The sequence below is a fragment of the Melitaea cinxia genome, chromosome 9 (genome assembly GCF_905220565.1).
Source record: "Melitaea cinxia chromosome 9, ilMelCinx1.1, whole genome shotgun sequence".
Lineage (NCBI taxonomy): Eukaryota > Metazoa > Arthropoda > Insecta > Lepidoptera > Nymphalidae > Melitaea > Melitaea cinxia.
Genome location: NC_059402.1, coordinates 15,631,099 through 15,703,187, shown reverse-complemented (window position 1 = coordinate 15,703,187; position 72,089 = coordinate 15,631,099). Strand labels below are relative to the sequence as shown.

Below are 72,089 nucleotides of genomic sequence, written 5' to 3'. Positions count from 1 at the left end.
ATATACAAAATTGAATTCGTTTTTTCGGGATTTATACCATGTACCTTTTTATCTTTGAGGCTCCGATATTTCGGCGCAGTTGCATGCGCCATGGTCACGGAAGAACTGTTCTTGAACTGCCTCAAAGATAAAAAGGTACATGGTATAAATCCCGAAAAAACGAATTCAAATAATGTTAAGAACCATGGAAATTTAAAACAATATACAAAATTGAGTCTGTTAATATCTCTTTTTTTCGGTCAGTCTCATCTTACGTTATCTTAGAAAATATATTAACAGAATTTTAGTCGCACGTTTTACAGTGAATAAGTTGACGTGCTTAGCACAAAATATTGTATGCCTGTTATTTCACATACGTCTTTCAAATGTAGTATCAAGTGTTACCAACTGAAGCTGTTCTTAAGTTAAAACAATTTTAATGCACCTGGCAACACTTCAAGCTGTTACATATATATAAATATACAACATTAATTCAATATATTACGATTATATAGAATAAACTTTAATTGCGAAATTATTTACAATATTTAACAAATTTGTTTAAATTGACAATATTTCATCAAGACAATACATATAGTACAGATATTTTAATTCTAAATAATTTCGAACAACAATTTACAAATAGATATTTTGTTCTACTAATTTATACAATAATTCAATTCGACAATTTCTTACTAAAGTCAAATTATATAAATTAAATCCTTTGAAATTATTACAAGACATTGATTTGGTGTATGTCAAAATACATTAATTTTAACTGAGCTCAAGTATTTACCCGTTCATTAGCAGGACATCGTTCCACTTGGCAATGTTTTAGGCTAATATCCTATACGAGATTGAAAATTATTCTGAAAACTCTCCGAGATTGCCAGTGATGAATAACTATTCTATTAATAGTATAACTACTATAGAAATAAATAGTTAAATCATCTATAGAGTTATGGAGTACATTTTATTTTTAGCTTTGAATCTTCCAACCGTTCTTTACTTATCTTTGATTATAGCTGATTCGTGTATTTACAGTTGGTGTTTTGAATTCTAAGGTTGTGTTCAATTACGGAATTATGTTATTAGTAGCCATTCTTAATCTATGCGACAAATGACTCAGGCAGCTCTGGCAAACGTAAGAAACCTAATAGGCACCTCACTAAAGCTGCCTGCCAATTCTATTCTTACAAACTTATCGTCAATCTTATTCAAAATACGACTTTATTGCATAGTCTCATAGGTTAATTTTATTTGTATTTGAATATTGACAAAAGTCATTCAAATGTAAATTCTATGATTAATTTTTTGGAGATCAATTTTGAATAAACTTAGGAACGTTATTTTCGAAGGCGGTATTAACAAACTTCACTTTTTAACTTCTTTGTCTATTTAAATCTAGTATCAATTGTTGTAATTCTAGAATATTCTATTTTTTTTCATTGCTTCTATTTAATAACTCTTTTTTAAATCATAGACATTTTACATAACAATCTTTCTTTACTATCTTTAAACTTTTTTTAGACCTGAGAAACACTTTTTTTAGCATAACTGTAAAAGGTGTGACCTAATAAATACAAAGCAAATAGCCATTATAAGGTATCTAAAATCTATGCTATTAGGCTATAATTCAACAATTGTGTAATAATTTTTATCAACAAAATTTAATATTAACAAAAAGGATTCTGTGATTGACCGAAATTTGGAAAAAAATTAACTAAGAAAAGTGTATTCACCCGGTATTACAAATCTAAAAAAATTGAAGACGAAAAACTCTGAAACAATTATATTATATTATATTTTTATTCCTTCTAAATTAATAAAAGAAAAAACCATCAAATCAATCATCGCCAGTAAAATATATTAAATTCAAATGCCTAACATATCAAGTAACCTAAAATATTTCCTATAGTTGTCTCGAGACGTGACTTCGAGGCAGATAGAGATATTTTCGTTTGGTTATATTAAGGTCAGCGCAAATACACAGGTGACTTCCACATTTAGGTATAAATAGAAACATTGAGATGGACATGTCCAGCTGGAGCTTGTCCAGAAGCCTAGGAGTCATTCATGGGCTGCGTCTGATGCAAACATGACGATGTACTTTAATTATGCATCAAGGCACGTATGGTAAATTTCTATACGTATGGCAACGAAAATTCTGAATAATTATTAGTGTATAGTAGAATATAGTGCATAGTCTTAGTGTGCCCTTTGCTAGTGGATTTCTATTGTTTACGAATACTGAGTTTTTCTATTATTAAAAAATTATAAATTTTGCACAAAAAGTCGTAAACACTGTATGTTACAAGATGGGCGAGGTAGCTGAAAATATAAATTCGAATTATTAAGCTTGTTATTTTGCTCGACTCTTATATGCATTCTATAATTGTTGTTGTGAAATGCCAAGAAAGTGTTTTTAATGAAACAGTATAAATTAAAGAATTTATATCAATATTTTGTAAGGTATTGAAGAGAGAAAAACAAAAACAACGAGAACGTACTAGAAATATATCTTAAACCTGAAGATGTAATATAAACTAGATTAAAAATATAAGGATTCCAAGTTTACTAATCCGTACGGAAGATATCATTGGACGAACAGACATGACCTCGTTTCCACTAAACGTAAAGAAAGAAGACACAGTGATCTAAAAATGTGCGTATCCAAGAGTCATTTTAGTTTGTCAACGTAGTATTTTCGCTTTAGCTTAATTTGGATTTAGCTGGATCAGCTCCAGGTCTGAATCACTTATCATTCACCGTAGGTCGGTGTAAGCGAGGCGTGGCAACTACGTGTCAATTAGTAGATCTTAGATTCAAATATTTCATTTCTATGCTAGTTTAACGGCAGTTGTGAAACATTAAATACATACATTGCGATGTCTAGTCAGATATTTGTACGAATATTTCTTCTGGTCTGTGACCGACGTATCGGGAGATACGTAAAGCCGTTGGTCACTGTTGTTATCATAGACACACGACAGTGGAAGGATTTACTAATGGTAAGGAAATTGTACGCTACCCTATAGCCGATAAAGTCCAACCCTTCTCCAAAATGGAGAAGAGGACCTTTCGCAACAGTGGGACATTACTAGACTGATTCAGTTCAATTTAACACGTAATATTTAGGATATGCAAACACGATTGTAGCACAATACATATAAGAGTCAAAGAAGAAGAAGAAGAAGAAGAAATATACTTTATTGTGCATATTACAAGCTAACATAACATATATCTTTAAAAATAAAATTTGCAAAACAATATTATGCACAATGGCGGTCTTATCGCTAGGTAAGTGATTTCTTCCAGACAACCTTGGGGTAGAGGAGATTTTAAAATAAAAAGAGTAGGGTTATCAAAAGGCAAAACAGAAAATTAAAAAACAAAGTAGATCCTACAAAGAGTGTGTTCAAAGCATATCCCAACATATTATTGCGTTAATAATACAATTATGCTAGAAATGTATCCAATAAATTGTTGTTGAACCTCCATTAATTTTACCACTAGTGTTATCCTGTTTTTTTTTAAACTTACTTTGTGTAAAATTTTGAAACAAAAAACACATTGTCCATTTTATAAATTGTCTAGTCACACTAAAGTATAATAAAATGTACGTAAATAGGTGATTTGGGAACAGTTGGAAATGTCCCCTTGTGGTTCTTTCATCGAAAGCTTAGAACTCAGAGGAACATTTTTAATTTCATTTAGTTTTAATCCATGTACCAATCTACTTCAGTTTTAATAAAGAAAGTATTCCTAGTTGCCACCTTGATCGTAATTGAAAAATTCAACAAGTGCTCATTTTATCAAAACAAATTATAACACAAGGCCAGACTAAAAAGTAGATAAGTAGGTACCTACTAAAATATGAATAGTACTAGAATTCATATGTTACTAATTTCGTGATATCAATTGAGAATGCAGCTCGATTGAAATACCTTAATCCCAATTCACTATTCGAGGTAACGTCAAGGTCACGGATCGAAGCGAATTCCGAATTCTTGGCGTTCGATGTACCGAACGATACTATTTGAGTACTGGATTTTATTGACCATTTTGTATTTTTAATCATCCATTAATTACTGAACAAATAAAGTTATTTTACGAGTCGAAACTATTTCGTCTGTTGTTTTTCTGTTCTTTTACACTGTTATTTACAAGATACGTCGAAGATACAAAACAATCGACATAGCTCAACGGATCGCAAAGCTAAGTGACAATGGGCGGGGCACATAGTTCGAACAATTGACGGGATCCCAAGGTGTTAGAATGACGACCTCGTACCTGTAAGTGCCCCACTAGGTGGGCAGATGACATCAAACGGATCACTGGTAGACGCAGGATGCAAGCGGTGCTAAATCGCGAAAGTTGGAAGACATTGCAAGATACCATATCCAACAGTACGTCCACCGTATAGATTGAAAATGATGATGGGTGCTATTTTCATAATTTAAATGTGTATATCTAAATCCTAACCATTTTAATTATTACAATAAAAGAAAGAAGGACAAATCAAAATGGAATAAAAAAAGAACTCTTTCCCAACCTTAGGATAGATTACATACAAGTTATGTATTAAAATAATAATTTATTTGATTGAATGATTTCATTACGAATGACGAAAGAAATATGCTATAGACGTTCTAAAAGTATTCAACAGTTTAGATAATGAACAAAATATACTCCATCAAAATGTATGTAAAATACTATTAATTTTATATATTGAATAGAAAATGGACATAGACATAAATGACTATATTGTTTTCAATAACTAAGATTCCATGCTATTTGTTATTTTGACAGTCGTTTGTAAGAGATTATAAATGATAAGAACGCCTTTTGCACTCTTTTAAGATAAAATATTGTTAATTTAATAAACGTAATTTTATTAAATATATGTAGTATGGCATTGAATAAATAAATAAATTAATTAATAAATTGCGATGTAGTGACATCTATCGCAAGATATACGATATAAGAACTAACGTATCCTACATATTGATATCAAAGTTATCCAAAAATTTAAAATATACACAAGAACCCGCCAACAATCGTCGGGGCGGCAGCCCGCCAGACTCAACAACCGCCTGGTTGGAAGATCCTCCCTTTTCAATGGTGGATGAGGGACTTTACACCCTGTCCCTCGCTACCTCAGCGATAAACAAAGAATCGATATTTTTGAAATTTATTATTAAAAATCAGTACGTCTTTTTATCAATCATAGTGTTTGAAAAATATTTTCATCGTTATAATATTTTAAGCGTTATAAATTCTCGAGTGCCACATGACCTTCAACAGATGCTGTAGAATGGTCTAAGCAGATGTTTAAAATCACTTTTAAGATTAATAAATATATTATTGATAGATAAATACGGTATATTATTATAAATAAACTGTTTGCGTAGAACTTTAAGCTTAATCAAAAGTTTTTAAAATAATATTTGATTAAAGACATTTGCAAGTTTGATTATTTTAAATTTTGTTAGACGCCCTAATTTTGATTAATTAAAAAAAATAGTAATAAATTGCTCGATTATCATTCTTTTTTACAACATATGCATTTATTCTGACGAAGACAAACATAATATATATTGTTTCACAAGTTATTCGTAGGTATAACTGTCTGATTTTGCAACGAGCAAATAAAATCCATTCATAACTCTCAACCAAATCGTTTTAAAAGAATCTTAGTAATACATTAGAACGACATTTGAGTACCTTCAAAATCACAATTTTTAGGGTTCCGTACCCAAAGGGTATAAAAGGGACCCTATTACTAAGACTTCGCTGTCTGTCCGTCCGTCCGTCAGTCGGTTTGTCTGTCACCAGGCTGTATCTCAAGAACCAAGATAGCTAGATAGTTAAAATTTTCACAAATTATGTAATTCTGTTGCCGCTATAATAACAAATACTAAAAAAAAAAAAAATATTTAGGGGGGCTCCCATATAACAAACGCTATTTTTTTGCCCTTTTTTTGCTCGATATCAATAATAGCAACAGATAGGCACTTGAAATATTCACAAAATACTCATTTGTATTTTTACTTTAATAATAAATAATTAAATTACAATAAAATAAATATTTAAGGGGGGCTCCCATACAAACAACGCCATTTTCTGCTTACCAGGACAAGAGCAACTAAACAAAGGTTACAAATCTGAAATCTTGTGTACCTACTGTTGTTTACCTAGTCAATGTGACGGAACCCTTCGTGCGCGAGTCCGACTCGTACTTGACCGGTTTTTTTTATTGTTTTGTTTGCCGTTAAATATTATTAATTTAGCCTACTCAGAAAGTTGAATATTTGCGTAAATGAAGGCTAATGTGAATGAATAATAAGACTAAATTTAAATAACATGTTTATAACTCGCAGTAGTGATTCATGAAAACGAAAACATGTTTTGTTGCTCTTAATACAGGGATATGTGACTACGTAGGCCCTTTCGCTATTTTTAGAAGGGCTATGTCTGATATTTCGTAATACCGTACGTAAAATGTGGGATAAATTTGTTTATTTGTGCCTTGGAGGAGCTATGATTGAACGATACTAACATTTGAAAACTTTGAAGAAAATATATATTTTTAAATTTCGTTTAGTTTGTGATGTTTTGGTGCAGTGACTATGCTTTGTGATAGAAGGTTGCCGATTTGATTTCCGCCCCAATCCAAAATGTATCTTTATATGCATATTCATTGAAAACACATTGTAGCTATATTCATCAGCTGTTGCCTATAACACAGACATTAAGTTGTTTTTCTTAAGATTAGACGACCGTGTGTATTTATTCGTTCATATAAAACTTTGACTTATGTATTTTACTGATTCCTTTACCATTTTAACTATCAATTCAAATCGTTGATTATTCCTGTATCGAGGAATGTTCGAGGTTATAAAATTTTGTATATTATTTTTAAAATAATCCAATTACCTATTTAAAGTTTATTGAATCGTAAACATATCTAAATATTTGTAAAATTTTTAGGTAGGTAGGTATTAGCCGCAATTGCATAGACGCGGAATTTTTGTCTAGATTAATAACTACATTAAGATATATTAGTATATCAGAATAATAATAAAACAGCAAATATTAAGACAATAATTATTAGATGTCCGTCTGATTTTGTGTAGCTTTGTGTATTTCTGGGGACACACTAAAAATTACAAAAACACCGCTTGAAAACAGTATTATTTAGCTGTGTGTTATCTTCTATAAGGTCGAAGTACTACCCCAGTTGAGCTGCTACAGATTTTGAGCAGGAAATTTTCTGCTGTACCCTATTTCAGTTAAAAAATCTTATTGACAAGGGGTTGGGCGTATTGAACAGACATGGAAATAAATTTATAAACAAACTGTTTTGTTTTTGTTTGACTAAATCAAATTAAGTATATTTTATTGTAAAACTAGCTGTAACCGCGACTTCGTCCGCGTGGAATTTAACAAAAAAGTATTTATTCAGTTTGCATAGTTATAAAATAAATAAATTTCAAAAATAAAAGCAGCCTAAGTTACTCCTTATTATATCAGTTATCTGCTAGGGAAAGTCCCGTCAAAGTCGGCCCAGCCGTTTCAGAGATTAGCCGGATCAAACATCAACAGTTATTTTGATATATATACCGTGTATACACCCATATGCATTTAGTAATAAGCGGTTGTTTTAATATTACAAACAGACACTTCAATTTTATTTATAGATTAAAAACATAAAGAAAATCTACACCAAATCAAAAGTAGAAAAAAAGCGATCCCCTTTATATAATCTTTGGGCAAAGCAAAGACATCAAAAAAATAATGGAAAAGAATACAGTAGGTGTAATGTGCGTATTTACAATAACAATTTTGATAGATTTATTGTCAACTAGCTGCTGCCCGCGACGTCGTTTGCGTGAACGCTATACAGCACCAAAAATACCTACGATAATACCTTTTAAAATAACATTAATTTACCCGTTTCTTCTTTACATTTTATATTTACAGAAAAATCTCATAGATGGCGCTGCTTTAAAATTGTCTCGTCTACTTATGTATATTCATTTAATTATGTTTATCGGCTTAGTTACTTATATTGCGTGATTTTTATAGTGTGAAGCTAGCTTATATAGCATGGTTATTAACATAATAACAACAACATTCAAATATATGTGTCGTTAGATTACACGTTGTTACAGAATGCGTTGAGGAAATAAAGCTTCACTGCTCGTTCCCGGTAGGTGATAGCATGATAATATGTAGCCTATATGTTGACCCGACTTCTTAATAATATTCGTGCCAAATTTGAAGTAAATCCATGCGGTACTTTTTGAGTTTATCCCGGACATACATACAGACAAACAGACAAAAATTCTAAAAACTATATTTTTGGCTTCGGTATCGATTGTAGATCACACCCCAAGTATTCTTTTTAAAAAATATTCAATGTACAGTTTTGACTTTCCTACCATTTTATTATATGTATAGATTCCATCTTATCCAGCTAATTTTACAGCGATATTTACCAGCTCATAGTAAAACATAAAAAATCAAAACTAATACATAGTTTTCAGACAAGGGGAAGTAATTGTCTACGGAGCAGCTGATTTCATGAATACATCAGCTGCATTGGTAGACACTAATTTGGGTTATCGACACGGCTTGCAGGTGACTAATATTTTGAAGAGGTTTGTGTGCCTGAATAAGCGATTATTTATATTAGACGTTAATTAGAAATGTCTGTATTTGTTAGTAGGTGTAAATATTTATAAATTTCTAACAGGAATACTAACTATCGGATATAAACTTCTAAGAATATATTTAAGAGCATCCGCAATGTAACAGATAGTGTTAATGTTGTTTTGATTTTTACTCGCGACGCCAAGCCGTCCATAATTTTTGTACATTTTTTTTATATTTTTAACCGACTTCAATTAAGGAGCATTATCAACTAAATATAAACTTACGATTCCTGCGAATAACCCGCTCCGCTTAATGATATAGACTAACATTTCATTCCCAATCCGACCAACGTAATCGTTCGACATCTGCCAAGAGGTGCAATTTAGCGCAGCATACCAAGAAGTATGCGAATTGATTTAGAAGGCTCCTATCAAATCTGATCGAATGTACCTTACGAGTATTTAAATATTAGGTATATATATAATAATTTTCAGTACTAATTTATATTACCGAGCATTTCTATTTGCAATAAAGTATCACAACTAAACAGCCTTTTACACTAATTAAAGGCTGACTTGAACTAAATCAACCTACAATATCCCACTTATTTTAGAATATGTAAATATATTTTATCTGTGTTCAGCTTATGGATTATACAAATTGTAACATAAACAACTGAATGATTGATTTTATAACGCTGTATTACAAACATACTTTTAAAATTATAAGTATGTGTAATAACAGTCTACGATCTAATATGAAACCTATAATTCTTAATGCAAGTCTATGAGTAACGATATAATAATATAATAAGCTAATAAGTAAATAAATAAATAAATAATTTTAATTTAGCCAAACACTATACGAATTTCTTCAGCATACAAATATCAAAAACACGTGCCTTACAGCTAACATATATTTATATATATAATCGTTTACAAATCAATATCCTTCTTGAAATTTTGCTGTTTATCATTTGCTACCACGTTTAATTCAGTCTGACTAGAATCAATGTTTTAGTTGCTAGGATGACGTCAAACACAATTTTGGTCTCATTACGATATTACCGGTTGGGTTATGTGTGTCTTCCCAAGGGAGTTGCTGGATCTTCTACTGGCGCGTTCCCAGGTGGCGGATAGGGGGACGCCACTCGTTTTCGAGCCAAGTTTTCGTGCGGGCCAAACCCAGCAAAAAGGGACGGGGCGGCTGGGTTTTCTAGCCCGCCCTGTAGCACTGGGAGCTTTGCTCGGATGCGCGGTGCAATCCGGCAGACCTGTAGGTTCAGTAGAGGTCGACACGGAGTTGCAGAGGGGTGTGTGGTATCAGGAGGGAGGTTTTGTCAGAGTGGACCCGTGATCACACTAGAGGGATGGGGCGGGTGGCTTCGCTTGCGAGGTGGTGAATGCTAGAGCGACCCCATGTCGCCCCACCCAGGTGAAGTCCTGCCCACATGTGGTGGTTTTCAGCCAGTCGGAGTCTGGCATAACCGCCTCGGTACCCCCACGCTGGAGCGGTATAAATGATGGATTTTCCTCACGTAGTGTGCGCAGTCTTGTCGAGTAAGAATGCGCATACGCGCGAGTAACGATACTCGAGTAACGTCACATAGTTTATCAAAATTTTAACACCTCATTACTGGAATACATTGCTGACGTAACAATGATCGTTTCATCCGGTGTCACCCCTCATATATTCTACACCTTCTGACAAGTAACATTGTCGACCATTCAACCATTTCCCAAGGCTACGTTGCACAACAGACGATAAGAAATCTATTATTGCTACTGAACGACCTTAAAAAAAACACAATTTACTAGTTTAACTATAGGTAATTCACATCCTCAATATGAAGATGAAATCAAAATCAAAATCAAAAATAGCTTTATTTAAATAGGCTCCAAGAGCACTTTCGAATAGTCATTTTACAAATTAAAACTTTAAAAATAAATTATTATTTTTGTAGAAGTGAAGCTACCACCGATTCGGAATTTGCAATGTTCGGATGCGTACAATTACCCTCAAATTGGGGTAAGTGAACTTTACTCAAAACACTATTATAATAACAGCTTGTTCAAGCTACGCTACCTTAAATAACATAGAGCCCTTGTGTAAATTTGTAATCATCATCATCATCATCATCATTACAGCCTATTACAGTCCACTGCTGGACTAGGCCTCCACAAGTTCGTGCCAAAAAATGGCATAAACTCATGTGTTTTGCCCATAGTCACTACGCTGGCCAGGCGGGTTGGTGACCGCAGGGCTGGCTTTGTCGCACCGAAGACGCTGCTGCCCGTTATCGGCCTGTGTAGTTCAAAGCCAGCAGTTGGATGGTTATCCCGCTATCGGTCGGCTTTTTAAGTTCCAATGTGAAACTGTGTTATCCCTTAGTCACCTCTTACGACACCCACGGGCAGAGAGGGGGTGGCTATATTCTTTACTACCGTAGCCACACAGCAATATGTGTATATTTAATTATAGTTCTTTGACCTGAACTGACCCTTGCCACGATAGCAGTAGGCTATATAGTTTTATGGCAAATGGTTTATAAACTATATGCAGCCGTCCGTACAAGCCATATTACAAATATGTCAATAAATAAGCAAACTATTAATTAACGAAAAAAAAAACCGATGTCCCCTTTTTAGCCAAAAAAGATGGTAATGGTAGTTATAACTTATATTCTTAGGAATGTGTGGATAAAAACAAATCAGCCCTCACATAATAATAAATCTCCAATTATTAACGTACCAAGTTTCACAGTATGTTAATGCCTTCTACCCATAAAGTGAAAACTAACTATTTATAAATAAATAATCATTTACAAACCGACCGATGGTGGGATAACCATCCAACTGCTGGCTTTGAAATAGACAGGCTGAAGACGGGCAGCAGCGTCTTCGGTGCGACAAAGCCAGCCCTGCGGTCACCAACCCGCCTGCCCAGCGTGGTGACTATGGGCAACACACATGAGTTCACGCCATTTTTGGCGCGAACTTGTCGAGGCCAATGTGCAGCAGTGGACTGCAATAAGCTAAAATGATGAATCATTCACAATATGTTCAATATAAGAGTGTGTAGGAAGATGTATTCAGGTAGGAGTCATTTAATTCTAATGATACAAAAATATCATTCCACTAAGCGACGTTTGAACTTTATGCGTAGAAAGCGACAGTTTATCTCAGTATTCTTTTAGTGAAAAACTTACTAATCTCCACGTCTTTTGCAATCAATTTAGTATTATAATTGGAGTACTTTATTGTTTTTACTCGAATAAATCACAGATCGATTCCTACTAAAAGTGACATTTATTATCGTGTTAAGAATTTAACTACAATGAAATTTAATAGCAAACTAAAAAAATTAATGTTAAAAATAATGATACAGCTAAAATCACAAATAAATGTAACGCAATAATAAGGAGTATTGACGCAAAATCATAAATCTATTAACGAGCTGCCGCAAACGCTAGCACTGATCTAGCAAAGCAAATAATCTGAGTGAGATGCGTCAGCTAAATAACTGTGAGCACAAATAGCCACTATTAGACCAAACACAGGTTGCTGATAAATTCATCTTTCACATAACTTACTGATAGGAATAAGCAAAAACAAAATGCCCTAGTGAAGTTTTTCTACACAACTAATAATTTATTAATATATAATTTATTAACTAAATTATATATTCTAAAATTCATTTATTCATTAATTCTCTCTTCCCGTAGGTGTCGTATGAGGCGACTAAGGGATAACACAGTTCCACTACCACCTTGGAACTTATAAAGCCGACCGATGGCGAGATAACCATCCAACTGTTGGCTTTGAAATACACAGGCCGAAGACGGGCAGCAGCGTCTTCGGTGCGACAAAGCCAGTACTGCGGTCACGAACCCGCGCCCAGCGTGGTGGCTATGGGCAAAACACATGAGTTCACGCCATTTTTGGTACGAACTTATGGAGGCCTTTGTCCAGCAGTAGACTGTGATAGGCTGAAATGATGATGATGATGATGATGATTTAAAAAAGTTGCTATAAGTACAATAATCATACGATTTAGCCTGTAACATCCCACTGCTAGGCGTAGCCTCTTTTTTTCATGTAGGAGAAGAATTGGAGCTTAATCCGCTACTCTGCTCCATTGCGAGTTTGTGGATATATTCTCTACTATGAGTAAAGATCGATATTAGCCATTTATGATAACCACCGGGACCGATAGCATAATGTGCTCTCCGAGGCACGGTGGGGGACAAGAACAGACATCCTTAAAAATATTCATCCCGAGCGAAAATCTAACCCGCAAACCGTTGGTGTTTTAGGATACCACTCTTACCACTACAACAGAGCAGTGGTAAACCAAGCCAAGCCAATAACCAAGCAAATAAAAATTTTAAATACAAAAAAAACTTCAGTCAAAATGCTCATAATATAATTATAAATTTAAAATCAAATTTGTACATGATATATTCGGTTCAATTTGTATTTTGTTCATTGCTGGCCCTTGCTATTTTGTGATCGTTGCTATATCATTCTCGAAAGTTGGTATAGTTTTCTTTTTCTCCTTCTTCCTTTTAGCGAGCCACGGACGTATCAGGTACATCCAGATCTTACTGATAATGTCAATTAGCTTGATAACTGACAGACCCAACAGGAAACCCTGAAACAAATTTTTACGAGAGTATAATTTTATTTTTCTAGTCGAAGGCATATACAACTCTATGAGAGATATTGTCTTAATTTATTAAAGTTTCTTAATATCTCTTAAAAGTTATCAATATCGGTTATCACAGGTATTTTTTTCAGAGTTTCAAATATTTAAATGTAAAAAAAGTTATTAAATAAAATAAATTACACAACATCAGATTGATTTGAATTATTTTCATAATTTACTTGTATACTTTTTTTAAATATTATTTTACGGTGATTTTGAGTGATTATATATTGGAAATAAATAAATAAATAAAAAACTATTACTACCACTAATTAAAAGAAGTACATTTTTTGCACTGAACTACCATAAGGGCATCCAAAAAACTTGGTTTTTTTTTTATGTCACTAGGTCGGCAAACAAGCGTACGGCTCACCTGATGGTAAGCGATTACCGTAGCGTATAGACGCCTGCAACACCAGAAGCATCGCAAGTGCGTTGCCGACCCAATCCCCAATCCCCCCAGGAGCTCTGGTCACCTTACTCACCAACAGGAACACAATACTGCTTGAAAACAGTATTATTTAGCTGTGATCTTCTGTAATATATCTGTATCTTATGTGTTGGTAAGACTAGAGTAGAGATGGCCCGAAACGGGCATGCAAAAAGTTCAATTTCTTGATACAACTGATATTCGATTTTACTACGGATTACAATTATGGTTTTATTTGGAAGCAAGGGAAATTTCAATACTTCGATTCTTGGAAATATTGCTAGTGTTTGGGTCTTCAAAGTTTTGAAGTCTCTTAGTGATACCCCACACATTGATGTCGTAAATGTTTTGGAAATTTTTGTATTTATATATCTTGAAACCATAAATCATCATGTATTTACGATTCACAAAACACAATCATATCATCATTCACAGAACCCCAATATTTTTGCCAAAGCCCATCTTACTTATGTTAACAAGAATCCTGGAAGCCCTCATCTCATCTCGTCTAGAAAAAAATTATCTCTACCCTTTAAGACTCAAGATTCAAAGGCACAACTTTTCGGGAGTACTTAATTTTTATTTTGTCATTTGAAAATGACCTGGTACAAAACTATATATATGTAGCTGATAACTGTATATAAGCTTGGAACAAATTTTCAAAAACCTCATTCTCAGCATAGACTAATGGAACACCGTAATTTATAGACGAATATCGTATGAGTCACTTGAAAAACAACCTGTTCGCTTCCATGCCCAAAGTCTAACAAATATTGGCTGACCGCCAGAATATTTGAGCTATTGGTACGCCGTATCACAGTCAGATACCTGTAAAATTCAATATAGGACAATCTAGAAAAGTGTGCATTTCTACATATGTCTACGCCAAGTCGTAATCAAACCTACGAATACGATAATGCAACTGGCATTATTTCAAAGAAAATATAAAAAATCAAATCCGGGCTTACTGCAATCATTACTGGAAAAAAATTTTTAGGTTTCTAGATTGAAAACAAAAACATCCTAAGAATAACTAAATGTACGAAAAATATTATGCTCACCAATATTTTAATGCATCAGTCTAAAGCATAATTTTTCTTATAGAAATAGAATTATTTTCCCGCGAGAAAATTGTTGATCAAAGTATGGTTCAGTACATCAGATTCAATGACTTGGCTAATATATTCTTTGGATCAAATGCAATTACCCTTTGGATCTATTTGTAAAATTCTTTATATTCTATTAAGTTTTTAATTCGTTATATATTGGCTTCCACATAACTATTTACTAGGTGTCACGGTTTTTATGATTCGTTTTATTTTATTTTATTGGAAGCTAAAACTTAGCGAGTGGATCTATTTTAATTGGACCGACATCTATAACTACTTTTTAACCGGCTTCTATATATATATTTTATGTATGTTCGGGGATAACTTCGTCGGTTATGAACCGATTTTGATAATTCTTTTTTTTTTTTGGTTGGAAAGGAAATAATCTCAAATGTGGTCATACATGGTTTAACCCTTTAACGGTCACCTTGACTTTTTTTTTAATATGCAATTTATTTTAAGTAATATATATTTTTTGGCCCGAATTAAAAAACACTGTCAAAGTAAAATAAATCTAGACTGCATATTTTTCGAGAAAATCCAAAAAAACAAGTGGCCAGTAGACTGGCCACTGACCGATCTGCACCACTCACTATCACGGCAAGTTCACTGGCCAGTAAACTGGACATGCACAAAAAAAGTACATTTAGAAGGAAATAGAATAAAAAAACAATACGTAGCCATCAGCCTTATATTTCAGGACATGAATAATCACATTTCCATAGTTTGAACTATGTTACGATAAAGTTTTCTTCTAAAAATAATCACATTTTAACAAAAAGTTCTTTTAAAAATATTCATCGTTTTAACTTTAGATACATATTATAAACGAAAAATTCTTCTTAAATTTAATAATTTTTTAAATCCTATAATTATAAAATCTTAATCGGTTTGTAAAATTGTCAAATACTCATTATGTTACCTTTAGGAATTACAAAGCAAAATTTCTTCTTTCAAAAATATAAAACTAACAGAAAATTCTTCCTCTTAAATTTAATAAACTTTTTAATCCTATTTTTATAAAATCTTAATCAGTCATTAAAAAAATCTACAAATATTCATTGTTTTAGCTTTAGAAATAACAAAACAAAAACTCTTCTAAAAATATAACCTTGCAAAAAATTAGATTTTCTTTTTCATTCCTGAATTATGAAATGGTACAAAGCATTCTACACATAAGGCGACATTGCACTTAACACATTCATAGGTACTTCTCTTTGGCTTAGAAGCAGTACTGCAATATCTGCATCGTCTTAAATTTTTCTTGGTTGACTTTATTGGCCTGTGGTCATTCTCATCATCGTCATTTTGAATAGGTACAGAGGGTTTTTCATCTCCAATAAGTTCATCAGCTAATTTGCTCCTGAATATCAAATGAGTCATGGGTTTTGTACCCCCAGGGTAAGCCTTCGTCCAGGTATCCTTGTAAACAATGTAGGAGTTGACAATCGCAGATTCAATTAAATAAAACCAAATTTTCATCCACCAACGTCGTGATTTCCACGATATATTATAGGATGCCATGTGTTGATCAAATTTATCAACCCCTCCCATGTATTTATTATAATCGATAATAGGACAAGGACAGGCGACTTGTTCCTTATTACCCTGACTATTAGTACGGCGCACATATCCTTTTTTGCTTGGGTTATGCATATTTGAAGCAACACAAACTGCTTTTTTCCCTCGGTCTCTCCATTTACTAACAGAAATGTTGGATTTCGTCATTGCGCAAGCACTATCACCCAAAGCCATGGTCCGGTCAAGGGGAAGTTTATTAGACGGGAAGAATTTTCTTGTAGGCATAATAGTACCAACAGCGAAATTTTTTTTTCGCAACAGCTTGACTAATAAAGGCAGAGAAGTAAAAAATCTATCAAAAAATATGCAATAACCCAGATGCTCAAACATTCCAGCTAATTTCATAACAACTGTTTCGCCCAGACTCATTTCCCTCTCAACTTGTAACTTTCCTTCGTAAACATCAAAGTTAATCATGTAACCCGTTACAGCGCAGCATATTACCCACACTTTGAAGCCACGCTTTATTGGCTTCAGTGGCATATATTGTTTTAATGTTGATCTACCTTTGAATGCTATCATACTTTCGTCTATTGAGAGTTGCTGATGCGGACTAAAAACAGAAGAAAAAATCTGTGAAAAATGGGTGAGCAGAGGTCTTATTTTGAATAGGCGATCGTAACCTGCGTTGCCCCTGGGGATCATTTTTTCATTATCGTTCACATGCAAAAATCTCATTATTTTTAAAAATCGGCGCATGCTCATGACACTGCTAATTCTTGGCACATGAAAATTTGTATCTTGCGACCAATAAAGCCTTAGGGAGGGTAAACTGTGGAACCCCATAATTATCAAAATCCCTATGAACTTCTTCAGCTCCTCTTCCGTTAGGTTCAGAGTCTGATGGCACTGTGTGGCATATCTGTTACTTTCAGTAATCATGAGATTGAAAAAAAAAGGTGTCAAGAAAAGGGTAAGTATTTGTAGTGGTGACTGTAAATTGACTTCTGTATTTATTCCAACATAATTTTTGAAAGTACTATTTTTGAAAATAGGTGGCTCACGAAAATGTTTATTGCTCCACTTATTTAGATCATCGTTTACCTCAATAGTACTTGGGGCTACTTGAGGATGGGGTGGTAGGGGCGAAGACGGGGGTGGGGGCGACGGCGACGGAGGTGGTGGCGGTGACGACGGGGGTGGTGGCGGCGGCAACGGGGGTGATAGTGGCGACTGCGGCAGCGACGATGAGGATGTTAAATTTAGTGAAGGTGATGATGTAGAGGGAGGAGGTTCTGACAAACGTGATGGTCCTGGCAGTTGGTCTCGGTTTCTCCTACGGGTACTACAGCTACTGGCATTATTGGTGATGATACTGTCGTTGAAACAGTCTTCACCATCAGAATCACCACCAACGTCAGAATGGACGGCCTGGTCATCTGTGATGCCCATAAAATCATTCCACTGGTCTTCATCAAGTGCTTCCAACTCCGAGTAAGTGTAGCTTTTTCTAAAGCAAAGAAAATTTCGTTTGTTAATATAAAATTAAAAGATTTTTATTAACGTTTCAACACTGGCACGAAAATGCACGAAAAAAGTACTAAAACTGGCGGGATTTTGGGTTATAACTACCGAACCAGAATGGTTGTGATTAATCTATTAATTAATATAAAAAAAAGCTTATTATTATATTGCAAATAATATTATTTCAAGTGATCACACCAAAACAAAAACTTTATGCAGTAGTTCAAAGTTACATATGTAATTTTTAGGTTATGTTTTTCTCAAAGACCGACTGGCATTCAATCGTTCATAAATCACATTTTTATTATAAAACTATATCATTATTGGGAATAACATTAAAGCTTAAACTATAATCAATAAGTTTTACTCACCTGTTAAAGCCAGACATATTTATTTTCACTTTAGCACATCAAAAAACATCCTGCACTCGCGCGGTGACAGTAAAAACTACGCTGCGGGCGCACAGTGGTCAGTATACTGGCCACCGTGAAAAATGGCGCGAAATTTCTTGAGCGCGCAACTAAAACGAACGCTGGCTAGCTTACAGGCCAGCGTGCTTCAACACAAGTCGGAAAAGTGCATAAGGTTGAACTTCGGAACAAAACTGTATTTAATTTCGACCTTAACGTAACAGTCCAGTTTACTGGCCACTTTGTATGAGCCGTCCTATAAGGGGATAAGGAAACCAGGATCTGATAATGGGATCCCAGACAAATCGAGGGAAACCATCAAAAATCGTAGTGACGACTAGTGCGTTTGTTAATTTTTTTCGTCTACTTACGTTGTATTACTTGTCGATGTAATTGAAGTCGCTTTTTATTCGTTTGCGAACAAACACAATTATTATTGACTACCGACCTTGTGTTACTTGTTGATGTGATTTGAAGTCAGTTTTTTCATTTGCAATTATTGAAGGCATACGACTGTAATACTCGCTTTGACGTTTTAGATTTTTCGTGGCTCGTAAATACGTTACTGTGAGTTTCAATACGTCATTCAGTGTTATTGTTTCACAATTCATATGACTACATACACACAGAATTCCATTGTTGTTTTACTGTGATAGCTTACGTAAATGATCGTTCACAATTTGAAATGTAAAATGAATAATGTGACCACTGCGTGAAAAATTGAACTGTTAAAAAGATTTAAACATCAACATCATCATTATTTCAGCCTATCACAGTCCACTGCTGGTTACAGGGCTCCACAAGTTCGTGCCAAAAATGGCGTAAAATTATGTGTTTTGCCCATAGTCACCACGCTGGGCGCGGATTGATGACCGCAGGGCTGGCTTTGTCGTATTGAAGAGGCGGCTGCTCGTCTTCGGCCTGTGCATTTCAAAGCCAGCAGTTGGATGGTTATCTCGCCATCGGTCGGCTTTGTAAGTTCCAAGGTGCTAGTGAAACTGTGTTATCCCTTAGTCGCCTCTTACGACACTAACGGGAAGCGAGGGGGTGGCTATATTCTTTACTGCCGTAGCTACACAGCATATACTTCTTATTTCTTATTAAAATAACCGATCTAAATAACCTAAACTAAATATATATAATAAAATAACCTAAACCGACTAAAATTGATTCAATTAAAGACATTTTTAATCTGAGTTTCATCTATATAGCATGTTTTATGTACGTAATCATTAGTAAAAGCAGATGTTACTTATTTTAGTATCTCTTTAATAAAAATGTTTTAGCATTTCGGATGCATTTATTTGCGAATAAATCCAACAGTAGCAGCTTTAAGTAAACTATCGCATTCATACACGCTGACGTGGTGTTTTATCTTCGTAGGTGGACCATTACATAAATCTGTTATTCCTTTCCTTTAACCTAATTCTTCTAAATTTAACAATTTTATTGACTAACAATTGCATTGTTTTCATTGAAGTGTCGTCATTAATTTTTATTACCTAAAATTGGCTTAAAAAGACTGAATTTTCATGCCGATGTTTTAAGCGTATTATTTAGGATAGTTCTACTTTTTAACCGACTTCAAAAAAAGGAATAGAATACTCAATTCGACCGTATATATATATTTTTTAATGTATGTTCGGGGGTAACTTCGTCGTTTATGAACTGATTTTGATAATTCTTTTTTTGTTGGAAAGGAGATATCCCTGGTGTGGTACCATGATAAGGAAACCAGGATCTGATGATGGGATCCCAGAGAAATCGAGGGAAACCCTAGAAAATTCGCATAACTTTTTACTAGGTGTATCGATTTTGATGATTTTTTAAGTTAATCAAAAGCTGATGTTTATCATGTGGCCACATTTAAATTTCATCGAGATCTGATTACAACTTTTGGAGTAATCTTTGATAATGCGTATTTACTTGACTATTTTTTCGTCTGCCTACGTTGTATTACTTGTCGATATAATTGAAGTCGGTTTTTTTTCGTTTGCCTGCAAACACAATATTATACTAGAAAAGTTTTAGTCTTAAGGTCTTTTACTTTTCGAAAATTATTACTATCTTGTAATAATTTAATACTATCACTAATATTTTGAAAGCGGTTGGCTAAATCTCGTATAATTGATGATTTACTTACAACACTTCCTCCAAGGTCCGCTACAAATGCGTTCCAATCGTAATTGAACCGCTCCTCATAGACTGACACCATCATATTGTTGAACCTCATATAGATCTGAGGAAAAATTGTTGTATAAAACTTAATTTGTTGTCTTTTAATTATATATTATTTAATTGTTTGAAATTTTTGAAAATGGAACAAAAATTTTCCTATTCGTATTTGTTTATTATATGATTGAAATTTTTGAAATTGGAATGAAATTTTCCTATTCGTATTTGTTTATTATATGATTGAAATTTTTGAAATTGGAATGAAATTTACCTATTCGTATTTGTTTATTTAATATTAATTTTACTATTGCTTGAATTGTTTGTGTGTAATTTATCGATTATTTCTTACTAATTCATTTATGAATTGTTTACTATTGGAAACTATTGGGTTATGTATCAGCTGTATAGGTTATTTCATTTATGGTATTATTGCACTGATTGTTACCTAAATAATAAAAAATAGAAAATTTATAAATGAAAGAAAGAAAGAAAGAAAAATGTAAAAGATAAATATATTTTAAACTTTGGGACAATTAAGTAAGTTTCTCGTGTATATTTCAATTTTTTTCCATTCATAGCTACCCTTTATTGTCTAAAGTCCTTTTATTGCCTGGACCAAAAATTTTTGTTCTAACACCATGTAGATATAGCGAACATGTATATATTCTCCTGCTGCCTGCTAAATGCCTATTAAATATAGAATAGAAAATATGTTGTTACATACGTGTGTTTGTAATTGAGCAGCTTCAGAATTATCAGAAAAATTGTCTTGAGAGTCCCATATGTAGTACATCTGTCTGTCGTTCACATAAGCGTCGTAGAGATACGCACGGCAGAAACGAAGACATGATTGGCAATTGTGGTTAGTGTAGGCTCTGAAAGCAATCGGTGTTGATAACAATCAAGAGACAGGCTGTTGCTTAAAATTCCAGAATCGAAAATAGCTCTTGAAGTTGTAATTTGTTAAGTTAAGGATTTTTTTTTTTTTTTAATTTTAAATAGTTAAACGACATTTCAATAAATGATAATTACAATTTTACGTTTGAATTTCGAAATTCGAAAACGAAAAAATTTAACCAAAAAACGTAACGTTACATAAGTATGAATAGTTTTGATTCTACGAGAACAACATATCGGCAATTTTAATTATTTCAATTACGGTAAGCACACTAGAATATAAAAATGTTCACCGACCAAAAAAGCCTAAAATTTAGGTCAATATTAAAGTTAAAATAAAATCAACCAACGATATTTAGTAATTTTCGAATATTTTAATGAAAACTTTAATTGCATAAAATATAACAGTTTTAATATGAATTAGTTTATTATATTGTATATTCATGTTATAGCTTTACTCGTTAGCTCGATAGCAACGAGTATAAGCTTTGAACACATATTTCGCTTCATATATTTTGAGTTTTTGTACAATATCCTTAAACTGTAATTATTTTAAAACAAATTATGGCACTAATATTTTTGAAGTGAAACTTATTAGGCGCATGAGGGTAAAATTTTTACGAATGAAACGGCAACTTCTTTGTCGATGGCGCTGAAACGTAAATCTAAATCTTTAGAATTGTATAAATATAAATGAGTTTTTTTTTTAAATATTACTAGGTCAGCAAACAAGCGTACGGCTCACCTGATGGTAAGAGAACACCAGAAGCATCGCAAGCGCGTTGCCGACCCAATCCCCAATCCCCCCAGGAGCTCTGCTCACCTTACTCACCAACAGGAACACAACACTGCTTGAAAACAGTATAATATACTGTGATCTTCTGTAAGGTCGAGGTACTACCCCAGTCGGGCTGCTCCAGATTTCCATCCATGAGCAGGAAATTTCCTGCTGTGCCCTACCTCAGTTTAAAAATTAGTTTGGCAAAGAAGTTTCACTTCTGACATGTGTACTTTGTACGCACGCACTTTTTTAATGAAATAGCATCAACAGCCTTACGTCATATAGGTCGAAATGAGCCTCCTCATGTCGTTATAATTGTTACAGAACGGTTTGTCGCTGCTCATCCACGGTCCCGAGCAGCCAACTTCCTCAGACACTATGTCAGACACGTATTGTGTCGTACACTGAAAGTTATTTATTTCATTATTTATTGCACATTTAGAATGATATTAAAGACACTAACAATATTTTAATTTTAAAAGCAGAAAGACGCGCGACGGTCTTATCATTTTTGTAACATGACATATCTGTAAGGTCGAGGTACTACCCCAGTCGGGCTGCTCTATATTTTGAGCAGGAACTTTTCTGTTGTGCTAGGGCTGACATAGATCTCAGTATCATAGCTAAATAATTTTAAATATAACTAGGTCGGCAAACAAGCGTACGGCTCACCTGATGCGATTACAGTAGCTTATTGATGCCTGCAACACCAGAAGCATTGCAAACGCGTTGCCGACCTCACCCCCAATTCCTCCCAAGAGCTCTGGTCACCTTACTCACCACAGGAACATAACACTGATTGAAAACAGTATTATTTAGCTGTAATCTTCTGTAAAGTCGAGGTACTAACCCAGTCGAGCTGCTCAATATTCTGAGCAGGAAATTTCCTGCTGTGCCCTACCCCATTTAAATGGGTTAAATCAAATGAAAATTTTGATTTTTATTTAAGCAGGCTTTAACAGTGCATACATTAGAATCGCCTTAATACATGTATAATGATAATCTAAATCTTGTACTAATTTCAAATGTAGATTCTACTAACTGAAACTGGTAAAAAAGAAAAAACATTTATTGGATCACACACAAGAGACAACAACAAATAATTGAAATCAACGATAGAAAGTAAAATATACTCTTACAATTTTCCACTATCGTGTGCCAAAGGAATGCGCCAAATTGGTTCGGTTCGGCGTAACACACAACACTTAGTATTTTAAAAATTGTTAATGGTATACTCGTTACGCTTCAGCCTGTAATATCCCACTACTGGGCATAGGCCTCTTTCCCTATGTAGGAGAAGGATCAGAGCTTAATCCACCACGCTGCTCCAATACAGGTTGGCGGATATATTCCCTACTATGAGTAACGATTGCTAACAGTTGTACGTGATAACAACCGGGACCGACGGCTTAACGTGCTCTCCGAGGCATGGTGGGGAGACCCATAAGGACTGCACGAACACCCAGACCACGGCAAACACCTGTATGGCCAAAATCATTGTTTGTCATGCGCGGGGATCGAACCCGCAACCGCCAGCGCACAGGTACAATCCATGGCTGTGACAATGGTATACTCGTATTAGCATATAATCGACTAGAACTACTTACTGCATTGGCACTGTAATTCTGTTCATTAGAGCAAGGGTTGTCACCCTCATTGATCATGACGTACTCATCCACCTTCAGCTTGACGTTCACGGTCTCTCCCGTATTCACGTACAGGTAATCCACTAGACCACCGTTAAGCACTTCTACTTCTAGAGTAAAAAAGCATTGTGTAACCAACAATCATACAAAGAAATTCGCAAATTTCAGTAATAAATTTATACTTTTTCATCAAAAGATTTTTTACATACTGTAACATTTCTTTATTTAAAGTAAACTTGAATATGGAACAATGTTTTCAAAGGTTTTATATTTCAATCAACGAACCTGTGTATGGTTCTCGAATATAATGTATGTGCACGTGGTATCCTGGAGGTAGGACGCTGATCGGGTCAACCAGGTCGGCAGCGTAATGATGCAAAGTTATGGAATACCCGCTGTCTGGTGTTGTTCTGGCTATCGAGTTTAGAATCTTTGGTGACATGGTGTAGCAACGACCCATAACGAAACCCATCACTGGAGTCACTATGACACCTAAAAAATACATGAGTTTATCTTAAAACAATGTCAACATTTGATAATTCGATGCGTTTGTTTGTCGATATATTATACACATCCGTGGCTATGGCACCAAGGAATATAGCCACCCCCTCTCTTCCCGTGAGTGTCGTGAGAGGCGACTAAGGAATAACAAGGTTCCATTACCACCTTGGAACTTAAGAAGCCTACCGATGGCGGGATAACCATCTAACCGCTGGCTTTGAAACACACGGGCCGAAAACGGGCAGCGGCGTCTTAGGTGCGACAAAGCCAGCCCTGCGGTCACCAACCCACCTGCCCAGCGTGGTGACTATGGGCAACACACATGAGCTCACGCATTTTTTGCGCGAACTTGTGGAGGCCTATGTCTAGCAGTGAACTGCAATAGGCTGGAATGATAATGATGATGATGAATGATATCCGACCACCGTTTGGAGCAGACACTTATGTTTATTCTAATATTTGTTTCTGATGTGGTTGTATTTCCATGTTGATCTCCCCATCGTGCCTCGCAGAACACGTGAAGCTGTAGCTACAGCTGTGCCGGATGTGATAATAGACCGATGGCTGTCGTTGCTCACGATAGGAAGCAGGAGTGGACTAAGCTCCAAACCTTCGGGTGTATTCAGAAAGAAGAGCACTTTGCCCGGCAGTGAGATACGAAAATAAAATAAGCTTCGATCCTCATCCTATATTTGAGAAGAGGTTTTTACGTATCATTGAAATATTTACAAACTCCTTAAGCCTTACTTTGCAAAATTAAGTATAATTTAACAGGCTGATGTTAATCTCTACATATATACCTACCAGAGCTAGCCACAACTTAACTCAACAAACGACGAGTTTACATTATACGTACGATAAAACTTACATACTATTTTCTACTTCTTAATAAACCAGTAAAACTAGAATACCTAAATCCTTATAAAACGGTAATTCATGTCTCTACCATGATGCGACCTATTCCAATTTTTCTTTACTCTAAATACTAAATCTCTTACTGGTTTATTAATATTACTAAATGTAGTTAATAGACGACTTACTGGATCTCTGTGTGTCCAAGCCGTATTGCACAAAAAAATCCTCAGCATCATAGGTGATCTCCTCCCATAGCTCATCGAGAGGAATTCTAGAAAAGTTGAAGTTTCTCCAAGTGGAAGTGTACCGTGGATGGCCGTAGAGTCCATACTTCTTTAATATGCATACAAATAATAACAATAGTTTTAATAAAATAAAATAGTAAAGAGTTAAGATTTTATATTTCTACGTGATATTTGTTTTGACATCCCTAAAGAAAGACATTTTAAAGAACTTGATTCTACATAAATTATACACATAGAAGAGTAGATACTACATATATATATAACTATACATAAATGTAATTACATATAGGTAATGTTTAATTTTTCACTCAAGATCAATCACAAAATAAGAAGTAACAGCAAATGCTACGAACATTTTTTTTTATACATCTAGGTCGGCGAACAAGCATACAGCTCACCTGATAGTAAGCGTTTGCCGTAGTCCATAGACGCCGACAACACTACAAGCATCACAAGCGCGTTTCCAACCCTACCCCCAATCGCTCACCTACACCCAGGAGCACTAGTCACCTTACTCACCACAGGAACACAACAATGCTTGAAAGCAATATCATTTAGCTGTGATATTCTATAAGGTCGAGGTACTTCCCTAGTCACGTTCATGCCATTTTTAGGCGCGAACTTGTGGAGGCCTATGTCCAGCAGTGGACTGCGATAGGCTGAAGTGATGATGATGATGACTTCCCTAGTCAGACTGCTCCAGATTTTGTGCAGGATATTTCCTGCTGTACCCTACGTCAGTTAAACACATTGGCAACAAATTGAGCAGTTTATAGCACCTCTGCTCCGTACAAGTTTAGTTTAATGGCACGTCAAACTGGAATGATATGTAGACGAATTATTGCCTATACAAAGTGTGACTGATGCTGACAATATTTATTGGCAAATGTGACAACGGGATCATGACTGAAATATACTATCATCCTAATAGACCATTAGATAAAACATGGCGTTCTAAATCAATCACAACATAGAATTAAATAAAAACAAGCATTTTTATAAAAATAACCAAATTATAATTTTTAAGTTTAATTTTGATATAGTAAGTTATGTTATACATATACGTTATTTGATAAGAAATACATAAAAATTAAGTACAGTTTATGTCCTTTAACAAAACAATCTAATGTAAAAATAATTCACAAAAAAGTTTGGATATTCTAGAATAAATCGTTTTGATAAAGTAACGATAATAATAAATTAAATTGCATACCCACATATGTATATAATAAATTTTTCAAATTGTATTGTATGCTATTATCATATATTTCCAAAATAGAAGTAACCTTAAATACTCCTTATCACATGAGCTATCTGCCAGTAAAAGCCCCGTCAAAATCGGTCCAGCCGTTTCAAAGATTAGCCGGAACAAACAGACAGACAGACAAAGATTGTAAAAAATGTTATTTAAGTATATGTACCGTGTATATCCATATGCATTTAATAAAAAGCGGTTATTTTAATTACAAACAGATACTACAATTTTATTTATTTGTATAGATTAAAAAGTTAGAAGTTTTAGGGAAATTTTATTACACCAAATTATAACCACAATAATTCACTGCATTTACACTACTCACAAGGTGAAGAACATATAGTTAGTTATTAGTTATTAGTTATGCTAATTATAATGAAATAAATGAAGTCATATCTGGTATTGATTGGTGTCATTTGCTTAGTAACGGTGATATCTCTGATGCTGTTAATTTATTTTATGATACTATTAACTACATAATTTCGCAATATGTTCCAATAAAACCTTTAAAAGGCGATAAAAGGTATCCTTTTTGGTATATTAATGGTCTAATAAAAATAATATGTGATAAGTTGTCACGTTGTCATAGGCGATGGAAAATCTATGGTCGAGTATCTGACTACAACATGTTCAGCTATCTAAGAAACCGTCAAAACAAGTCTAAATTGAGTATTATGATAAATATATATATCAATCAGAATTAAAAATTATTAGGAATAGTAAAATTTTTTGGGCTTTCATTAGGTCCAAAAGAGCTTCAGTAAATATACCTAAAGATGTTTTTTTCAAGAATGAGTGCAGCTCCGATGCAAGCAAAATATGTCAATTTTTTAACGAACACTTTAAATCTGTCTATTCAGCGCTACCTAACATTGCTAGTTCTTATGGGTCCCAAGGTAATGTGTCTTCCAAAAGTAATTTGTCGTTAGGACGTATTGAGCTTACCGTTAATATTGTTATGAAATATCTCAGGCAGTTTAATGTTGATAAGAGTTCAGGACCGGATGGCTTGCCACCTATTTTTTGCAATTGTGCCACAAATCTTTGGCTTATCCGCTACTGCTTTTGTTTTCTATATCTTTACGATCGGATATCATGCCTGATATTTGGAAACGTTCTTACGTTGTTCCTGTGTACAAGTCTGGTGATAGGCATAATGTTGAAAATTACAGACCGATTTCAAAATTGTCTACTGTTGTTAAATTGTTTGAGAAAATTGTGTATGACAATATTTATCCGAGTTTTAGGCCTTTCTTAATGAGTCAGCAGCATGGGTTTGTGGACGGGAGATCAACGGAGAGTAATTTGTGTGAGTTTATCCTTCGCGTTTCTATTGCCATGGATCAGGGTTACCAGGTGGATGTCGTGTATACCGATTATTCTAAGGCATTTGATAAGATACCACATGCAATATTGATAAATAAACTAGAAAGAGTCGGTAAACATGGCGATCTACTTCGATGGCTTTCTTCCTACCTATATAACCGTAGCCAAGCAGTGACAGTGAAAGGGCATGTTTCCTCTTTTGTGCTCGTTTTTTCTGGTGTACCGCAGGGCTCGCACCTTGGTCCTCTACTTTTCAATATTTTTATAAATGATATACATAAATTTTTCGAGAATTCAGTAAACTTTTTTTTAAATTATTTATGTAATTTTACACTTAATAGTTTGAATTATTATTATTATTATTTTGTTTGATTTATTTTATTTTATTGTATTTGTTATTTTCTAAAATACTAAATTTCCGAAATACTTTTATGTACTTAATTAAAAAACAATCAACAATAATAAAAATAAAATCAAGAACTAGAAAATATATATATATATATATATTCAACGTTTTTTTTTTTCAAATTGTGTTGCCTCTATACTATACGAAGGAATTTCGTTCCTACCTAGGGTCCCATGACACCACATAATTTAAATTATATATAAAAATATATAATAACTAGCGACCTACCCTAGCTTCGCACGGTTGCAAAAACTATCATTTTTGAATACATATTTTTGAAAAAGACATAAATCATAATTCAATTTAAATCTGCTTCAAAAAAACCCGCCGTCATATATGCAAAATCAGCGCTTCGTGCGCGTCGACGACGGGCCTTTTATGAAACTTCTGCCTATAATCGCATAACAAAATGACAGTAAGACATTATATAATCCTACAATTTTGATTTCCTATGTTTGACACAAACGAAATTATCAGAGTGCCGGCCTTATGACGTCACTATGCCTATCCAGTAACTGATTTGTTTGATAGGTATCAGTTGGTTGCTGTACGTGTATTTGTATGCCTGCATTATTAGTATAAATGCACTTTAAGTGTCCAATAATTTAGTTGTCTGTTCTTGAAATTATCTAAAAGCCTCTACTCCCAACAAAATTGAAATAAATTAGGAAAAAATTGCGAGAAAGTAAGTGCAGTGGGGCTGTTCATTTTTTTTTAACTGCCTACCCTGTTTAAAAACTTTACGCACGCCACTGGATTCGATATAGTAAAATGAAGTTTGCCAGATCATCTAGTAATTGAACATATAATTAATGGTGTAAATATAAGTCTTACTTCCAACTTATCTTGCTTGTACGGCGGCTCCCTGCAGAAGGTGACGCTCGGGTAAGTTATAGTTTTATTGAAATCGAAGTGCGTATACGTCGTTATTGGACGATTCTTCAGCTTCAGAATACCTACTGTAATCTATAAAAATATTATTTTTAATTTGAAAATATAGCTAATATATGTTTTAATATATAATACATCTCATTGACCTTAGTCCGTCTATTGCAGACGATTTAGACAGTGTCAGACAGACACTGTGTCGCCTAGGTCGCTCTTCAGGAAAACGCAGAGTTTCCTAAGCTCTGCGCCACCCTCTCGACCTCACTGGCTAGGCCCACAGGAACGACGAGTGGATACGTGTGGAGCCAGTTGGGCTGCAGGAGTCTTTCGCATTTTAGACCTATGCCACGAATACTTCATGGAGACCCCATTCCGGGTTTCAAATGAAGTTTTCCTTCTCCAGGACCCTGATGATTTTGGGCCAGGTTTATCCTTCGGTCGTCTTTTACGACCCCCACAGAAAGAAAGGGGGTCGTACTATTCTACTCGACCAACACCACACGGCATATATAATACATACCGATTGACAATTTCAAGAATAGCACTCATTGGTAAATTTAATATTTAAATACTACTTGACATTCTCATTTTCTAATTCATTTAAATGGCGAAAAGGCAGACGCGAGGTGATACTCGTAGGTCACCCAATTTGATTCATCGTCGTCTCCGTAGTGCAATTGTATCTAGCACCAGAGAAGCTTCTAACAGTTTGGTGGTAAAAATTTCCAAGAAGAAGAAGTTGCTTGTTTTTTAAATCAAGCTTCAAATCCTAAAAATTTCTATTTTATAAAAATTTCAAGCTACTGATTAAAGTTACGCCGCGTTGGCGCAGCGGTTACAGCCATGGATTGTACCTTTTGCGCTGGCGGTTGCGGGTTCGATCCCCGCACATGACAAACATTTGTATTGGCCATACAGGTGTTTGCCGTGGTCTGGGTGTTTGTGCAGTCCTTGTGGGTCTCCCCACCGTGCCTCGGAGAGCACGTTAAGCCGTCGGTCCCGGTTGTTGTCATGTACACCTGATAGCGATCGTTACTCGTAGTAGGGAATATATCCGCCAACCCGCATTGGAGCAGCGTGGTGGATTAAGCTCTGATCCTTCTCCTACAAGGGGAAAGAGGCCTATGCCCAGTAGTGGGATATTACAGGCTGAAGCGATTAAAGTTACAAAGACTTTATCAGTGAAACATGCAGATTTATAACCTTGAAGATTCTATGTTACCCATATTTATCTTCAAACCCACCTGTTGCACAACGACAGCGACACAGATCAACGTGACAATTGTCTTGAACGAATTCAAACCCTTGAAGCAGTTCATGCATTTCTCTTTCAAATTCACCGGTTTTTCAGCCTTAAATTTAAAAATATATTATATTATCAAAAATTGGTACAAAAACAAGTAATAACGCTGTAGAATCACATTAAAATTTAACCATGTTTTAAGCGTGTAGGACAAAATATTATTAAAATAATCCTAATAATCCCCAAAGCAATAGTTTCTATGTATAAGCTGTTTAACACATACTTAATGTTTTAAATACTATTCCCCGAAAATTCACTCAGTAGGTATGTGATGCATTTGTTAGAAAAGATAACATCATACCTCTTCTTCAATTTTAGCAGTCATGTTTCTTATAAATTCTACGTTCAAACGGCTTCCAACATAACGGAGACAAAACTCACTCTGTACTGAACTAAAGTTGAAAAAATAATAAAAACCTAATTTTTCCCTATCAATATTTATGGTGTAGATATTTTTCACAACACATTTACAGTTGTTGTAGATAAAATTACAATTAAGGATTATTTATTACACCACAAATGTTGATTGAGGGGACCGTAAATAAATGTTGTCAAGATGTAATAAATATAGGGATATAATAATAATAATAAGATAAATTACATTAAAAAACCTTAAGTATATATATACATAATATAATAACTAAAAAATATTATTAAAAGGAGTCCCTTTAGGCAAGGTTCCGAAGATACTGACAGCGTTCCCCCTTTGAATAGCTAGACTAATTCTTTGTCCGAAGTAGCTATAACCTTTTTGCTATTTCCTTAAAAACTCTTATAGCGCTAGGACCCCACGGACCAAGGGTCTCGACACCGAATGGAAAATAATAAATATTCTACTATATTGTGATGAAATCAAACATAATAATATAAGTCTTGGTCCTCGCATTTTTACTAAAGGTATACAGAGGTTATGTAGTACATAGAGGTTAGGGTCAGCAACGTGCTTCATATGCTCCTCGTGTTGTAGACGTCCACGTAAACTACGGTATACGCTTACCACCAAGCGGCCTTTACGCGCGTTTTCCACCTTTCTAGTACCCTCTTTCTGGGGGGAATTGGGGATAGGATCGGCAACGCGTTTGCGAAGCTTCTGGTGTTGCAGACGTCTATAGGCTACGGTAATCGCTTGCCATCGTATGCTTGTTTGCCGACCTAGTTATTTTTAAAAAACCTTTCTAGTATAAATAACAAAACAAAAGTACGAAGAGCAAGCAAGTCATATAATGATTAGATAAATAAAATGTAAAAATAAATAAAATTATTTAAAAAAAAACTACTATCCTACAGATACGTTATTTATCATAATTCCAAAGTCGAGAATACCCAAAAGTAGGAATATCCATCACCTCGTGAAATCCCTACACCCTTTCATCTTCATCATCCAATTCACGAATTTAACAGAATTGCTAATGTTTTTTTCTTGTACGTATAGTGATTATTTATTATAAAAGTCACAATGAGACTGGCGTGCCTGTGTACAAAGCCCGTAAATTTAATAAAAGAATTAAAAAATAAAATAATATTAAGCGTTTTTAAACCCATTACTAAGATCATTATCGTATCATTCATTATTATATATTATACTTAAATAATAAGCAGCATTTATTCATTATTATATATATATTTATTTCATTTATTAAAATCATTATAGCGTGATGAAACACTTTCTACTACAAATAGAAAAGAGAGAAACTACTCGCACGCTTAAACTTTTACGTACTGCTGCCAAAGGTTGTGACTAGTAGTCACAACCTTCTTCCTAAGACAAAAGTTCTGACTAGAAAATAGCTCTGCATAAGGTTCTAAAGTAATAAAATTGTCAAAGAAAGTTTGCTCCCAGTATATAAGTGTATAATCTATGGTTTGCTCGATACCCAATGTTCACGGAAGCTCGATCAGTTTAAACCGAAATTATTAGCAAATGTCCACGACTGTTATCATGTATAAATCCGAAATTCTGTCACCCTGTTCACGTGAAGTCACAGATCTACTGATCGATAACACCTGATTTGCATTGTTATTGATGATCATTTGTAAGATTCAATTAATAAATAATCTACACAATACACACATGGTCGTCTGTCCCTAAACAACTTAATACTTGTGTCATAGGTACTAGCCGACTGCTATAACTACATATTTTTTCGATAAACATACTTATAAATAAATTTATATATATATATATATATATATATATATATATATATATATACATCCTGCTAATAATTAGGCGTCCCACATGGGCCGAAATGCATATAAACTGGCGTCCACCTCCTTTAGACGTCCGCATATCGGACGCCACTTTTTTAATCGATGTCCCATTAGTCCTTTTGGCTCTAGCTACCTGTACAACAAAAATCGCCGGAAGCCAAAAAATCGTTGAGACATTTGCATTTGTATAACTAAAACTTCCGCGAAATTCCGCACCAACGGTGCAGCGCTAGTCTAGCGCGTATATCGACAGAGCGTATACTCTGCTAAAACTCTTCCGATACAACCGATTATTTGACGTCCTATTGCGACGTTGCCAAACTGACTGTATTTGAAGGTTTTGAAATATTCAATTAAGTCAAAACAAATCATTTAAAAACAGTTGCTACGCACGTGTCGCTGCTTATTTGACGCTCGGTTGCAAAATACTGCTTAAGTAGTTTACGAATTTACGAATTGAATTTACATATTAAACGGAAAAGTGACACTATTTTGTCATAAAAATAAAAATATTTCTATAAGTTGACTAGCTGACCCGGCAAACGTTGCCTTACCGCTAAACGCTATTTTAAAATAGGGGTTGGTGGTAGAAGGGTGAAAACATAGGGTTGTATGTATTTTTCAACGCCAAATCATAATAAAATAAAAAATAAAATAATTTATCTAAAAATTAAAAATTAAATTTAGGGGTGGACTACCCTTAACATTTAGGGGGATGAAAAATAGATGTTGTTCGATTCTCATACCTACCCAATATGCACAAAAAATTTCATGAGAATCGGTCAAGCCGTTTCGGAGGAGTTTAACTACAAACACCGCGACACGAGAATTTTATATATTAGATATACATTATCTATACTTTTTTGCATGAATATGGAAACCAGGCTGGGTAGCAGTCTTTGAATCTGAAAAAACAAAGGTTCTGTTACATTTAATACATTTTTGCAATGATTTTTTATTTGGTTACTGAGCGCCCCTACTGAAAATTTGTGTTTTTTGACGGTTTGGTCATGGACGTCGAATATGTAGTGGTTCGAATAGTAGGTATACAGATTTACGACGTCCGTATATAAGGTAAGGGCTACGCAATACGTAACACATATACGGACGTTAGTTTGACGCATACTGTTATTAAGGATACGAAGTTTTTTTGCAGCTGTTCTGGCTTTTGACCCAATCCAGGCTACAAGCAATGCCGTCAAAAAACTTTGGGACACTTTTAGACAATGAAAGTTTTAGAATTGCTCTCGGTCTCCGGTTGGGAGCTCCACTGTGCTTTGAACACAGATTTCCGTGCGGAAAAGAGGTCGATTCTTTCGGACTACACGGCCTTTCCTGTAACAAGAGTTCAGGTAGGTTTTCCCACCACGGTTCCCTAAACGATACCATAAAAAAGCTCTTGCCACCATCGACGTTCCTGCTCTTATCGAGCCTACTGGAATTAGTCGCAATGATGGCAAGAGACCTGATGGATTGACGTTGGTTCCCTGGGAAAGGGGACGGGCGCTTTTGTGGGACGCAACCTGCGTTGACACACTTGCTCCTTCTCGTGTCAGGGAAACAGCCTTAAAAGCGGGAGCCACAGCGGAAAAAGCTGAAACGACTAAACGGCACAAGTATTCGTCATTAATTTCAAATTACATCTTTGTGCCATTTGCAGTCGAAACACTTGGACCTTGGAGTAGCAGTGCTAATTTTTTTTTAAATGAGATAACTCTTCGCCTTATTGCCTAACTGGTGACAAGAGGGCTGGTGCATTTTTTTGCCCAGAGAATCGGCATAGCGATTCAACGAGAAAATGCTGTCAGCATTCTTGACACGATTCCACGCGGACATGATTTATACCAAAACTATCTGTAAATATTTAGTTCTTAAGTTCTGAATTGTAAATATGTATAATGTTTAATAAACTATTGTTATCCACTTAAAAAAAATTAGAAACCTACTTAAAAGATATACTTTATATTTTATAAGTAAATATTGTTTGACGACGTTTAAATTTGCCAGACGACGACTTAGGTAAATCATTCTAGTGAAATAGAGTTAAGTAGTTAGACTATTTAGTCTGTATAAAAATATTTTAGCCGTGAGACATTTTTATATTGAAAATGATAATAATATGTTGTTTGTAAAAGCAGGCAGCACAACTATTTGTGGCTATAAAACTTAATTAACCTATAAGATTCGTCAGCGAAGAAGAAAAAATAATATCCTCGTATTCTTGGATGCCCAGTTACCCATGTTCTAAAATTACTTGAAATCCGTTTAGCTGTTTTGGCGTGATGAAGACACAACGACACATACAAACATATAAAAAAAATGTTCGATTCAGTAACCTGTATTCATAGACCGTATCACTTTTTTTAAATATCTTCAATGTACAGAAAGTATCCGTGGCAGGATAAGGGAACATTATTTATTATTATTCTTTGACGGTTCGCAGGAAAGTGGACATAACCTGCGAACCGGCAAAGAATACTTATAACAAATGGACACAACGATAAATAATTATTTATTATATTATTATTCTGATGATGTGCTACGTCGTCAATAATTAAAATGTTAAAAGCCTAAATATAATATATGTTGCAACTCATTAAGAGAGCTATTATAAGATGAAAAATTGGAGGTGTTCCTATGACCGTTACATGTTAAAATTTCAACGAGCGTAATAGAATTATTTCTTAAGTTAACGATAGATGATCACACCTACTAGAAAACTGGCAACGTCGCATTTCAGCTTACTTCTCACTCATTTCATCATTACTTATATAGGACGCTAAATAATCGGTGCATTAAGTGAGGCTATATGGATATATGGAGGAAGCAATAACATAAGTATCATGAAAGGGGTTCATAAATGGTTGGGCACAACTATAAGCAGAATATTCTCAAAAAAGAAATTTAAAGAAATTGATATAACCCACGGAATTTAAAATGAAAAAAATAAGCAACATTCGCAGAAAAAACATATAAAATGTAAGCATAACTGAGGGACGTCGTAATAACGCAGTTTGTGCTTGACGCCAAAAATGTATCTGGATGTATATATATATATATATATATATATATATATATATATATATATATATATATATATATATATATATATAGAAAGCCGCATCAAAACTCTTTATAAGGTTTTTTTAAGGTTCTCAATTCGACTATATTTTTGTGTACGTTACCTTATTATTATTTTTAAAGTTAGCTGTAAATATGATGTAAAACTATTGTTCACTGCCATCTAGCAGGAAACTAGATAACTAAATACTCACCTATCATACTAGCGGCATGAGAAAGTTCAGACCCCATTGATATACTAGATGACGCTATTTGGTATATAACTATCTACACATGTCGCATAACAATAAGTTAGCGGTTACGCCACAGAGTATAGTAATACTTACGGTTACGCATGTCGCGTTGTTCTTGCTCAAGTCACGTGTGTCAGAAGAATTATCGGAAATTGTAATTCTCAGTTTTTTTAGTTATAAAAAAGCACATTATACTCTGTACACTTTTTGCTTCCAACATTTTCGCGCCAAAATTTTAAACGGAAGACGAGAATATAGAGGAATTGAATCCTGGATGTTTATTTTTTTAATAAATTCGTATTATGATTAATGAATGAATTATTTATTTTTATTTCATCTTTCAATCTTTTAAGTTGATACATACAAACACAAAAGTATAGCTTTAAGCATTTAATCTATTTATAAAATTATTTACAAAAAAATTTATGACACTTAAAATCTAAGTCACTTTGTAGTTTGTATCACTTGAAAGTCAAGTAAGTACATTTTAACTTAACACATAAGATCTGTACAATCACAATAAATAAAGGGTAACCTGGTACTATTTTGTACGCGAAATTTTCATTATTTTTATAATTAGCACCTTATAAAGTCAAAACATAAACTATGCGACATATCAGAAGGTTATTTTCAAATATCTAAAATTTAATTTTTAAACAAAATATTCTAGATGCTTATACTGAGAATTGGAACTTAATTTATTCCTTTCAACCCCAATCTAATATAAAATTAAAATCCAAAATTTTTTTGTCCAAATGTATAAAAATGAATTCGACTAAGTTTGAAAATAAACTTCCAATATTTGTAGTCATTTTTACTTCATAGATACAGTAATTACGACATTAATATAGATTATGGAATGTTAAAAAAGATTTTGGTCCCTTTTCTGCCGACCATCAACTAAAATATTATTAAACATACATCTAACCGTAGTTAGGATTTTTTATCTAAAATAAGAATGAAGAAATATGAACATCTAAGAGGTTGTTTTTTATTTCGTCACAAAAAAGCGAAAAGTAAAAACAAACTACCAGTTCTTTAACTTGATGTGCGCTAAAATGCCTTTTAAACTGCGGTAAAATATCAAATAATAAATACAACCGTTGAGATTAGGGTTTTAGAAAATTTGCTTGATAGCGTTATTAGCTATTTTGTTAAAAATACTTTTGGAGTTAAATGGTTTTTGGTCTTAAGGGCGGCAGTTTTTTGCACGTTATTAAAATACCAATAAATAATTGTAATTGTTTTATAACAACACACTAAAGACCATTTATTTCTTGATTTATCTTATAAATTAGAAATTTCTAAAAAGTCACACAAATTAAATCTCACCCAACTTACATTAGGTATGTGTTAAAATGAGAACAGTATGATTGAACTTATCAAAACAAAGAGAGGAACCTGCAAGCTCGATGCTCCAGAATTAGGATTTATTTTCGCAGCAATTTTACTGGTAACATTCTTCAATTTATTAACATATTTGGTCAAAATGTCCGATCTAGGTGTAACATCACATGCGGTATGACTGATGGCACTGAGAACGGGTGCTGAAAAAACTCTAAAATTCACTTCTTCTGGGTTCAGTTTACTGTACATCCAGATGGGCATTCTATTTGATAGCACCCAAAGATTTTCATCATAATCCACTTTAATGTCCGTAGGATAAATCATTTTCTCATCGTCCATATATATTCTTCCTTGATTCTTGATTCCATATTCCTTATTAGTTGTTCTCCAGCAAGCCACAGCATTTAAGTTGACGAGAGAATAGAAAAGCACTCCAGTTTTTGGGTCAACGAACGATGCGCTAGATTGGGCGTTTGGTCCTCTGCTCCCTAATGTTTTGAAAGCATTGAAGTTAGCGTCTGCGACTGACTGGTTCCTTAAATATTCAGTTGATACCGCGAATTCGTTGTAACTCGCCATTGGGTGGAAGTACAGAGTGCTATAATTGTCCGCATTGGGTGCTGATATACCAAGTCCGAAAATAGCGTCCGTCCAACTGAAGTTATGTCCTTTGACGCTGAAGTCACAGGCAAGTGGATCTGGGTGAAAATAATGGTGTGTTATCCTCCACGATTCGTTTTTTTCCCACGAGTAGACAACTATGCCTGGTTTACCAACATCGCCGGCGTAAGCGTACGTCTTATCACAGTCCATATCTTCGACAGCAATATTTGCGAAGCCAGATTCTTCTTTCACCTGATCTTCTGGGAAGACGTATATTCTGAGTACTGTGTCTGTTTTTAAGTCGAATATAATGATGGATGGTAGGAACTTTGTGGTGTTAGCTTCGAGGTTGCCAATCTTGCCATTGTCCAGAACCCAAAGACGATCGCAGCGGTCGGCCCGGATTCGAAATGGTGATACAATATCTGGTTTCCCGTCTGATCCTATCGAGTGCGCCGCCCAGCTCGGGTACGGTTTCAGTTTTGGTGATTTTGTTGAATTATCTGAAAAAAATTTTTTTGTTGAAAATTAATAACTTTTCATTTTAATAGGACTTTTAAGTTTTGTACTGTTACTAAACAATTCCTCAAATACGATTTTGAATTCTCGGGACCCATTTAAAATCATATTTTCGATAACTGTCGTGCAATGATAAACTTTTCTCAACCAGACGGCATATTTGAACGGACAAAACGGAAACGTAACTAAACGGTAAATACCTATTTTACCAAACAAATCTGAACCGTACTTTTAAGAAATAGAGTTTATTTTTATATGTGACTTCAAACTGCACGGAGCCTGCAGGTATGGACAATTATCCCGAAGAATGCAAACTGCGGAATTTAAACTGTATTGGCTTGGCTTTCCATAATACCGTTTGAACGCACATATTACCGTCAAAATTATTTCATAGCCACACATATTAGGAGTTATTTTAAAGTTGAGTAAATAATTTCAGGTCATATAATTGAGCTAAAAAACAGTTTTAAAAGATTTTTATTTTACTCCTATCGTATTAAAATTATAAATGCGAAAGTTTAGTTGGATATTTGTTACTCCTACAATGAAACTTGGTACATCCCTAATCTATACAAATAAATAAAATTAGAGTGTCTATTTGTAATATTAAAATAACCGCTTTATACTAAATGCATATGGATTATATACGGTACATATACCAAAATAACAATTTTTACAATTTTTGTGTCTGTTTGTCTATCTGTCTGTTTGTTTCGGCTAATGTCTGAGACGGACCGACCGATTTTGACGGGACATTTACTAGCAGATACCTGATGTAGCAAGGAGTAACTTAGTCTACTTTTTTTATAAATTTATTTATTTTATAACTCGGCGAACTGAACAATAACTTTTTTGTTAAATTCCACGCGGACGAAGTCGCGGGCATAGCTAGTTATACCATAAAGATTTGCTAAGTTACCAAAATCAGCTAAACTTGATTTTGTAAAAAAGTTTGAGGGTGACCCAATATTCGCGTCTTTTTTTATTTTCGGAGCTGCAGTCATTACGAAGGCATCCAGACCGGTTAAAGATTTCGAAGTTTCTACTCCTTTTGGAATTTCTCTAACAAGCTCTGTATAATACTAACATTGCAAGGAGGGAAAGAGATTTATAATAATAAACTTATAATAGCAATTTAATGCAATGTTAACTTTTTTTCGAAATTTAGGGGCCAGTTTTATCGGTTTTTGATATATGTAGTTTATTTGGTACATAAGTAACAAGACTTTATTATCGAGTTTTGCTTGCTACAGAAACAATAATATAGACAGACACGCAAAATAATAACATTAGGTATTAATTGCGTTTCTAGACTGTGTAAAAAGATGTTAATGACTTGAGCAAAAATCAAATCAGACCTCCATGGTCACAACTATGAAAACCAATCTCATTTTATATAAGATTTTATTTTAACATGGTTATTTTTATTAGTAAAATAATTTAAAAACGGGATATTTAGCATGTTTTTTTTTCATTTTGCGAAGCTCAGTCTCCGGAACAAGACATTCGTATTTAATGTCGAAATATCGAACTCGGCAAATTGAAAAAAAAAAAGGTAAATATCCCGTTTTTAAACAATCTCATTTTGTCCAGTTAGATATTACGTGATACCGGAACAGTCATACAGACAGATAGACAACAATATTAAATATAATTGTGTCGACCTTATTGACCTACTAAATAGAATATAATGTACACACATTTATACAGGGATTATATCCATATTCCCTTTGATTGCCCTTTACAATCAAATGCCCAGTTCGTGTTTTAGGGGGAGTCCGGGACACTTGCCCAAGGAGGAGAGATGCTCCTCTTCGATTAAATTAAATCATTTAAATATTTGCGCTATTTAATTTAATATCAGGTCACTACAAGCTCGTTCAATGCTTGACTCATACACTATGCCATATTGCCTGCCATTTCGCTGGGTTGATAGTAAATGAAAGAAAGACGTTTTTGATGATTTCTAGCAAGTTTTTTTTTTAATATTTTAACATTTCTTCGACAAATATAAAACAATAACTTTGTAAATTATTTTATTTTATTTGTTTTTATTTATTTATCTTACTAAATTAATGTAGTTTAGCCGACTTCCGCCAGCTACAGTTTTATTAATTTCTAAGTTGAACTTTCCTTCGCAACATGAAGTAATGATTGTAGTGAGACAAGAGAAATTGGACGTATGAATAATAAACGTCACTCAAACTCCGTGACTTATGTAATGTACAACATAGAATGACATGTATAAACACACATCTACGCGCGTATCTATTTAGTTACCTAAAAATGTTAACATAAAAATGTGGACAAGACTTATGGACCTTATAAAATTTAATTTAATTTAATTTAATTTAATTTAATTTAATAGTTTAATTTAATATTTAAATGATTTATTTTAAATAACAATTACAATTATTTCAAAATAATAAAAAAAATCAGTGTGCTTTAGACCACACGACTGAAGTAAAACTTCTTTCGCTGCTACAGTAATATACGAAACGTAACTCTCTCTCATATCTTGACTAACTTATATCTCCCTCTCAATTGCCGTCGTCTCGCCCGATCACACTTTTCGCAACGCTCTCGTCACGCATTCACCAGCTTACTCGCCAAGTTAAGCCTGCGTAAAGAAGTTTTACTTACAAAATGAGAACGTCATCGACATCGAAGCATTCGAAGTCAATTTAATACGAATAATTCCCTAATAATGCGTATTTAACAAGTCTAAAAATATGCTTCAGGTCAAATGTCAAGTCAAACACCAGCTCAAAATCATTAAAATTGGTACACTCAGCAAAACTTCAGGTAAACACACATAAAAAAGAAAAATTAGAAATATTACCTTTTAAGTTCACATAAGTCAAGCTGGCGGGTACACCGTTCTTCCACCTGGGAACTGTGATAAACAGCTTATCCCCATATATCTCCAACCCCATCGGCATGTTGTTCTCTGGTATGAAGGCTCCGCTGTCAATGGCCTGCTGGCGAGCTTCGGGGGTAGGGAAGTCAAAGTCCAGCTGCTTCCACTCGTAGATAATGTCCAGCTGTTCCATGCAGGTGCTGATGTACACCAGCTGGAGGAATATGAGGGTTTTTATACCCCCCATTTTAACTGTAAAAAAGGAAATTATAACGTTATTTTAATGACAAAATGTGTATATACTAATTGAGATGTAGATAATAGCTATTTGTTTTCAAACAAAAAACGATTTTACTTATCGACAAGTAAAATACAAAAAAAAATGTCATTACAACAATAGATATTTCTATTTCAATTAAAATTCTTTACACAAAATTAAGACGAAGCGTTGGCGCAAGGGTCACAGCACTGGTTTGTGGCTGTTGCGCTGGCGGTTGCGGGTTCGACCCCGCACATGACAACCATTTATAATTAGCCTTACAGATGTTCCCCGTGGTATGGGTGTTTGTGCAATTCTTGTGGGTCTCCTCAGAGAGCACGTTAAGCCGTCGGTCCCTCGGTCCCGGTTGTTATCATGTACACCTGATTGCGATCGTTACTCACAGTAGGGAATATATCCGCCAACCCACATTGTAGCAGCGTGGTGGATTAAGCTCTGATCCTTCTTCTACGTGGGGAAAAGAGGCCTATGCAGTGGGATATTACAGACTGTGAAGCGTACACATAATAAATTCACTTTGTACTATTTTATTTAACTGATAAGAATACAATATTTGGTCATTCGAAATTATTTAGGTTACGGAAGTATTAAGCATTTAGCACATTTTGATATAAACATCTTTGGTATATTATAAACGAAAGGAAATTGAATTTGTTGTTAAGCACTTCAACAATTTGTCCGAAAATTGTAACGACATTTAGGACGACTTTATTTTATAACGCTAATAAAAGTATTTTCATTAGAAGACTGTTTCGTTGCAAAAGAGGACAAAATTCTAAAATAACTCTTGTAAATATCCTTGAATAGTATCGTGTTTCGCATTGAACGACTTGTAATGAGCAAAAGAAAACAATTAAGAGCACTGCGCAACAAATTCAAGGATCGCTTCGTAACAATCTGGCGTTAGAATAATTATTAGAATGGTGAATTAAAAAGCATAGTATTTTTTTTAGAATAATAAATTGATTTATAGGTATTTTTTTTTTGCTCCTTTAACTGATTGAGTTTTGAACCAAATTTGAACGCACTGTACTCAGAAAGTTCAAGCTCTATAAAGCTGCGATCTTCTTTTGAGTTAGTAAATTATTACACCTTTTTTATTTAAATTCAATATCCATAGTATATAAAATGCCCATGCTTTTTATTATATATCATGCATTGAAATTGTGCTTGGCCTACAGACGATTTATTACCTGAATGTTTCAGGCTGAAACTACAAGATCGACAGTCACAGTGCTTAGTAAAGCGAGAACGCGGTCCGACGCTATTGCACTTTTTAATAGAATATCTTAATTACAAAAAAAATCTTATACTCGTAATACAGTTTCATCAAATATCTTTAAATTTTAACTACTTATATATTTTAATCTATATCTATAATATCTTGTCAGTCAGTCAGTTCAGCCTATTGCAGTCCACTGCTAGACATAGGCCTCCTCAAGTTCGCGCCAGACATCCTGGTTTTCCACAATCCTCATCCAGCCTACACTGGAAATCTTACGTAGATCGTCGGTCCAACGGGCCGGAGGACGTCCCACACCGCGTTTGCCAAGACGCGATCTCCACTAATATACTATATAAAATATTAATTCGGATTTTTTTTTTAGCCGTAACTATCAATCTCTAAGTAATTTACATCTCTACAGTTCTAGCGAATATTAACAGTTAATTTTACATTTAATGACACTATCAGTTTAAGACACAGAAGTATTAAAGACACTAGCAATTTTGCATAAACTATAGAACACCTGGTCTATTAGCATATCGTGATTAATTAAAATAGAAAACAATTAGGTAATTAAACAATCATTCCGTTAACAGATAGGTGAAGAACATACGTGAAGGAATTGAATGTCAGCTGGTGTTTTCTCTAACCTCAATTATATAAAAAAAAATAAAAACAAAATGTTTAACACAAACACGCACACTCGTCTGTTCCTAGTGTAGTTAACTTAATGCCTGTACTTTAGATGACCACTAATCGACGATAGTAACATCCCACTGGGGGCCATAGCCCTCTTTCTCCGTGAGAAAAATTGGCGCTTTGACGGATACATTCCCTTTTGAGTAACGATCGCTATCACGTAATTATGATGACCGGGACCGACAGCTTAACGAGTTCTCCGAGGCACGGTGGGGTGACTCACAAGGATAGACATCCAAACCGGAAACTAATATTTGCACAAATATTATTATCCATCTTGAGCGGAATGATCCCGCAAACCGCTGATTATTTGCCTACACACACGAGACCGGTTGTTGAGCGGTGGTTTAGATGACTTATAAAACCTCAAGACAAAAATAAGCCCACAAAATCCTAAACTACAAAAAAACAGGGTCCCAGGCACCTACGTCAACGGCTTAGTCAAATTAGTGTTGTTTCCAGGCTCCAAAGATTTTGGGTGTTTATTTTTTTTATACTGTAAGGATGGCTTATGAGCAACTAGTCCTTGTGAAGGTAAGCCGATGGAAATGTTTAATTTTTTTATACTATAAGGATGGCCCATAAGCGTCTGGTCCTTGTGTCCTTACGGACGCCTTCAATACCAGAAGCATCGAAAGCTCGTTACCGACTGTACCTGCGACCTTTCCTAAGAACCAGACTACCTCACTAACCGCAGTGAACAACTTGAAAATAGTATAATTAAGGTGTAATCGTACTTACTTATTCATTTTTATGTTGTAAATGTTAAAATTGAATTCATGGAATTTCTTTTGCAATGTACGTAATATATATATAATACATTTTAATTAGAAGCAATGATCGAAATTCTTGTGAAGCAAATAAGTTATCAATTACGTTGATATTCTGAGAAATGTTGAAATCGAAAGCGATCTTACGGCTCTGTGAGTTAGCGACTAATAACTTGTGGAGTAAATGATATGTTATTATGATAATCAACTGACTTAGTCCTAATAACCAGAGCTAATTTTGAGCTAATAACGAAACTTTTATTAGTAATAATAAATACAAAATAAAAAATAAATTTATTCAAATAGGCTTTCAAAGTACTTTCGAATCGTCAATTTATAGATTAAAATTTTCTTTTCAAAAAATCAAAATCAAAAACAATTTTATTCAAATAGGCTTCAAAAGCACTTTCGTATCGTCATTTTACAGATTAAAACTTTAAAAATGATTATTATTTTTGTAAAAGTAAAGCTATCGCCGATTCGGAATGTAAATTCTGCAGAGAAGAATCGGCAAGAAACTCCGCAGTTACTCTTTTGAAAATAACATATAAACTGTGTTCTAGTACAAACTTACTAATAATATCTTGCATGAAATACAGCGTGAGTAAGACACATCATGCTATTAATAAATAAAAAAATATTCCAAATTTTAAAATCTTATACGAGTATATAAAATTCTTGTGTCACAATGTTATTGTACTCCTCCAAAACAGCTGGACCGATTTTTATGAAATTTTGTGTGCATATCGGGTATAGGTCTGAGAATCGGCCAACATCTATTTTTCATAGCCCTAAGTTATAAGGGGGATTAAGGGGGTTAGCAACATATATGGCAAAACAACGTTTACGGGATCAGCTAGTATTAAATAAATTTAACAGCTAAAAATAACATACTCAAAATATCAATGCACTATTACATGGCTGTGATATTTTGTAAGCTAGAGGTACTCTACCAGTGCTACTGAAGATGTCAGAAAGACATTTGCTGCTATGTCCAACCTCAAAAAGTCAGTTCGTTAAGTACGGGCCTTGAATAAATTAAAATGTAATCTCTTTTAACAGTTAGATATACCATTGTATTTTCAAGATCAAAATCTCAAGAAAATGTATGCAAATGCAACGGTTACTCGCCAACAGGTGTTATATACTTTGTAGTTATTACATTATATATTGAATCCTTTCCCACGCTTCACGCGTCTCCCGACTACTTCCGTGTTTGACGCGGAGAACGAACCAACGTTTATGGAACGCAGTTACAATAACGGTTGTGAAACAAAACTATTAAAAACTAGAATGCATCAAGTTACTTTACGTCACTAAGTAATTTTCTGCCCATTTTTTTTTTTCGTTTTTTTAATTTTTTCAATACGTAAGAACCTAATACAATGTTAAATAATTAAAAAAAAAATTGCCCAAATTGTCCAGCTATTCTCGAGTTTTACACTTAGCGACATTTAGCAAATATTTTTATTAATTTTGATAAAAAACGCGTTTTATAATATTGACGCTTCATGTGCATAAAGGCGAAGTTTAGTATTTATAATCTATGATGTAATATAGTTCTAATTGCACATTTTACAAAGTACGATGACACTAACGATAAGACCTTGCTTTATAGACCAAGGTCGATAACTTTCGAGACCAAAAATAATTAGAAAATTTATCTTCCTTTTATTTTTGGTATATTTTCTTACTTTTCTCATGGGTTTCATCCTGTTACAATAATACTGAATATTACAGAATTTTAAATATAAAATAAATACATATATAACATCAAACGTAATTATTATTCAATGTATCTATCTACCTTAGATTACATTCTGATGACTATAAGGCAACACATTATTTTCTAATTGTTTGCTAGGACATCAGGTAGTCTCTATAATACATGAATATGCAATAACTTTACCGTATAATCATTCATTATATACCCATATTAAATTTTTATTTAGGGTTTTTATGAATTGCAATTATTGTAAACACTCTAATTTTATCGCGACAATGTTTTACCCTCATCCTTTTTTTTTGTTATCGCAGGGGAACCCATTTATGGGTGATATCCAGAACGCCCGGGTAGGCAGTCCTAGACCGTATGTCGGCTTCAACACTTGGGGGTGCACTACCGACCAAACCCCTGCGGGAGCCTTCAGCCGCTTTAATTGGAGGGTCCCGGATCTGCAGGCAACAGGATCCTTCCAGCGACCGGCTGGCCTCGGCGAAAAGGCCAGACTTCTCCTCCATGGACCCTCATCCTTTACCCTAATCGTACTGTTGAAAAAAGTTTTTTCAAATGGAATTTCTTAGAACTGTATACATTGAAATTTTATGACTCATAGCAAGTAATAGTAGCAACATGTTAACCTTATCATCAAAGGTCATTTCCGGTCATTAACAAGATCAAATGTTGCAAATGCTATACTCGTAACACCCTCTTAATATTCCAGAGAGATGGGCAAGGCCTTTTTGTCCTATGGAAAGGAAAGCGTGCAACTTAATTGGTTCCGCTGTTCTTTATAATACTTAAACTTTACTAGTTAAAAATGTTTAAAATAAATAATTTATAGGCATTATAAACAACAGACGCCTATTTTTGCTGTCACAAAACTAATAAGTGAAAACTCAAAAGCACTAATACACTCACTCAACATCCACTAACAATTCAGCATTGGCTCATTAGATCCGACTGAACTTGCTTGACTGACGGTTTACCTTTAAAGATTTAATGAGGTATTTCCTACTGACAATGTTTTCCTATATTACATACTTGATTGACCCAGTTTTGGAGGACCTTTAATCAATAGAAATAACTATTAAAAGTTCGGTATGCATATTATGTCAGATACGTTGTGACCTTACGATCTTTTCTAACATGTGTAGTAGCAATTTCTCAACTCCTGAAGCTAATTTCGTTAGTCCCTATATTTTTTAATTTTGTAAGCATCTGCAATTTGGTCCAACTTGGGAGTTTTTATCTCAATTGGATCCTGTAGGTGGCGCTGCTATCGTTATGTAACTCAGAATTTACTGAACCAATTTTTATAAAATTTTGTAATCATTTGTAATTTGGTCCAACTTGGAAGATAGGGCAGTTTTTATGTTAATTGGACCCTGTAGGTGGCGCTGCTATCGTTATGTAACTCCGAATTTACTGAACCAATTTTTATTAAATTTTGTAAGCATCTGTAATTTGGTCCAACTTGGGAGATAGTGTAGTTTTTATCTCAATTAGATCCGATAAGTGGCACTGCTATCGGTATGTAAGCAATTAAATTTAGTAGCTGTTTTCCGGGCAGGACAAAGTCTGCCGAGTCTGCTAGTGAATATATAAATAAAAATGAATTGCCGATATGTACTTCCCTGGTCACAACTGTCTAACAGCTGCACCAAAATTAAATAAAATATTGTTCGTGATCGTTACTAAGTTTTGTACGAAAGAAAATTGATAAAGTAGATATGTGCTAGAATCAAAAAAAAAAAAGACAGTACAAAGTAAGCCAGGTCAGCTTGTGTAAAATAAATAAGGAGTTTTTATTGTTAATTTTTCTGTATTTTTTTCTTCTGTGTTGAAATTGTCATTAGATAATATACAGACGCCTTGACTTAATACCTTTTTATTCTATTCTGATCACATTACATATAAAGGTTTATTATTACAAAAACTGGTTTATTGAACTATATAATGATTGTGTTTACTCGCAAACTAAAAAAACACTTTAATACATCGAAAAGTACGTAGTCAGTACGTAGACTACGTAGTAGTAAACGTAGGTAGTCGAAAAAAAAAGAGTTAATTGAATAGGCATTATACGGGATCACTTAAAAGAAATCGGCAATCACCAGCTTTCGATTAAAAAAAGAATCATCGAAATCTGTACACCCAGTAAAAAGTTATGAGATAACATCAGTCGAATTGTAAACATCCTACAGTTTTGAAGTAGTTTAAAAACAAATTTCTTGAATTGAGAACGTCCTTCTTGTTTTGAATCCGGTTAAAAACGCACACAAACAGGAACATGTAATAACTTCACAATTGGAATTTTTAATTTATTTAGGTAGTAGTTCTTGAGTGCGTAGGCATAGCGTGTGGGATAGGAAAACGGCGCTTGTTACGCGCCTCTAATAATTGTGTGTTACTAATTGTATTACTATTGATTTTTTATTCTTTATTTTTATACAACTAGGTCGGCAAACAAGCGTACGGCTCACCTGATGGTAAGCGATTACCGTAACCTATGGCCTGCAACGCTACTAGCATCGCAAGCGTTACTGACTCTACCCCGAATAAGCAACAACACTGCTTGAACGCAGTATTAATTACCTGTGATCTTCTGTAAAGTCGAGGTACTACCCCAGTCGAGCTGCTCCATATTTTGAGCAGGATATTTCCTGTTGTGCCCTACCTCAGTAAAAAAATTACTATTTATCACAAAAAACTCGCCACCTCAAGTAATAGTATAAATTATTATACAATAAAAGTTTTTTTTTCCATTGCCATCGAGGATGTAATTAGTCAATTATTTAACTCTTACGGCGAACATTTTTTCCTAAAATTTTTATACTACATTTTTAAATAAAAAAAGAAATAATTGGTTTACATTCAACGAATACGTATCATTTCTCTTTTTTTAATTCGGTTAGCAAATTATCAATTTACTAAAGAATTATTGGGGAAAAGAAAATCTAAGTCATTAGGAGCATTTGTCTAATCTCTTCATAAAAGGAAAACAGTTGAAAGCATTTAAAATATAGTTAAACATGGCCACGCGGCACATCGCCTATTCAAATGCTGAGCACGTTCTGGATGTTTCTAGAATCAACCATAATGACAAAACAGTTTTCCTTGATATTGTTAAAAGGTCATAGCTATCTTTGAGATACGCTGAGGACAAGTATAAAGCTGTCTGTTCTCGCTAAAGATAACATGATATAATTGTGTTTGCCAGCAAAAGAAAACGCCGGTTTTAGTACATCAACAAAAAGTATCATGTGAGTAGACGAAAAAAATAGTCAAGTAAATACGCGTTATCAGAGATTACATTAAAAAAAATAGCCATCAGATCTTCACAAGACAAGTATCGGTTTTCGATTAAAACAAGAATCATCAAAATCGGTATACCCAGTGAATAGTTATGCGGTATAATACAACGTAGGTCGACGATAAAATAGTCGATTAAATTTAAATAGGACCATATGACACAGAACCTCTCGATTAAAATAAAATCATCAAAATCACTTCACCTAATCAATAGGTTCTGAGGTAACTACATAAAAAAATGCAATCGAATTCAGAACATCCTCCTTATATAATGACTAGACAACGTATTCTAGCGATTCACCATCATCATCATCATCATTTCAGCCTATCACAGTCCACTACTAGACATAGGCCTCCAAAAGTTCATAGCAAAAATAGCGTGAAGTCATGTCTTCGGTGCGACCAAGCCAGCCCTGCGGTCACCAACCTGCCTGCCCAGCGTGGTGACTATGGGCAAAACACATGAGTTCGCGTCATTTTGGCGTGAACTTGTGGAGGCCTATGTCCAGTAGTGGACTGCGACTGGAGGCTGGTGTGATGATGATGTGATGATTCTTTTACTGTGATCACCTTGAGGTACTTTCCCCAGTCGGACTTTGCCATATTTTGAGCAAAATATTTCCTTCAGTGCCTTACGTAGATAAAATATTTGTGGCATTTTAATTCTAAGAAACGAATTCCTTCACTCTTATTTTGATCGTTTGAGAACCTTTCAAATATTATTCCAAGCCCGCACGTGCCAATATACAATTCGTTAATAAAACAATATTAATACGTAATGGTATTTTTGGTCAAGGCTACCTGTAAAATGAGTTATGTCCTCAAACAAGGTCGCACCTTTCTATCCGTGGTACAGCTAATCAAAATATACGTTCGAATACAATGAGTTAAATGTTTATTAATTTAAACAATACTTAGACTAAGGTCGAACTTATTCAACAAGCTTTAGGCTCGCGTTCCGAAATCACTGATTGTTAGAAGACGCCTTCGCTTAGTGTTTTAACGACAATGGCTTATTAGTCTAGTCTAGGTTCTAGTATCAGTATTCAACACCCCGAGTAAAAGGTATAGATTCATTTATGAATGTTATATTAAATATTTTAGCATTTATTTTACGAGGCTTACATCGAATAACGGAAAGTAATCTAAGTAATCTTATACAATATAAAATCTCATGTTAGTTAAAATACTCCTCCGAAACGGCTGGACCGATTTTTATGAAATTTTGTGTGAATATCGGGTAGGTCTGAGAATCAGCCAACATCTATTTTTCATTCCCCTAAGTTATTAGTGGGGGGGGGGATTGAGAACGTTAATAAAATATATGGCAAAACAACGTTTGCGGGGTCAGCTAGTAATATATAAATTTCAATACAATCTTTTTAGTTTGAATTATAACGCTAACTCATAGTCATATCCATAGACGTAATTTCATGGTATGTTCTGCTATTTTTTTTATCAATGCTCTTTTCTCATTGATTATAGCGTGATCTAAAATCCTTTCTGGCTAAATAAGTTATCCAAAAGTCAGTCTTCCCTGAGATTGGCTCATTCAACCAAATAAAATTTACATGTTTAAGATTAGTAGGTATATTATCTCGTAAAGTAATCTAAAGTATCAGCAGAAGTGACTCTCATAGTTTTAAAACAGTTTAAGATCTTCAAATACCTAACAAAACAATTAACAGACAGATGACATAACTCGTACATACTTAAAACATTACGATTCAACGTGGTCTATTATATTTTATGTATAACCATTGTTATTAAATTCGCTTGAAAATAATCTCTATTATTATAATACAATAAGAGTTATATTCGCGTATCAAATAAACGATTCGTCTCGTTACAAGGTTCCAATACGGTTATCTGGGGGCACGGTAGTGCCCCCGCCAAGACGAGCCAAAAAAAAAAAAAAAAAACGAAAAGCACTACCTATCTTTTCTCGAAGTGCTTCGTCGTTTTTTTGAACCCTCATAACTTGTGTTTGGATTATACCAGATAAACAAAATTCTGGGGATATGATGTCAATAGTGGATTTATTAAACTTATAAAGTTTCAAATTCATAGCTGTTATACTTTAGATTTTATTGATATCTAAAAAACCCCGATTTCGTCACTCACTGATGATCATCAAAATTCTTAGAGTACTTCCTGAAGTCCCAGAAAGCTGAAATTTGGTACGTAAGCTAGTATTAGTAAACAAACAACAAAAAAATTCTAAAACCTGGAACTTTTACCCCCCAACCCCTTAAACTAGGGGATGGAAGTTTGTATGAGACATCCGCAAATTTTGATGCTAGAAGTCTGAAAATTGATATAGGGACTCCTCGTTACTCCTTGTTATAAAAAATAATAATAAAATACATAAAAAATAAAAATCGGTTATTAGTTTATGTCGAAAATTTACATTTTGTAATTTTGGTATTTAAGTTTTGTCAGCGGTCACCGTTTGCATATCAGTTCAACATAAAATCAAAAACAGCGTGTTTAAACCGAATATGGTGAAGATTGAATGATATTTATGGTATAAAATGTGTCGGGGGTAAAATGCAGCTATAATATTGTCATAAGCAACTTACAAAAAGAAGTGAAAAAAGAAGTTTGGTGGGATTGAATTTAATTTAAATATTTGACATTTTTTCATGTTTAGCTGACATTAAAATTTAGAGGCTATATGTCTGTCATACTCGTATATTTGTGTTTGTTTGTAAACGAAAAAAAGTGCTTTAGACCACACGACTGGAACAAAATTTCTTCAGAGTGCCTAGTGCGAGTTTTAATCACAGAAACATGAGAGAAACGCGTTTATACGTGAAGATTATTTTGTATGGGAATTTAAAAAGTGCAGCCTAGACGATAAAGAATAGAATACGATACAATCGATACAGAGTCATCTAGCGGCAAACGCGAGAACTAGGTTGAAATGCCGAATTTCCCATACAAAATGAAGCAAAAATTTACGCTCGTTATTGCGAGACGGATTAAACAAAACTCGCACTAGGCACTCTGCTCCATATAACTTATGTCTCCCTCTCAACTTCCATTCGCCTCTCCCGATCGTACTTTTCGTAAAGCGCATCGTCACGCATTCACCAGCTTACTCCCCGAGTCAAGCGAGCGTAAAGAAGTTATACTTCAAAAAAATCAACTTTAATTACATCGATATATAAATAGTCGATAAAAGAGTCAACTAAATACGCATTGTTATAGATTACTCAACAATTACTCGCCAGATCACAATCATATTATATGGTACCGCGACAATCACCAGTAAAAAGTTATGAGAATAGAATTTGATCGAGTTAATCCCTAGTAATACGAATTTATTTGACAGTTTTTTCGACTAACTACGTCGATGTTGTTCTTATTTGATTACTTGTTGATACCCTTTTTTTTGTTTTATAACAAACATTTATTACAATTATTTTATTTTCTGTATTAAAAAAAAATTACCATCGCCAATAGCTATTTGAACTGTATTTGAATTATTACCTATAATATGTAATTATTAACCGCCAGTAGGATTAAACCACACAATACACAAATACAATTGCTCAGACCACCCACGACAAGCATCTACATATATGACATACACAAATGTTTGACATGAGCAGGGGTCAAACTAGTAGCTGCAAGCTCTGTGACAATATCGATAGATAGCTATCGGCACTAGGTATTATTAACATTTTTGAATATAATATCAAAAATTGACCGCTCCAGCGGGGATCGAACCCGCGTCTCCAACTGACCGTGTCGGCGCTCTAGCCAATTAAGCTATGGAACGATGTACCCGCTAGATCGAAATTTTTGATATGATGACTTTTATACTCGGTTTAAGCGAACCGTGGGTAACCTAATGTGTGGGTAACACAAAAATAAAAAATCGTACTAGGTATCTATTATTTTCCGTATGAAATTTCTAATGTAACTTTTAAGTTATGTTTCGTAACAAGTAATATTCTTTAGAGTCAATAAACAAACGGTTATTGTTTTCCGTTTTAATCGTTAAACGTCGGTAAAGTTGATTTTACGATCAATATGTAACTGCAGTAAAAACTTAACCTACTTTAAAAAGTACAATCATTTGTATTTCCTTATTGCGATAAAGTGGCCTGCTTCACTGTAACTTAAATGGAAATAAGTTAACTTGTGAATTAGTTAAACAATCTGAACTTGTTGTTTTATATTTTATCTACTTATATAAATAAAAATAAATCATCAAATGTATGTATGCACATAACATTAGAACGTTTCGTGGAGGCTGGGACAAGGCATGTGTAAAAAAAAATGCATATATTCACGAAAAAACAATATGGCGACATAAAGTTGGCCGTGTCAGCTGGTTTATTGCAAAACCGTAAATGCATATTAGATTTGTTTGTGTACATTAAGAATATTTTGAATTATATTTAGAGACTTTTTATTTTGGTCCATCCGCCTGTATATTTGTCACTCTTTAAGCCTAAATAACTGCTTGAGTTTTATGCGAATTGGTATGATTTGAGTACATACTATGAGCTTCTACAGTCAGCTGTAAGAACGCCTCAGACATATCAAAAGTATGAAACTAGAGATATTTTTTTTTATATTTATATCTTATAATATACATACATGGTTGTCCGTTCCTATGATAAACAAATTAATTCTTGTGTTACCAGGTAACAGCCGACTGTTTTAACTATATCTTTTTTATATACACATAGAAATAATACATATATAAATATAGGAATACAAATATTATATACACCCAGGCTCAGGCGGGAATCGAACCCGCAACCCGCAGAACAGAAAGCAGAGCCACTACAAACTGCGCCAACGGGCTAGTCTAAAGATATGGTTAATAAGTACGATTATTAAACATAAACTAGTTACTATAGACGTCAGAATTGAAAGTGATTTAATTGTAAAACTTTTACATAATTTCAACATTGAGAGGTCATTGAACTATATCTGAATTCGCTCTTTGTAATTTATATTATTATTTTATTTTATTTTTGAAAAAATAAATTAAAATCTCTACTAATATAACCTTTGTTTGTCTAAAAGCGCTAATTTCAGGAACTTACTGGTTCGAACTTTTTGTGTTGGTTTTTCTCAAATTGAAACGTATTTGAAACCGCGGGGTACAGCTACTAAATATTTCTCTGTACACTCTGTAACAACGTGTAATCTAACGACGCTTATTTGAATGTTGTTGTTATTATGTTAATAACCATACTGTAAGCTAGCTTCACACTATAAATAAAGACATTCTGTAGTATATTTAGTAAAAGCATTGCACCCGTGCGAAGCCGGGGCGGGTCGCTAGTAAAATTATAAGACTTTAAAGGTGTAAAGTTGCAAACTATGTGACGTTAACACTGGGTGGTCTCATAAATTTGACAACTGTCACTAAAAAATTATGGATGGCCTCATATAGCGTAGTGAAATTACAGCATATTTATTCTGTCATAGCTTAGGCTATAATTTAACAACATGGTATTTTTTCTAGCATACATGCGAATGAAATGAATCAGATAGATTAGGTTAGGTTAGAAATTACAGAAGATCACAGCTAAAATATGCTTTACTATGCTTTACTATAGGCTGCTTGCGTTGTGTTCCTGTTGGTAGTAAGGTGACTAGGGCTCCTGGGAATTGAGGATAGATTCGGCAACGCGCTTGCAATGCATCTGGTGTTGCAGACGTCTATAAGCCACAGTAATCGCTTACCATTAATTAAGCCGTACGCTTATTTGCCAACCTAGTTATACAAAAAAAAAGTTCATAACGCTGAAACAAATACAAACAAATATGATCATATTCCTAAATATCTATTACAACCTACACCGCAAACATTATATCGCCATATATTTTCGCTTAATTCCCTTTTAGAGAATCTTGTCCTGATCATCTGAGATCCTGTCCTGTCAACAGCGAACACAAAAGAAACAAAATATCCAATTAGTTACAATCGTTTGGAAGAAATGCGAGTAAATACATTTCGACAATTCATTTTTTTAACAATTCATTTTTTATTTTTTATTATTTATATTTTTATTCATGTAAAATTTGTTTCACAAATATACTATAACAGTTATGTCAATCTATGAATCATTGAATTCATACAAATTCATCGTTTATTATTTACGGCAAGCGATATGTAAAATTAATAAATATTATTTCATTCGAAATGAGTCATTGGACAAACTTTGTAAGAAAATGATTAATGAATTATATATTATTTATATATATTATTCTTTTTAATGCGCACAGCCAAGGAATGAAATTCCCTGCCGGCGTCTGTATTTCCGAGTTCATACAACCCGAACATGTTTAAAGCGCGAGTGAATAGGCTTCTTCTGGGCGAACTCGCTCCATCTTCGACCTCGTCTGTGCTCTAGAGCTAGACTGAGGTCAAGAGTTGCCCATTACATAATAAAAAAAAAAAAAGAATAAACGATTAAATAAATATACGCATTGTTAAGAATACAGTCAAATATTACTTTATTTTATTTATTTTATTTATTTATTTATTTATTTCCGTATTTACACAACATATTCAAGTAACAAGTGACAAAAAAGGAACAATCAGTTTCTAGGTTTAATTTGAAAGCAATTACTATTTTGATCTCTACTTCTCCTAGCTAGGTAGCTGAGCTATCTGTATTAAGGAGAAGAGAACTTTATTTTAAAATATGCTCAGAACATTTTGGAAATTTTCCTCCATTCTAAATCCGAATTAAATTCGATGTTTGATTGTAGGAAAGGAAAGATTATATATAAAATATACGTTTCAGCCTGTAATATCCCACTACTGGGCATAGGCCTCTTTCCCCATGTAGGAGAAGGATCAGAGCTTAATCCACCACGCTGCGCCAATTGGCGGATATATTCCCTACTATGAGTAACGATCGCTATTAGGTGTACATGGTAACAACCGGGACCGACGGCTTAACGTGCTCTCCGAGGCATGGTGAGGAGACGCACAAGGACTGCACAAACACCCAGACCACAGCAAACACCTGTATGGCCAATACAAATGTTTGTCATGTGCGGGGATCGAACCCGCAACCGCCAGCGCAACAGATACAATCCATGGCTGTAACCGTTGCGCCAACGCGGCGTCAGTATAAAATATACGTGGCTAATTTTTGTTATTTATTTATGCATATGTATTGACTCTTAAGCGATATTTTGTATCTAACATTATAATTCAATCTACAGAAATAAATAAATATATATAAAAATTTCGTATCACGATGTTTATCCCGGCTCCGAAACTCAGGACCGATTTTAATGAAATTTTTAACAGATATCTTTGTCTAACTTAAGGACGCTATCACATTTTTCACTCGCTCAAGTTTAGGTATTTAAATCGCAACACAATAACATTACGCGTACGCACACATTGATACCGCTATCTGCTCGATTTTGTACCGACGTAACTAATCTTGGTACTTGAAAGTATTAATTTTTAATTTTACTGGTATTGATTAGTAAATTTAGTTGTAAGTTTAAAGTCGAACTTGGTAACTGTTACTAAGTACCTACTGTTCACGGAACCTCTCCCCTACTCTGTTTATGACGATGTCTTAAGGCGTCAGGGTATCTACTACTCGTTCGTCGTACTATACAATAAAATATAATAGATAATAATACGCTTATTTTTATAATTCAAAATCACATACAATTTTAAGTTATATTATTATAGTTTTAACATTATAATAATATAAACATCACATATTTTACGTAAACAATCTATACAAATAAATAAAATTGGAGTGTCCTTTAGTTATATTAAAATACTGCTTTTTACTAAATGCATACGGATGTATACACGGTCCATATACCAAAATAACATTTTTCCAATTTTTGTCTGTCTGTCTGTCGGTATGTTCCGGCTAATCTCTGAAACGGGTGGACCGATTTTGACGGTACTTTCACTGGGATATATCTTATGCAATAAGGAGTAACATAGGCTGCTTCTATTTTAGAAATTTATTTATTTTATAACTCTGCAAACGGAACAATGATGATGATGATGAATGTAAATTTAAAATATAATAATTTTTAACAAAAAAAAAACCGACTTCAAACAGAAAACTTCTTCAATATTATAAAATATTTATTTAATCATTTCTGATTAACTAAATCAAAATACGAATTACTTTGTACTAAGTAAGTTTATTTTTCACTTTTTAGTTTCCTGTTAGAAGTCGGTTTTTTTTTTGTTAAAAATTATTTTATTTTACAATTTTTAGTGATGGGTAGACCTAACAAGGATGCTTTTTCTCTTGTGTCGGGGGTCCGGAAACATACACAATACACAAGCACAAACACCCAGATCATGACAAACATCTTATATGGCCAATACAAATGTCTGTCCTGCGCGGAGATTGAACCCACTAACGCCAGCGCAACAACCAGTGCTGTGACCGCTGCGCTAACGTGTCGACATACTATGAGTAAAGTTCGCTATCAGGTGTACGTAATAACAACCGGGACTGACAGCCTAGCGTGTTCTCTGAGGCTAGGTTGGGAGAACCACAAGGATTAACAACTAGACTGACAATAAATATTTGTATAAACATAAATATCCACTCCAAGCGGGAATTGAACCCGCGACTGTCAGTGTTTAGGCGCCGCCGACGCGGCACATGCACCATATTTCAAAACGGTCGTCAAACAGCAAAAGGTAACTGCTGTAAATTGTTGAGAAATTCCCTCGAGTGTTTATGGGCTCCATCATCAAACCTGGTCCTGTGACACCGATGACCACACAGCAGGTAATTCCTCGAATATCTTTCGTCTCCATCATCAGACTGTAATGGCACTTGTAACTCATATAGGTGCAAAGTTCTCATCGATACAAACGAATTAAGTTCAAACAGCAGGTAATTGCTATAAATCGTTAAAGAGTTCCCTCGACTATCTTTTGTCTCCATCATCAGACTGTAATGGCACTTATAACTAATACAGGTGCAAAGTTCTCATCAATAGAAACGAATTAAGATCAATAAGCAGGTAATTGCTATAAATTGTTGAAGAGTTCCCTCGACTATCTTTCTTCTCCATCATCAGATCGACTTCAGACCTTTATTAAATAGTAGTGCTTTATAGTACTTAATGAAAACATGATTAAATTTACTAGTCACCCGTACGATTTTTGAAAGTTTCCCTCGATTTCTCTGGGATTCCATCATCAGATCCTAGGTTCCTTATCATAGTACCAAACTAGGGATATCTCCTTTCCAACAAAAAAAGAATTATCAAAATCGGTTCATAAATGAAAAAGTTATCTCCGAACATACATTAAAAAAAAAAAAAATATATCGAATTGAGTAACCTCCTCCTTTTTTTGAAGTCGGTTGAAAAGAAGACAAATTGCGAAGATTACTTATTATTATTGATTATTATATATAAACCAGATGCATAGCAAAGATAATCGATTGTGAAGTATCAATTTCGTCCAAGCACAGTACACACAAGGAACTCATTTTTTACGTAATTATTACTTGCGTTGAAGCGATACAGCCGTGCTTCCATGAGCGCGTTTCGGCGCGGAATGACGAACGACGATGGTTCACTTGTAAAAAATGTATGAAGAAATTTGAGAGCGTTTCTTATTTTTCTCATAAATGGAAATATTATTTATTTTTATATAAAATATCTAGCGCTACGCATAGAGGACTAGATAAGCAACAATTTCTTAGTGTTTTTATTTTTCTTAGTGCAGTGTATTTAGGCTATAATGGTTCCAATTCAGACCCGTCTTTTTTTAATTTTTTGCGATTTCTGTGATGGTTAAACTGTATTTGTGTGAAAAGTTTGTATGGGGCTATAGAATTTTTATAGTCTCACTCGGAGATGAATATATTATCTTTCATTTGAAACCAAGATATCCTCTCAGGGTGACTCCTAATTAATTAAAATGGTACGTGAAAAACACTGATATTTGTAGAAAAATGTGATAGCGTCCTTATAGGTTTTATTTTATTGCGATATATATAATTATTATATTCAACTTAAAAATAACACGGTACGGAGTTAGTCAAGGTCAATCAGCCTTTATATATAATATAATTAAATACTAGAGCCAACAATCCGCGTACAACACCACCCGCATTTACTAAGCTTTGATCCTTCTCCTATATGGGGAAAGAGGCCTATGCCCAGCAGTGGGATATAACAGGCTGAAGCGTAAGCGTAAATATGAGAGACAGATGATTGGAGATCGAAAATATAATTTGTTCTTCTTCTCCTTCTTCAGGTTAAAATGGCTTTCAATAGTACCAAATGAGCACAGATGATTTCGCCAATGTCAAAATATAATTTCAGATCTCCCAAAATTAAACTTCGGAGACATACAACAAATTTATGATATCGGAAACTGGTTTTGGTTAAGTAACATTTTTTTGTTTGTTATTTTATACCGACTATTTTTAAAACCGTTTGTTTCTAATAAAATCAATAAAAACAAAGACAAGATCAGCCCAGACCATGACAAACATTTGTATGGCAATATTTGTCAATCAAGCTTCGACCACTGGCTCATTAGCAAATTGCCAGACCGCTGCGCCAATGCATTATTAATATATGGAATATGATTAGTTTATACTAATTAAGGCCATTTGACATACTACTTGCTATTTAATCACGTACATGGTTATTTATTTATCATATTTAGTTACGTAATTAATGTGAGGTGAACCGCTTTCAAGCTGATCTTCTGTAATGGAGGTCAGGTGGAAAAAAAATGTCATTTCATCTAAATAGAAGTGCTAATTTAATTACTGTTTACTGTTATTTAATTGACATTTATGTTACTTAATCTTATAAACTAAACTAGTGGTCGCCCAGTGGTCGAAATTTATCATCATCATCATCATCACTTCAGCCTTATATAGTCCACAGCTGGACATAGGCCTCCACAAGTTTGCGCCAAAAATGGAGTTGTTTGTTGGGTCGAAATTCGACCATAATTAATGAACGAAAGTCGGTAAAGGCGTGTTCGTGTTCTTTGAAAAATATGTGATTTGAATATTGCTTCAATTGTGAAGAAATCAGCTAAATAATAGATACTGCTTTCAAATACTCTTGTGCTCCTGTGATGAATGTCTTTTAACCGAATTCAAACAAGAAGGAGGTTCTCAATTCGATTGTATTTTAACAATTATCCTTTTTTTTAATCGATATATACATAATAATAAAAATGGTTCCTGAAATATTTCAATTTGTTCGAGATCTGACGAGTACTCCTTGAGTTATATCTAACACTGTGGATTTAATCGATTATTTTTGACCACTGTTGTTTTACTTGTCGGTGTAATTGTACTGAATTTTTTTTTTTCATTTTCGAGTGAATATAATAATAGTTAATAGCTTAAAAGTTAAAGAAATTAAATATCACAATTTTTTAAAGGTAACTAAATAACACATTGGCATTTCCTTAACAATCTTCTGACCATAATAAGCTTCAAAATTATTAATTTTTAATCGCAATGTCGCCTTGTGTTTATATAATAAATAAATACAATATTAGCCTTTATATATATTGCAATAATCGCTATAATTGTTTGTGTTGTAATTTATTACTGCCGTCGAGGGCGCGGCTCCAACTTACTCCGGAGTGCCCTGACCTACAAAATACACTCACTGTGACTTGAGGTCGTTACCTTTATTTATAGTGAACTATATCTCTTTTACTTATATATATTTTAGATATACAGTTGACAAAATATAAAAAATGTACCAACGTAACTAAAATTACAATTTTTCAATTTTTTTTTTATGTCACTAGGTCGGCAAACAAGCGTACGGCTCATCTGATGGTAAGCGATTACCGTAGCTTATATAGACGCCTGCAACACCAGAAGCATCGCAAGCGCGTTGCCGACCCAATCCCCAATCCCCCCAGGAGCTCTGGTCACCTTACTCACCAACAGGAACACAATACTGCTTGAAAACAGTATTATTTTGCTGTGATTTTCTGTAAGGTCGAGGTACTACCCCAGTCGGGCTGCTCCATATTTTGAGCAGGAAATTCCTGCTGTGCCCTACCTCAGTTATATATTATTAGAATAAACGCAAATCGTTGCATCCTACGGATAAAGTCGCTACATACTTTCGTAGTAAAATTATATTTTTGCACTATTATTTTCAATTGAAACAATTCGTATTCATTTATTATAATACAAATTTCCGAGTATAAAGTCGGCGTAGGAGACATCGATATTCTATTCTAGACTTTATGTGAAACATGCAGCAGCAGCAGCAGCACAGCCTATTGCAGTCCACTGCTGGACATAGGCCTCCCCAAGTTCGCGCCAGACATCCCGGTTTTACACAATCCTCATCCAGCCTACACCGGCTATCTTACGTAGATCGTCGGTCCAACGGGCCGGAGGATGTCCCACACTGCGTTTGCCAAGACGCGGTCTCCACTCCAGGACCCGTCTACTCCAACGGCCATCGGTCCTGCGGCACAGATGACCAGCCCACTGCCATTTCAACTTGCTAATTCTGTGGGCTATGTCGGTTACTTTCCTTCTCTCGCGGATAGTCTCATTTCTAATCCTATCTTTGAGAGAAACCCCAAGCATAGCCCGTTCCATTGCACGTTGAGCATGTGAAACACGACTGAACTTATAATGTAGGTCGTCTCAAATCAGGAATCTTATAGTATCATAAAAATATAAATAAATATCTGTAAAAACACGGTGTATGTAACACGGTCGTCTGTTCCTAATACAGGCATATTAAAATGTCTAGATGTATTTATATCAGCCGGCTGATATAGTTACATACTTTTTTCGATATAATTATATACAAATAATACGTGCTTAGATAAATACATATTTTACATCTAAATTCAAAGCGGAAATTGAATCGATTGAAGATAAAACTTACGAAACGTAATTGTCCCTCTCTATCTTCACTAACATATATCTTCCTCTCAACTTCCATTCGCTGCGCCCGATCACACTTCTCGTAACGCTCTCGTCACCCATTCACCAAATTACTCCCCAAGTAAACACAATAACAATTTTATTTCAATAATTAACAACTTAAACATATCCTTCTTCTACACTTCATTACAAATTTAAATTTAATTTATTAAATAAGCACTTATGAGTCATGTTCAAAAAATTATTTAAATGTAATAATAAAGTGTCTTTAGTTATTTAACAATAAGCAATGTAAATTAAATATTTACAATGACATATTATAACACACGTGTTCATGGTTGCTGTAACAATAGAATACAATTTTTAGCCGACTTCAAAAAAAGGCGGAGGTTACTCATTTCAACCGTATATATATTTTTTATTTTTTTATGTATGTTCGGGGATAACTCCGTCGTTTATGAACCGATTTTGATAATTCTTTTTTTGTTGGAAAGGAGATATCCCTAGTTTGGTACCATGATAAACCAGGGAAACCAGGATCTGATGATGGAATCCCAGAGAAATCGAGGCAAACTCGATTTTAACGATTTTTAATTTAATCGAAAGCCGATATTTATCATGTGGTCACATTTAAATTTCATCGAGATCTGATTAATTGTTTATTTTTTTATATAGTAATAAATCCATTATGCTAAACGATGTATCAAGACGAAACCAGAATTTAAAATAAACCATGATGGTAGCTTTTCCAAAATATCAATTACAGGCATACAACGGACGGTTACATTTTTATACATAGCTACGCCACGCGATTTTACCCGTGTAATTTTCTATCCAGTCGTTATATCGGGATAAAAAGTACCCCTCGTGTTATTCTCGATGTCGAGGTATCTATGTACCAAGTTTTATTACAATCACGTTAGCAATTTTAGTTTGACAAATTACTAGGAGTAGTAGTTTGGTACATAATCCATGCTTACAAAATAAAAATATCTATAATACTAGTAGGTTTACATAAATATTCATGACAAATTCAAATCAGTTTTAAACTACAAAATAGATAAGTCTGTGTAAATTAATTTGTATGCATATATGTAGATGTTAATAAAAATATAACATAACATAACAATACACTTTATTGTACACCAAAACAGAAATAATACTCAGATTGAATTCAACAAAGTATCATAGGTACAAAGGGCGGCTTTATGGGCTTGAAACATTGATGTATGGCTTGAAAAGCGATCTCTTCCAAGCAACGCAGAGATGGTATTGTGTCGGTGTAAGTGTACAAATGTGACGTAAACTTTGTAAATAAGTTTACTTATACACATATAAATTCATACATACATATATACATAAATATATGAATCAACATCCTCTTTTTCTTTAAGTGTCTCATAAAAACTGCCTTCACAGCAGGTCACTTATTAAAATCAATTCATACACTTTTAAGTCTTCACAATTGAGACAAAAAATAATAATTTGCATATCTATTTCTGGCCATTTTCGCATACTTGTTTTGTTTTATTGATATACTAGCTGCCCGAATAGACTTCGTTCCGTCGAACGTAAATAGAAAATATATATTAAAAACATTCATTTTTATTTATATAGGTATGATAAAAGATGGTACACTAGATAATTCCCCTGGCTTCATCACATAAATTTTGTTAGCCGTTGGAATTAAATTAGTTAAATATAATTAGTATTTTTCGTTTTGGCGTATTATACTTACTAACAGCTTTTACTGCGTAGTAAAAGTCTATGTCTTCGTCCTATACCTAAAGATAGTCTAGGAAATTTGACGTTTAAAGCGGTAATAACGTCGAGAAAAATCAATCTTATATCAAACTAGATGTGCCCCGCGGTTTCACCCACGTTAATTGAAGGAAAAAGTGATACTAACATATTATATAGACTATAGCCTTCTTCGATAAATGGGCTATCTAACACTGAAAGAATTTTTCAAATAGGACCAGTAGTTCCTGAGATTAGAGCATTCAAGCAAACAAACAAACTCTTCAGCTTTATAATATTAGTATACACGTGGTTGACAGCAGGAAATATCTAATATAATCTGAAGCGGCCAGACTGCGGAAGTAACTCAACCTTACAGAAAATCACAGCTAAATAAAGTAGTGTTGTGTTCTTGTAGCGATTACAGTAGCCTCTGCTTGTACTGCTTATGGTATTACAAACATTTACAATTTTGCAGGCTGAAGTAACCGCCATTAAATGATCGTGCGTTTGTTTATCACCATAGTCATTATAACAAAAGATCGAACTATTATATCTTGAGATTAGACATTTTTTTTTTTTTTTTTATGTCACTAGGTCGGCAAACAAGCGCACGGTTCACCTGATGGTAAGCGATTACCGTAGCTTATAGACGCCTGCAACACCAGAAGCATCGCAAGCGCGTTGCCGACCCAATCCCCAATCCCCCCAGGAGCTCTGGTCACCTTACTCACCAACAGGAACACAACACTGCTTGAAAACAGTATTATTTTGCTGTGATCTTCTGTAAGGTCGAGGTACTACCCCAGTCGGGCTGCTCCATATTTTGAGCAAGAAATTTCTGCTGTGCCCTACCTCAGTTAAGATTCATTTCCAAACAAACTTCAATATATTATTGAAAATGAATTGTCACGTACAAATTAGTGTCACGAGACACTCATTCTGAGTGTCACGAGACACGCATTCCGTCGATGTCGTGAGCTCGTGATCAGTTATTTAAATGTTGACATATTTTATAAAACTCTCGATAACAAAACAAACATAGTTGACTTATAATAACAGATAAATAGCTACGTTTTATATATGTAAATATACATAAAACTGGCTGTGCCCGCGATTTCGTCCGCGTGGAATTTAACAAAAAAGTTTTTATTCAATTTGCATAGTTATAAAATAAATAAATTTCTAAAATAAAAGTAGCCTAAGTTACTCCTTACTATTTCAGCTATTTCCCAGTAAAAGCCCCGTTAAAATAAGTCCAGCCGTTTCAGAGATTAGCCGGAACAGACAGAGAGACAGACAGAGACAAGAATTGTAAAAAAGGTCATTTTGGTATATGTACCATGTATACATCCATATACATTTAGTAAAAAGCAGTTATTTTAATATTACAAACAGAGACTCCAATTATATTTATTTGTTCAGATGTATAGATTTTGGAAAGAAAGATAATTAAAATTCTATTAACGTCAATAATATTTGTATTGTTATACAAATATTTGATTCTTGTCTTGTCTAAATAATAATGCCTTGTCTTATACTTGTGTGTTTCACTTGCTTCGGCTTACGTAGTAACTATTTAGTAATCTGTGCTTCGGCGAACACAAAGCTCGTCACCATTTTTATCATATACACCTGATAACGATCATTCCTGTTGATAGGCACATAACAACCAACAACCATCGATACTCTTGACAGGAAATATAATAAGAAATATGGTGGAATAATCTATATTTATAGAGGCCGTCGGTCGCCTTGTAATGGTACAAGTACATGTTACCCACACCATTACATGGCTAGCTGAATGTTGCAATTCAAATTAATAATGGGAATATTTCTCGCAATTACAATATAATCACGTATTTCTTGCTACTGAGATCGATTTATTATATTCTACTGTATTATAAGATGCACTGAATTAAAAATACTACTTTATCAAAACTAATACCTAATAGTAATATTAATAATAATATTACTATTGCTTTTAATTTAAAAAAAGGAATAAATAGCATACTATGTCACATAGTAGTCACATAGAGTATCGCGTCATTAAAATCTACATTTTTTTTTAAATCAAAGTAGATATTACATATTATTTATTTCTACAAATAAAAAAACAGGTGACCATAAACTGTTTATATATTTTTTGAATGAATTTAAATTTATCATAATTATTATTTTATTTAAAAAATCATCTATTCTATAATACACTAAGCGAATTTATAAGAAACCGGACTTAATGCTGATGCATTATCTACCAAGCAATCTTTGTGGACGTGCAAGAAAGATTTATTACTTTACTAGCTGACCCGACCAACTTCGTATCGCCTAACAGTGACTTTTAAGTATTATCACAAATCTTTTGTATGGGAGTATAGAAAAGTGTTGTTTTTAGACTTTTTCAGGAAATTTAAATTTTTTTTTTTAGAATTTTTCTCTCCGTAAGAACCATCCTCGTACTTCAAGGAATATTTTTAACCGACTTCCAAAAAAGGAGGAGGTTTTCAATTCGACTGTATTTTTTTTTTTTTTTTTTATGTATGTTACATCAGAACTTTTGACCGGGTAGACCGATTTCGACAAATTTTGTTTTAATCGAAAGGTGGTGTGTGCCAATTGGTCCCATTTAAATTTATTTGAGATCTAACAACTACTTTTCGAGTTATATCTAATAATGCGTTTTTACTTGACGCTTTTTTCGTCGACCTACGTTGTATTATACCGCATAACTTTCTACTGGATGTACCGATTTTGATAATTCTTTTTTTGTTGGAAAGGGGATATCCCTAGTTTGGTACCGTGATAAGGAAACCAGGATCTGATGATGGGATCCCAGAGAAATCGAGGGAAACTCTCGAAAATCCGTAATAACTTTTTACTGGGTGTACCGATTTTGATAATTTTTAATTTAATCGAAAGCTGATGTTTATCATGTGGTCACATATAAATTTTATCGAGATCTGATAACTACTTTTTGAGTAATCTTTGATAACGCGTAGTTGCTTGACTATTTTTTCGTCGATCTACGTTGTATTACTTGTCGATGTAATTGAAGTCGGTTTTTTTTTCGTTTGCGAGCAAACACAATTATAAAAAAAGAATTAGCGAAATCGGTCCAACCGTTCTCGAGTTTTGCGCTTAGCAACACATTCAGCGACTCATTTTTATATTATAGATTATTTATTTATTAACTTAACTATAATCTGTGTCATTTATACTAATTAAAAACCTTGATTTAAAAATAATTAATACACAAAGTAACGTTAGTTAAATTACAGACTTTTTTTAACTAACCATAATTGTGTTTGCTTGCAAACGAAAAAAAACCGACTTCAATTACATCGACAAGTAATACCACGTAGATCGACGAAAAAATAGTCAAGCAACTACGCGTTATCAAAGATTACTCAAAAAGTAGTTATCAGATCTCGATAAAATTTATATGTGACCACATGATAAACATCAGCTTTCGATTAAATTAAAAATTATCAAAATCGGTACACCCAGTAAAAAGTTATTACGGACTTTCGAGAGTTTCCCTCGATTTCTCTGGGATTCCATCATCAGATCCTGGTTTCCTTATCACGGTACCAAACTAGGGATATCCCCTTTCCAACAAAAAAAGAATTATCAAAATCGGTACATTCAGTAGAAAATTATGCGGTATAACACAACGTAGGTCGACGAAAAAAGCGTCAAGTAAAAACGCATTATTAGATATAACTCGAAAAGTAGTTGTTAGATCTCAAATAAATTTAAATGGGACCAATTGGCACACACCACCTTTCGATTAAAACAAAATTTGTCGAAATCGGTCTACCCGGTCAAAAGATCTGATGTAACATACATAAAAAAAAAATACAGTCGAATTGAGAACCTCCTCCTTTTTTGGAAGTCGGTTAAAAACGACCGACGTTGCGTTTTCTGAGGTCTTATATTTTTCTACGCAATATAATACACTTTATCTTCCATTCGAAAACTATTAAAAATTAATAATTGAATTAATAATGAAAACCATTAATAAATTATACAGTATACATATACAGTTGTATATTTAATATAAAATAAAATAATTTTATAATGATAACATTTCGAGACAAAAAGAATAAAACAAACAAAGTGTTATAAATAAAATGATTTATCATCTTCATTATAGCAATTAATTACTCTTGATTGCATTATTTCTTAATAATATAGCAAGGAAACAGGATAAGTGCGAGGTTAAGTGTCTTAATTAAATGAATGATAACTATATATTGTAATATATTGTTGAATTTAATATTTATAACTTTTATATATAAAATAAGTCTTTTTATACTATGAATGTGGTAAACAAGCATACGGCACACTTTATGGAAAGCGATTACCATAATCTATGGACGGTTGCAAAACCACAAGCATCGCAAGCGCGTTGCCGACCCTACCCACTTCATGAGCTCTGGCCACAGGAACACAACAGTACTTGAAAGCAGTATTCGTAGCGGCAAATCCTTCCACTTCATTGAGATGAATAATTTAATTTTGTTCCGGCCTTGAAAATACTTTGTTTGGTTAGTAAAACTTTACTTCTGGTATTTTTGTGTAAAAATTAAAAATACTTCTTCCTTACTTTTCATTTAAAGAGAGATTTTCTTGTAATACTAAAGTGTTTAAAAAACCGTATCTCCCTCTCAACTCCCGTTCGCCTTGCCCAATCACAATTTTCGTAACGCTCTCGATATTCACACCGTGCGTAAAGAAGTTTTACTTCAAAACCCAATTGCTAGAAATAGATGTTAAGAGTAAAATAAAAAAAATTGAGACGTTATTTTTGAGTTTCTGTTTAAAACAATAAAATTTTTGTATCCGAGATGTGATTTCCACTGAGTCACAGAGTCAGTGAATTGTGTGTCACTAACTTACTGTGAAAATATAAAAGCATTCAGGAATGTTCGAATTACGTGTCTGTGTGTAAATTATAATATTTTTAACCGACTTCCAAAAAAGGAGGGGGTTCTCAATTCGACTGTATTTTTTTTTAATGTATGTTACATCAGAACTTTTGACTGGGTGGAGCGATTTCGACAAATTTTCTGTTAATCGAAAGGTGGTGTGTGCCAATTGGTCCCATTTAAATTTATTTGAGATCTAACAACTGCTTTTCGAGCTATATCTAATAATGCGTTTTTACTTGACGCTTTTTTCGTCGACCTACGTTGTATTATACCGCATAACTTTCTACTGGATGGACCGATTTTGATAATTCTTTTTTTGTTGGAAAGGAGATATCTCAAGTTTAGTACCATGATAAGGAAACCAGGATCTGATGATGGAATCCCAGAGAAATCAAGGGACATTCTTGAAAATCCGCAATAACTTTTTATTGGGTGTACCGATTTTAATGATTTTTAATTTAATCGAAAGCCGAAGTTTATCATGTGGTCACATTTAAATTTCATCGAGATCTGATAACTACTTTTTGAGTAATCTTTGATAATGCGTTGTTACTTGACTATTTTTTCGTCGATCTACGTTGTATAATACAATGATATATATATATATACGATGTAATTGAAGTCGGTTTTTTTTTCGTTTGCGAGCAAAAACAATTATTTTGTATCTATTTCACGTGTTTTTGTGAATGAAATACTCTCAAGTAAGCTGTATGTGTCTTTAATTGAGCTAAAACTCAATTTGTGCGTACCCTGGTGTCAATTACTGTATGTATATATGAATGTATTAGTTACCTTGTTGGCGCATTATTTATTATGAATAAATTAATTAAATAATAATTAATAATTATAGAGTTCATTCGGTTCGAACTTGCCTCGTGTAAGAAAACGAAATTTTATAATTTAAACATAATATAAAAGCCAGTAGCGATGAAATTACGAAAACAATATTTCGCAGCAAATGTTTTTCCGTGAAAATAGTCAATATTCTTTATATATATATATATATATATATATATATATATATATATATATATATATATATGACTAGCTTGATCGATTTTACGCTTTATCAGACCTTTTTAAGCATTTTAATTGTTATTTAGTTTTTAAAGCATTTCACTTGTAAATATTGCTATCGTATATACGAAATATATATGTACGTAATATCGTAATACGAAAGTATTCTATATAAAGATCTGTAATATGGCACCAAAAAGTATTAGAGGATACCGTTGACATATTTAAATTATACTTAAAAATTATTTAATTCATAAAAAAATTAATTTAAAATAAACGAAATAAAAAAAATATGTTATAGATGTAATTATTTGTGATATTTTGTAGCATTCTATTCTTAGTAGATAACAATCTATACAAATAATAATGTATTAGGCATTTAATATTGCTAATTGCTAAATCGTACTTTATTAACCTACCTACTTCAAAAAGTGATCTGCGTCTGAGATGATCTGTACGTGTATATATCATCTGTGCAACTACATTTCTTGCAAATAAATAATTTATTAAAAGTTACTAGTATTAAAAATGTATAAGTTTTTGAGGATAAATATTTATTAATCTTAAGATTAACATATAAACGATTAACTTTTAATCCCGACATGAGAGTCCAACAGAATCGGAATAGTATACAAATATTACATGATTTTCGATAGATAGTCGTAGATATAGGAAATAAGATGTATATGCGAAGAGTTCGGCAATCTTGTACCATTTACGACCTAAGTGTCAGCTGAGAACAGGTTTAAACGAATGTGTCGTCGCCCGTGGGAGCCTCTCATTTAAAACTAATAAATTTTGATAAGTTTACTACTATGTATAATGAAACATAAAAAGTATGTTTTATTAGGTTGCCTTGTTAGTTAGCTTGTATGCGTTATATTTTGCAAATAAGTTTTAAAACGATTAGGCGAAAATTTTGATTTTAATTAATTTATACAAGGTTGAACGTCATTCTATAATATGGCGGGCTCCAAAAAAAATATGAAAGATATATAATGCCAAAAACGTATTAATGGAAGTAATTATGGAATTATTGAAGAAAAATACGTATAATAATAATAATAATAATAACTTTATTTATGAAATATTGATAGCAAATATTACACTGAGTCTTTCCAATAAGTTATCGGGGTTACTTGTTATGGGAATGACTCGCAACTTCCAAAGTTCTTTAGGATTACAGATAATCAATAACAATATGATATATATTAGGTATTATTTAAGCTTTAAAGAGCTTAGAAAGTTATTATATTATACTAGCTCATCTGGAATTTTCGTGAATGTATAACTAAATTTTTATTTAAGTGCGTTTTACTTTTTATAAACGGACGTAATTGCCTTGTTTTGGAACTTCAAAACTAGTCTATATTTATCGGATAAAATATAATCAGTGGATTCATAATGCAAATGTTTTTTATGTTTTTATTATGCGTTTTTGTTTTGTTATGTTCGTAGCATCGCATATTTTAAAACATATTATAGGTATATAGTTCAGAGAAGGCTGGAGCAACGTCAGCGGGTTTTGTCTCGTAAAACTATACAGTTCAAACTTGCTTTGTGGCGTATTATTTAAATGCCACGTAAACTATGGTAGATCTAATACGACGCCTCAATTTTCAAGAAAGCCAATTTCAAGTAAGGTACGATTGTCCTTCGGGTGGTGAAGCACAACAAAATTGGTGTGAATTGTCTGTCCACATAGGATTACAGGTAAAGCAAATGTCTGCACAATTTGAATCTTTGAAACGCCACCCGCTTGTAAAACCATCATTATTTCCTGTCTGGACTTATACCCATTTCTTTTCAGTTTCAGACGCTATACTTGCCTTCGCGCAGGTATAAAAGCATATCCATGTATACCACCTATTTTGATAGGGACGACTGGTCTGGGACGAAGATCAGCGAGTACACTGACAGCACAAAAATCGACCTTTTCTATATTTGGAGTTGGTTAGTTTAATGAGCAATTTGGGCATTTGGTACGGGCTACTACAGGTTTTCCACATCCAAAACAGGAAAC

At 33.9% G+C, this 72,089-nt stretch overlaps 2 protein-coding genes across 2 annotated transcripts; both read right to left on the bottom strand.

Moving 5' to 3' along the window:
- Nucleotides 1-13,054: 13,054 nt before the first annotated feature.
- Nucleotides 13,055-30,944, bottom strand: LOC123656174. Its single transcript, XM_045591879.1, has 10 exons — nt 30,921-30,944; nt 30,561-30,668; nt 29,263-29,394; nt 25,382-25,529; nt 24,126-24,332; nt 23,802-23,950; nt 22,471-22,598; nt 21,241-21,391; nt 20,485-20,580; nt 13,055-13,293 (listed from the first exon to the last, which is right to left on the bottom strand). Exons 1-10 carry the CDS (start codon nt 30,942-30,944, stop codon nt 13,141-13,143), a joined length of 1,296 nt encoding a protein of 431 aa, XP_045447835.1. The 3' UTR covers nt 13,055-13,140.
- A 5,578-nt stretch (nt 30,945-36,522) lies between these two features.
- Nucleotides 36,523-41,720, bottom strand: LOC123656436 (protein yellow). Its single transcript, XM_045592122.1, has 2 exons — nt 41,456-41,720; nt 36,523-38,597 (listed from the first exon to the last, which is right to left on the bottom strand). Exons 1-2 carry the CDS (start codon nt 41,718-41,720, stop codon nt 37,498-37,500), a joined length of 1,365 nt encoding a protein of 454 aa, XP_045448078.1. The 3' UTR covers nt 36,523-37,497.
- Between the last annotated feature and the right edge of the window lie 30,369 nt (nt 41,721-72,089).

Coding starts and splice junctions, on each gene's coding strand:
- LOC123656174 (XM_045591879.1), bottom strand. CDS start 30,944: ATGACTGCTAAAATTGAAGAAGAG. Junction 24,333..25,381: donor CTTGGACACACAGAGATCCA/GTAAGTCGTCTA, acceptor TGTATTTTTTAG/GTGTCATAGTGACTCCAGTG. Junction 21,392..22,470: donor CTCATTTCGACCTATATGAC/GTAAGGCTGTTG, acceptor GATTGCTTTCAG/AGCCTACACTAACCACAATT.
- LOC123656436 (XM_045592122.1), bottom strand. CDS start 41,720: ATGGGGGGTATAAAAACCCTCATATTCCTCCAGCTGGTGTACATCAGC. Junction 38,598..41,455: donor GACTTATGTGAACTTAAAAG/GTAATATTTCTA, acceptor AATTTTTTTCAG/ATAATTCAACAAAATCACCA.